The sequence below is a fragment of the Prosopis cineraria genome, unplaced genomic scaffold (assembly GCF_029017545.1).
Source record: "Prosopis cineraria cultivar Desert tree isolate PC_DT_omini unplaced genomic scaffold, ASM2901754v1 PC3, whole genome shotgun sequence".
In the NCBI taxonomy this organism is placed as follows: domain Eukaryota; kingdom Viridiplantae; phylum Streptophyta; class Magnoliopsida; order Fabales; family Fabaceae; genus Prosopis; species Prosopis cineraria.
This window is the reverse complement of record NW_026555334.1, coordinates 38,101,221-38,171,202: the sequence shown is the minus strand read 5'-3', so window position 1 is coordinate 38,171,202 and position 69,982 is coordinate 38,101,221. Positions and strand designations below refer to the sequence as shown.

At 34.3% G+C, this 69,982-nt stretch overlaps 10 protein-coding genes and 1 pseudogene across 12 annotated transcripts; 5 read left to right on the top strand and 6 right to left on the bottom strand.

Annotated features, from left to right (window-relative positions):
- Positions 1-3,552: 3,552 nt before the first annotated feature.
- Positions 3,553-11,122, top strand: LOC129305745 (uncharacterized). The gene is given in 11 exon segments (XM_054945780.1): positions 3,553-3,730; positions 4,539-4,748; positions 5,641-5,964; positions 6,076-6,216; positions 6,298-6,401; positions 6,489-6,658; positions 6,661-6,706; positions 8,058-8,552; positions 9,165-9,592; positions 10,296-10,389; positions 10,479-11,122. Coding segments are annotated over 10 exon segments (2,091 nt in total). The 5' UTR covers positions 3,553-3,730; positions 4,539-4,571; the 3' UTR covers positions 10,591-11,122.
- Positions 11,123-12,280: 1,158 nt separating this feature from the next.
- Positions 12,281-13,636, top strand: LOC129305746 (protein GAST1-like). The gene is made up of 4 exons (XM_054945781.1): positions 12,281-12,649; positions 13,008-13,079; positions 13,195-13,228; positions 13,335-13,636. The coding sequence occupies exons 1-4, from the start codon at positions 12,623-12,625 to the stop codon at positions 13,514-13,516; spliced, it is 315 nt and encodes a 104-aa protein (XP_054801756.1). The 5' UTR covers positions 12,281-12,622; the 3' UTR covers positions 13,517-13,636.
- Positions 13,637-20,112: 6,476 nt separating this feature from the next.
- LOC129305588 (uncharacterized) lies at positions 20,113-21,898 on the bottom strand. Its single transcript, XM_054945581.1, has 2 exons — positions 21,538-21,898; positions 20,113-21,314 (listed from the first exon to the last, which is right to left on the bottom strand). The coding sequence occupies exons 1-2, from the start codon at positions 21,896-21,898 to the stop codon at positions 20,113-20,115; spliced, it is 1,563 nt and encodes a 520-aa protein (XP_054801556.1).
- On the bottom strand, positions 21,899-23,140 carry LOC129305587 (uncharacterized). Its single transcript, XM_054945579.1, has 3 exons — positions 22,993-23,140; positions 22,747-22,893; positions 21,899-22,581 (listed from the first exon to the last, which is right to left on the bottom strand). The coding sequence occupies exons 1-3, from the start codon at positions 23,138-23,140 to the stop codon at positions 21,899-21,901; spliced, it is 978 nt and encodes a 325-aa protein (XP_054801554.1).
- A 10,403-nt stretch (positions 23,141-33,543) lies between these two features.
- LOC129305052 (uncharacterized) lies at positions 33,544-36,623 on the bottom strand. Of its 3 annotated transcripts, none has more exons than XM_054944959.1 (6): positions 36,008-36,623; positions 34,984-35,941; positions 34,758-34,811; positions 34,580-34,599; positions 34,270-34,419; positions 33,544-34,153 (listed from the first exon to the last, which is right to left on the bottom strand). In XM_054944959.1, exons 2-6 carry the CDS (start codon positions 35,030-35,032, stop codon positions 33,950-33,952), a joined length of 477 nt encoding a protein of 158 aa, XP_054800934.1. In that variant the 5' UTR covers positions 35,033-35,941; positions 36,008-36,623; the 3' UTR covers positions 33,544-33,949. The 3 variants fall into 3 exon arrangements, with proteins under 3 accessions (XP_054800934.1, XP_054800932.1, XP_054800935.1); XM_054944957.1 differs by having other exon boundaries at positions 34,984-35,907; XM_054944960.1 differs by having other exon boundaries at positions 34,984-35,813.
- A 4,183-nt stretch (positions 36,624-40,806) lies between these two features.
- On the bottom strand, positions 40,807-41,658 carry LOC129306984 (54S ribosomal protein L19, mitochondrial-like). The gene has a single exon (XM_054947820.1). It carries the CDS (start codon positions 41,646-41,648, stop codon positions 41,181-41,183), a length of 468 nt encoding a protein of 155 aa, XP_054803795.1. The 5' UTR covers positions 41,649-41,658; the 3' UTR covers positions 40,807-41,180.
- Positions 41,659-44,682: 3,024 nt separating this feature from the next.
- LOC129307307 (2-oxoglutarate-dependent dioxygenase AOP2-like) lies at positions 44,683-46,218 on the top strand. The gene is made up of 3 exons (XM_054948228.1): positions 44,683-45,154; positions 45,248-45,569; positions 45,697-46,218. The coding sequence occupies exons 1-3, from the start codon at positions 44,736-44,738 to the stop codon at positions 45,946-45,948; spliced, it is 993 nt and encodes a 330-aa protein (XP_054804203.1). The 5' UTR covers positions 44,683-44,735; the 3' UTR covers positions 45,949-46,218.
- Positions 46,219-51,461: 5,243 nt separating this feature from the next.
- Positions 51,462-52,943, top strand: LOC129307227 (probable 2-oxoglutarate-dependent dioxygenase AOP1). Its single transcript, XM_054948118.1, has 3 exons — positions 51,462-51,907; positions 52,019-52,346; positions 52,450-52,943. The coding sequence occupies exons 1-3, from the start codon at positions 51,537-51,539 to the stop codon at positions 52,696-52,698; spliced, it is 948 nt and encodes a 315-aa protein (XP_054804093.1). The 5' UTR covers positions 51,462-51,536; the 3' UTR covers positions 52,699-52,943.
- A 1,493-nt stretch (positions 52,944-54,436) lies between these two features.
- Positions 54,437-55,892, top strand: LOC129307063 (probable 2-oxoglutarate-dependent dioxygenase AOP1). Its single transcript, XM_054947925.1, has 3 exons — positions 54,437-54,912; positions 55,004-55,331; positions 55,419-55,892. The coding sequence occupies exons 1-3, from the start codon at positions 54,539-54,541 to the stop codon at positions 55,659-55,661; spliced, it is 945 nt and encodes a 314-aa protein (XP_054803900.1). The 5' UTR covers positions 54,437-54,538; the 3' UTR covers positions 55,662-55,892.
- Positions 55,893-63,748: 7,856 nt separating this feature from the next.
- Positions 63,749-66,750, bottom strand: LOC129304589 (UDP-sulfoquinovose synthase, chloroplastic). The gene is made up of 3 exons (XM_054944297.1): positions 66,577-66,750; positions 65,092-66,181; positions 63,749-64,555 (listed from the first exon to the last, which is right to left on the bottom strand). Exons 2-3 carry the CDS (start codon positions 66,136-66,138, stop codon positions 64,154-64,156), a joined length of 1,449 nt encoding a protein of 482 aa, XP_054800272.1. The 5' UTR covers positions 66,139-66,181; positions 66,577-66,750; the 3' UTR covers positions 63,749-64,153.
- A 904-nt stretch (positions 66,751-67,654) lies between these two features.
- LOC129307375 (deoxypodophyllotoxin synthase-like) lies at positions 67,655-69,122 on the bottom strand (annotated as a pseudogene).
- Positions 69,123-69,982: the final 860 nt, after the last annotated feature.

Genomic DNA, 69,982 nt, shown 5'->3' with positions numbered 1-69,982 from the left:
GATGGGACTGTTTGTTTTAAATTAAAATTCTTAAACTACTCTTGAAAAGCAAGAGAAAGAAAAATAAAAAAATAATATTATATTATTTGTTTCCTTTTTGCCATTTTTCTTGAGAGTTATGTTTGAAATTTCACTTACTTTTATTTCTTATACTTTTATTGTATTGGTATTGATAAGATCAGTAAAAATGACTTATAAATAGAACCAAAGGGAGTATAGCTAGAGTAAAGAAAAAGACAAACGAGGAGGGAATGACTTGATGAACAGTCTCGCATACCATATTTGTGTAAGCATAGATTTACTATATATATGTATAAGGCATAGGAGGAGGAAACTGAAAGAGAGATGGGAGGAAAAACAAAAGGATACTTGCGAGAGCTCCTGAGAAAGGCGACTGCATCAAGGGAAAAGTGAATGAAACTAAATGAAAACAAAGGTAGGGCTTTCACTGGATCCGCATTCCGTGCTCATCGCCCTTATGGGTGATATTGGCCTTTTATTTTGTCTCAAAATGATCTCTGCCCTTAATTTTAAATTAATTTTTAACTATTATATTTGTCAAAATAAAAATTATAAAATTTTTAATATTAAATCTGGATTGCTCTTAATACTCATTATATAACGAGCACTATCATACACATCACTTTGACAGGATCTGAATAATTCAGATTTAAATTTTTATTTTTATTTTATATTAATCAAAATAAAAACGCATAAAAATATTAAATTTTTAATAAGTCTGTTGATAATCAACCTTATTTGTTTAGATTTAATCTGGATAATTTAATTTAATATAAATTTTTTATATCTTTTATAAATTGACTATACAGACATATTCTGAATAGTCCAGATAGTCTAAATATATTTTAGACATTTAAGATTTAATAAAAAAAATTTATAATTTTTATTTGACAAATATAATATTTAAAATATTTAAAAATTAATTTAAAATTAAGGGAAAAGATCATTTTGGAATGAAATAAAGGGTTAGGATAACCCATAAGGGTGATGAGCACTGATGAGTACGGAATGCGGATGCCATTTTCACTAGGTATATAGATTTAAACTTATAATAATTTTTTATAATTTTTTTATTATTGTTATTATTTAAATATCTATATCTTTAAAGATAATTCTAAGATGATATGATATATTGCAAAATTTAACAAAATTATCTAACTATTATTATTTTAATTAATTTTTTAAAAATTAGTTTCAAACATTTGTTAAATTTAATTACTTTAGTTATTATCACTTATATATATATATATATATATATTGTCTTATTATTTTAGGTTTAATACCTTATTCTAGGTCCTTTTTAAGGTGCCTATGGGCACTCTAAAGCTCGATAAATTTAGGATGTTACACTGCCCCCTACTAATAGTGAGTTTGGGTATATGGACTTAGTCTATTGAGTTGTCAGCTCACAAACTCAGCCAGAAGACATAAGAAGGGTATAAGGTGGTGAGTGGATCATGCATATCATATTATCTCTATATGTGTAGATAAATGACTTGATATATGTTTATAATGTCACTTCACATACGCACTATCTATTTTCACACACGAGTAGTTTTATTAGACTATTTAGTTATCGAGTCCTCAACTCACCTTGTGGTTACATTTTACATATGAAGGCTCCGACAGGGGCAAGGAAAAGGAAGGTGCAACTGAGTATCGAGAGGATTAACTAGTCTTTGTATTGTCTTTTTCAATTTCCTTTGGTTTCGTAACGAATGACATATGCGTATGCCAACTTAAGAAAACATAAGTTATTTTGTATGCATTTTGCATGATTTTTGTCATTAACTATGGATATCTTGACTTGAGATGTTGTAATTGTGTTGTAATGGTTGTGAGAGGTCGAGATACTAATACAAGTGTTATTTTTGTATTGATGCAATGCTTGTTTAGTCATTTGAAAGATGATTACATATTTTACCCTTGAAAAATTTATGCTAAATATGGGGTTTTAGTGGCTAAAACTTGTCTGAAATGTTGTTATTGTGATTTGAATGCGTGTACAAGTTGCTTATAGTCCATTTGAGTTGGTTTAAATAGTTTTATGGTTATTGGCACTTGGTTTGGGATTTTGGACACCTTGGTAGCGGTTTTAGAAAGAAATGTGCCATTTTAGTTTGGGTGTCCAAATCTCATTTGACTTAGTATTTAGGGTGTGTGGTCGGTGATAATAGCTAGATGGCTCTAAGAACTATGCATGGACACCTAAATAGCTCGAATTGGATGTCGAATGGCGAAATGACATGCTCCAAAAGTTGGCTCGAAAAGCTATCAGGATAGTTGACGTGCATCGCAACACGAGGCATAAAGAGGGGCATTTCTTTCTGTGCAATCTGTCGTGGCAGACAATGTACTGCACCATGGCACACTGTGTCATTTTTGATTTTTTTTAAGATTTCTCATTATGTTTATGTGATGGATTCTCATACTTTCGTTGTTTCAATTGATTGATTTTAAAGTATAGTTTGAGTTCAAACGATTTTTTTAAAGGTTTTTCTTAAGATCCCTACTTCTTAAATATTCTTTCAATTCTCATGTGTTATGATAATTTTTTATTAGATTGAGAAAATCTTGATTATCATAATGATGTTCCGTATTTGATAATCTCAATGCGGGCATTATAGTGTGGTGGAGAATAGCAGGGGATGAAGCTAATTAGAATTCTACTCAATTTTAAGTACCAAGTTTTTTTTTTAAATTGTGTGACTAATAAACTTAAAACACTAGATCAATATTAGCCATACAACTACAATAACAACCAATTCACCAACCAAGTTTAATGCTTAATGTTGATCAAATCCATGAAGATCAGGCTTGCATGTCAGAAGGTCTAATAGACATAGATTGAGGAAAAAAATGGAAGAATCAAGCAAAAGGTAACCTGCTAGCGAAGGTAGAGGGAAGTTAATGGTGGATGACATAGCCTCAACAACGAGTGTCGATGAGACTTTTTATAAGGCAGCTCCAAGAACATTCACAATGGGTCTGAATAGATATGTGACAACACAAGCAGTGACAACTCGATCGATACACATGCATGACTTTAGTTGGAAAACGACCCACAAAAGGATGCAACATGGAACGGAGACCCAACGGTTTGAGCAGCAGCAACAACTTGAACAACACCATTGAGAACGGGTAGAGAGAGAGGGACTAAAGGTCTAGAATGATCAGATGATCAAAATGAAGAGTAATGTCGAACTAGAGTCAGCTTCTCTATAGCATTAGCGGCATCTTTGATAACATGTTCTTCTTCTTTCATGGAGGCAATTTCTATTTTACAAGACAAGGGTAATTTAGTTATTTGCTGTTGACAATTAATTTCAGTTCAGTTTCTTGGGCCTGCAGAAAAAAAAAAAAGATGATTTCCTTAGGCCCATATGCAATTTAGTTGCTTCATACTGTTTTGTCTCAACCATCGATTTCAAATATGAAGTTTAGGGATTTAAACGACACAAATTTTATTTTAAGAACCAGATTAATCATTGAATTAAATTTAAGGGCCAAAAGTTTAATTCTCCCTTTAAATTAATTAGAACGCCGACAAACCACAATCTCGGGAGGAGCGGCTCTATTTTTCTTCGTCGACGAACAAGCATCCCACGCTCCGCCGGACGCCGTCCACCGTTGCCAGCCCTGCGTGGTTGATCTCGGGCAAGCCGTGAAGAAGGTCCAAACCTACGGTTTTTTCTACTCCCAAAATCCGGTGAGATTGATTTGTTCGATGTGGCTTTGAAGCTGTGGTTGAATTTGTTCTCCGCGTCATCTGTTCCCTCCGTGGCTGTTCTTGCCTTATTTTAATTTTTTTATATTTTCATTTGGCTTTGAATCTGGCCGTGCAATTGTTTGAATATTGTCGCTTTTAAATTTGGGAATATTTACAGATGGAGTTCAATTTTTTTTTTGTTTTTGTTTTTGGCACTAGTTTTTGCTTTAATAGTTTGTAACTGGCTATACTTCTTCCCTCTCCATTTCGATTACTAGCGACCTGTATGATTTGGATTGTGTTGTTTTGCAATGTTGGATTTGCTGTGTATTGGCATTTTGTTTATTAATCTTTTTATATTATCACCAATTGAGAAAATTCTCGAGGTATTTGTGATGTGTGATCTTGTAAATGACCTGGCTCGAGTTGTGTCAAAGTATCTGGAACAAAAATTATAGGGTGCAATGTCCATATTTCAAAGATTTCAGTGGGGGCATATTCCCCCACTGTGTGCAGCATAGGTCCGCCATGAGTGTGAGTGGTGTTTGAAGTGTCAGTGCTTTATGGAAAAGAATTAATACTGCATTTATTATTTATTTATTTTGTTTCTCAGTAAGCTCATTGTCTCAACATTTTTAGATCTTAAATTATCTGCAAGAGAACTGCAAAGCACGCGGTTAAACATATGCTTTTTTTCACTTCTCTTCAATTTCATAGATTTATTGCATAAATCATAATTCGATTTGAATCTTTTAGAATTATTCTAGATTAAATTTGTTCTTGCTCGTGTCTGTTGCAAGGAATTCAGGACCTTAAAGTTAGTTAAGGTGATGATCATGAGATGAAAATGAAACGAAAGTGTAGGCTTTGGTGGCCAAAGCAGCTCTTATCAAGAAGAGAACCATCTTCCATTTTTTTGCTGGGGTGGTTTGTCACATCCTCTCCAGCATCCCTTGACATTATAGTGGCCTTTACTTGTGACGGAGTGTTGTTATCTCAATCTGGTCCTTGCCTTGAGGTATGAAACTGGATTTTGAGTTTTCATTTTACTGCACGTACTTTGGGTAAAAGGTGAATAAATCAGCAATTGATACGATGAAACAACTGCAATCATTTATTTTTCTAGAAAATTTTGGGTTTCCTTCTCGTGATATGATTGAAATTTATGTTGTATTCAAGAGTTAACAAACTTTAAGAATTTCTTATGTTCATTGTGGTTAATAGCCATTTTCTTTTAGTGGTCCATTATTAATGTGAGAGATTATATATTTAGTTATTAAAAATTATGAATCGGTGGTTACAAATCTGATGGCTTCCTAGTCTGTTATGTTGCCTATTTCATAATGTTGCTGAGGGGACATTGAGAAAGGGGGGGGGGGCTCTATGACCATATTGCTGTTGTTTAATATTGACGTGTTAATACTAGTGGCTTGAATTGACTTATAATTTGATCATTTGGTCATGTTGGGGAGGTAGATACTGGAGTTTAGATGCAGTTGTTGTGTCTACACCCTCTAAGGTTCATCTATTCCTTTAATTATTGGGAACAACCGAACAAGAATGTGGGCCTTTTTGATAGTGCCCGCCTAAGATTTCTATTTAATTCTTTTTACATAATTATTAGGTCTATGTGCATAAAATTTGTGCCATTTTATTATGCACGTTATTCAAACAAGAAGCTATAGGATGGGTAACAATATGTATATGTGTTGTAGAATTTTTTTTTTTTTAATCTTTGTGGATGATGAGAATCTTGATTCTGTGGCAATAGTGATGGGAGAAATCCCAGGATGAGGATGGTCTTTATAATGTTGTGTAATGAAGCTTTCATATAAGTTGTCACAGGTGGCTGCTAATTATGGTCTCATGTTAGGAGACATCTAACAGTATGAACTGTTACTTTCTATCAGGAGATCCTCCATGACGTACATGGGAAGATGCCCATAATTCTACAGGATAAGTCAACATTCTCTGTACTTGGTCAGTGTGTCCCTGACCAGAGTAATAGTAGCTTGGTAGCTGGAATGGAAGACAATGGGTGGAATTTCTCCGATCGTGGCTGTCTGGTGTTAGATGGTTCATTAAAGCATGGTTGTCAAGCTTCCTCTGGAAAGAGTAATTGGGTTCTGCTGACATTTGATTCTCGTGAACAGAATGACACAGGAATTCATGGGCTTCCAAAATTGCATCACATTCACTGGAATGGGCTAGCTATGGTACAATATGATGTTCACGTATGTAAGTCATGATTGCTTCTTCTTCTTGCTTTTCCAAAATTTGTTATATGATGTTAGAACTCTATTTCCTTCTCTCAAACACTTATAAGTGATGTTTAAATATTGTAGGTAATAATTTATGATACCCCCTTTTATGGTGCTCATCATTTTTCTTCATGCCCATCAAGCTCACACGAGCAAGCAAAGACTTCCATTAAGAAACCTAAGTGGGTGGATGACCTTCACAAAAAGGAACAGCTCATTGACTTGGTAATAAAGTTTACAATATTCATTGTTGTGTATCTAAATTTTGGGCCTACTAATTACTGTACTCTTCAAATCCTTATCCAGGATACAGTCATCTTGGCAATTAATTCTAGTGCTGCTGCCAAAAGAATTTTTGAAAGACATGAGATTTTGAGGAGACCCTTCAGCTTGCTTTCCATATTTCTTGTGTACTCACTTGACTCTATTGATATTCTATATCTTATTTTAATCTTATCTTTATATTCCAGTTCTGATGGTCTGCTGTTATTCTTCAGGTTTTTTGCTTTTGTTGGGAATCTGTCTGCTAATTTTGTAGCATCATTATCGACTCTGTTCTTCATTGTCCTTCAATTATTCCAAGCACTTCTCCATGGTGAATCAGGATCTTGGATTTACATGGCATCAGCAATATTTAGGACTTCATGGATAAATATACAGATTCGTTGTGGCAGATATTATATTGGCCAATATTTCTTCAGGAGAATGATCTTAGGTAACACGTAATTCTTGTAAAAATATTGACTTATCTGATTTGTTTGGTCAGTCTCTGATTGGTAGTTGGGAATTCAAGTGGGATGGAGAACTCTACTCCAAAAGTTAACTATTGAGATGGGAGGACCAATCCATTTATATACCCCATTGAGCATATCATATTGTTCAATGTGGGACTTGGTATCCCATACTATCAAGTTTTCATCAATTGGCCCTCCATGAAAAGCGGACGTCTCAGTGGCTGCATTCCACGCACTTAACTCAGCCTCCTTCTTATTAGAATCCTTCATGGGTAGCCTTCTCCAAAAACACAACAACGAGACTCTGATACTAATTGATGGGTACCCAAGTGGAATAGGGAACCTTACCCCAAAAGCTAGCTGTTGAGGTGGGAAAAACAACCCTCTTATATACCCTATAGAGCATCTCATATTACTCAATGTGGGACTTGGTATCTCATATTACCAAGTTTCCATCAATCTCTAATTTTGGTAATATCATGGAACCTCTTGAATGTAGACTTGTATTAGACTGAAAACAGTGCTAATGATTCTATCAAACAGGGATAACTCAGAAGAAATACTCATGCAGCACCAGCAATGGTAGCAATACAGATAGAAAACACAGAGTAACTGTAATAGGAGGCTGTCTAGCATTTGAAAGGCTAGCCACTCCTGGGATTCTCTGATCAAAATCATCTACACCCTCATATTGATACCAGGGACGCTTTTTCAAATACCCTCTATCCACCTCACCCACACCAAGCAGCAGGCACCAGAATTAATTGCTCCACTACATTTCCCTCTTTTTGCCCCTACTGACATCTTCTTTCTAGAATACATGTGCTCAATAATAGGCTTAGAGAACCAGTAGCTCATTCAAACCAATCTTCATATTTCTTGTTTTTTACAGGTATAAACCTTAGTCAAAGTGGGTTCATTACCTCAGGCCTGTCACAATAGCAGGCTTTAATCATTGATAAAATTTATTAAATGCATTTACTTTTAGCTTGCACTCTACTATCTCTGGGATCTAAATTATAATTTACTTTGGCTTACTATAATTTTTTTCACTTTCAGTCTTTTTTTAACCTGCTTTTAGAGGACAAATTCTTGTTACATGATTTCACTTTGAAAAAATTTTCTTTGATTGAAGTTGCAAACATGATTGAAAACATAATGTGTGTTCCCCTTCACACATGGTGGAATGTTTTTTATTATGACGAATTAAGTGTAACACTATTATGAATAAGTTTTCTTTAGTTGAAGTGATCACTGACCTTCTGGCCATCATCTTTGGATATTGATTCTGTGTTTTCTCCTTTTTTTTTAACATCATTCTTTGTGTGCTAGGTCACGATCATGTGTTGAGTATGCAGAGAAAGCTGCTATGCACAGGCATTCCATGTGGTCAACTTTGGTTGTTGATGTTCTCCTGGGAAACGTGATTGGTTGGGCACTGCTATGTCATGCAGAATCCATTTGTTTGTCAGTTTTGACATTTGTGCATGACATTGCAAACCCTTTTCTGCGCTCAGGGTGTGTTTGGTTAATGGGAAACCCTGCAGGCTTCAAGTTGAATGCTGAACTGGCTGGAGTATTGGGCATGGTTTCTCTGAATGCAATACAGATATGGTCAACACTCTGGATTTTTGTGGGTTTTGTCTTAAATTATATTATTCAAGGGCTTGCTATTATAGGGATTTTTTGTGGGTTCACTCTACCTGCTGCCTTGATTATAGACATGGTTGTGTTAGCAACTTCTCATGTTTCAACCCTTTATTGGTTGATTTCACTTCTATATTCTTTACAGATACAGGCAGTGACAGCCTTGTGGCGGCTCTTTAGGTAGGAGTTTCCTCCTCCCTTCCCCCTGTTTTTTTTCCATTGAGATGGTTGTGTGAATACAAGTTAGTGATTAGAACGAGAAATGCACAAGTTTCCCAAAAAAAAAAAAATGCACATAATTATTTAAATATAACTGTTCTTTGAATTATAGAAGAAACTGGCTAGCATGATTGGGTTCGACAACTAGACTTCCACCTTAGCTCTTAATGTTTGCACAACACAAGTTTTGGTCAAAAGATACAATCACTGCTCAAATAGATGTAACTGAGGTCGTCTCTTTTGGCATCATCTGACTTTTTAAGCATGGGTTTTGTTAACCCTGTTCTTATTGCTTGATAATCTTCACCACAATATATTTCTGAAAAAGCTAGTATTGGGTTCAGGGAGAAAGAGCTAGTTGTGCTGTTAAGAAAATGGAACATTTGCCAATAAGTCCTTTTCATTTTATGGAAATCATTATATTTTCTTCAGTTATGCTCTATTTGTGATTAAGTTTCTTTTAAGAATAGTATATACAATTTCATACGTGCAATTACACATTCAGACATGCTTACATGCTCTTTTTTATTTCCCTCTTTTTTTTTCCCCACTGAGTTGCTGATCTTTTCACAGGGGCCGGAAGTGGAATCCACTTCGTCAGAGGTTGGACAGCTTTGATTACACTGTCAAACAACATATCATTGGATCCCTTCTATTTACACCCCTCTTACTTCTGCTACCAACCACTTCTGTTTTCTATATATTTTTTAGTATAGTGGACACAATGATGAACCTCATCTGTATATCAATTGAAGTTGCCATTTCAGTAATTCACGCAACACCTTATATCAAGTTTTTTCTTCGGTTGGTGTGTCCAGGAAGATTCCCTTCTGGAATATGGTTTGAAATTTTAGGTTGTCAAAGTACTGGTAATATTTCTCCAAAGGTTGATTTTACTGATGCACTGACTTCTTCCAAGGAAGAATTGCTGCTAAAGAATTTTAGTGGAAAAAAATCTAGCATTCTAGTTTCAGCTCTCCGAAGTAACTACTTGAGCATAGGTAAGGCTTGGAGCTATCACTTGTGGACTTAGATTGATGCTTCTGTCGGGTTTAATTTCTTTTTTATGCTGCTAGGTGATGTACGTGAGTTTTAATTAATATTAAAGCAAACATTTGAGAATGTGTGCCCGATATGTAGACTTTTTGTGGTTGCTTTCAGTTAACTGGGGCCTTTTACTTAAAGACCCTGGAAATGTATTATTATAGTGTAATACAAGTAACAGTGTGTTTGTTGGCAAAGCTGGCGGTCATGATCTGATTGATCATTACTTCTAGTTGTGGTAATTTCCTAATTCAAAGGCGGTCTCTGCTTGTTTGCATGACAAGGTGAATCTTACTGAATATGTCATAGACACTTCATCCAGCATTTCATGAACATGAAATTTGAAAACACTGACTGAAATGCAATTGTAATATGATATTTAGGCTTTGTTTGGAATGGGAAGAAAATTGGAAAGAGAGAAAATTAAGGGAGAAAACTAGAGGAAAAAGACATTTTCTGCCTTTACTTTTCCCTAATTTCCCCATAGAGGGGAAAACTAGAAGAAAAACTTCATGCTAGGGGAAGTGCTCCCCCCCCCCCCCCAAAAAAAAAAAACTTTTTTCTCCTCTCTGTTTTCTTCTTATTCCAAACAGAGGGTAAAAGTCCTCTTCATGGTTATGATAGTCACCTAACAGTTAGCATTTTGTCTGTTCTTTTCAGGAAAAGTTATCTGGCCTCACTACAAAAATATTTTTCTGGGGTTTTCTGCGTCATCCATTTCCTTAGTAGCACATGGAATCCTCATTGGTCGAAGGTGAGATGTTGTTTCGTTAAGTTATTCGCATTTTGTTACTCTTTACTATTCGCCTGAATTCTTTATTTTTGAATTGAATCCTTGATCAGAATACCATACAGACGGGGAACTCTTCTTCCTTCACCGATGCCTTGGATGTCCTTGCCCTATCAAGAGTATTGGCGCCTTTGCCATGATTCACTTGTTGCATGCTTCAAATGATAATGGTCTCATCTAGGCGTCTGATTCCACTTCATCAAAACTGGCTGTTCTTTCTTGTTAACGAGTGAGATGATCCTTTTGGCTAGCATTTCATGAAGGATTATTGAGCATTCTTCATATTGGTTCCTCGCTGATTCAACTATGGATGTGTTTCAACGTTCAGGCGTGGTATATTCACTATTCAGCAGTTTTTCACTTTTCTGGAAAAACAGCCTACTGATTTTGATTTGATCCTCCAATTTGTAAATTCTTTTGCTTGAACATATGATCTATAGGGTTGTTTTCTTTTAATTTGATTGATTTGTTGTGGGGTAAAAAATTGTTGCTTAAACCAGCAAATTTTTGCATCCATACACTTCTATCTGTGATGGCAAAATAGGTGATCCCGTTTTTCACTGGAACCGTAAGATTTTATAGTATTTTTAACTTTCACTAATAAAATGTTGGGGAAAAAACAATGACTAAAAAATGATACATCATTGTATACGTCAACATGTAATGTGAACCATTGCTGCATTAGTTTTTACAGGAAGGGCTATGTCATACCTGTGCAAGTGAAGTGCCTTTAGAAAATAACAATATATAAAATTAAGAAATGCTAACATCCTGTCGAGGCCTCAGAACGTACCGAATTGAAACAGATACTATAGCTCACGAGAGAACCAACAGAACAAACTGAATACCCAACCTCCCTCCCCCTCTCACATGTTGCTAGGGAAGGCTAACTCCTGTCCACATTTTATATCCGTGAAAAAAAAAAGGGACCAACACATAGTATAATAGTAATGCTACTGCTACCTTTGTCTCAGTGAAATAGTTGAGCGGAATACAGAATTTTCAAATAAGAGCTTAACGGGAACAAAGAATATAACAGTATGTGGCTTCCTGCACATTTTATACAGAATATATATATATATATATATATGATAAGTAATATTACAGATTGAGTAGGTCTTGATTTCACTGGCAATGAAAAATACAAAAACAATAAACTTCTTATTACATTAGGTTACATGGATTATAATATATTTCTGTGATTTATCAATAAATAAATCTTTGATTATATTCAGTTAATAACTTGATTGAATGTGCTTTTTGGTATTCTTCTATATTCTTTTTCTTAAGTATCAATATTACCTTTTTCATTATGTTGCCTCTCATGGCCTTGGTTTGAATAAAAAAGGGTGGAGGGCAAGGACAAGCAAGTATTGGAAGTTAAGAAGAGAGATTGAAATGAGTTCACGGGAATGCTATTTCATTCAACAGAAGGATTCGTGCCCGTGGGTAGGTACACACAGACAAAAGAGACACAGAGGCTGAGAAGAGTGTGTGTGGTGTTTCTTTCTTCTTCTATCGCCCTCTTTGCCCCTATTCACACATGTGAATCCCCATGTGATTCTCTTCATCTCTCCTTTTCATATTCACTTCACATGATCCCCAACCCCCACATCATTCCCTAACTTCAAGGCTTCAAATTTTTTTTGAGACCTTCTTGACCTCCCATCAATCAACGCCTTCGCCAATTATTAGCGCACTTTCCTTTTCGTTTTTAATTGCCCCACAATACTGGTTATGATTTTGCTTATTTCCCACCCTTACCCATACTTTGTTTTGGTTTTGTTGTTTCATAACGCTTCAACTCAAACAGAAACTCATATTTCCAGTTAATGCAACCATACTGTTAAGAAGCAGGAATCCAAATCGTCAGTCCTCCATATCACCAGAAGGGCAGGATTGGTCATTTCAAAGGGAAAGACGAACATTGTGTGCAGAATCTGTGATTGTATTATTGGAAAAGACACGGGCCGGATTTTTGTTATCTGAAACGATAGGCTACACAGTGCCACCTTTCATATCCCCCAATAATAATAATAATGCCAGAATGTTATCCAACTGTCTATAAATATTATTACGCATAACTGCGAGTTCTTCAAGACCACAGTCGAGCTAATAATTCTCTCTGTTTCCGAGTGCGAGTGACACTGTGAGCAATGGCCAGAAAACTAAGCATGTTACGCTCTTCCTCGTCACAATGTTGCTTCTTCTCTTGGAGAACCATGTAAGCATACTCCATATTTATAGTTGCCTCTATCACTTGTGTTGAGCTCTCCATTACTGTGTTTTGAGCTCCTGGTTGTGCTTCATTGCCCTGTTTTCAAGTCTTTGTTGGCCTGCTAATAACTTCTTTTCTACTACAAATTATAATGACAAAAAAAATTCTAGCCGAAATTCTATATTTGTCCAGCTGCTTCACTTTTCATTAACTGTGGCTTCCTGCTTTGAAGAATTCATCATCATACAATAGAGCACATAAACTTCGTTGTTATTTTGTGTGTACTGTTAATTACATCTCTAGTTTTCATATCTCTTTGGAGTGATAATTCTGCTCATGTGGCATACCAAAACGGTGGCTTCAGGCCGAGATCGTTGTCACAACCACTGAGGCTCCAGCCCCTCAGCCCAGCAACAACACAACCAGATTTCCCACGGTGAGAATTTTTCAACTCAAATTGTATCTTCATTCCTTCTGAGTTTTCAACCTTCCCACACACATTCTCTGTTCAATGTCAATGCTCATGTCATATTTGTTTCCCTGAGTTTCAGCACGGCATCACCGAAGGCAGTCTTCAGCCACAGGGTAAGTATCACATCACATAACAGTATCAATGAATTAGTCCCTCAAGAGCTAGAGGGAGGTTTCACGGATTGAAATTAATGAGTGAGTGTTGTGGATGAATATGCAGAATGTGGACCACGTTGCACAGCGAGATGCTCAAAGACGCAATACAAGAAGCCATGCATGTTCTTCTGTCAGAAGTGCTGTGCAAAATGCCTGTGCGTGCCTCCTGGTACTTATGGCAACAAGCAGGTCTGCCCTTGCTATAATAACTGGAAGACCAAAAGAGGAGGACCCAAGTGCCCCTGAATCTCCAGTCCTTTTTCTTTCTACTATCAATCTCAAGTTTCCATGCTCTGTTGCCATCTGATGTAACGTGTATGCTGTCCTAATGATTTTACCCTTTATATGATTATTTTATTGGTCTCAGGTGTCATTTCTTTGTTCTTTTTCTTTTTTTAAAAAAGGACTTAGAATTTGTAGTCCAATTCATAACGGAACAAACCAGGCACAAGGAAGCCCAACAAGGCCACCCTCGTTGCAAATATGAATACGCACACGATGAGTATTTAGTGGTTTGTGCCTTGGTGTCCTGCGGAAGTCACGTCCTTAACGTGGTGGAGAAAACAATCTCACGGAAGCAAATTGATGTAAAACGGGAGGGGAAGATAAAGAACAGAGAGAGAGGACGAAGAGAGAGAAAGAAAGAGAAAAAAAATTAAAACTCTCGAAAATTTTATTTAATAATATTCAATACTAAATGTAAATAAAAACTCTAACTCTATTTAATTATTTATAAAAATTTAAAAATAATAAAATAATAACAATAATTTAAATTTAAATTTAAATTTTAAATTTAAATCAAATGTTAAAGATAATGATATTTAAGATAATAATAAAATAAAAAATTAAAATTAATTTAAACGATAAATATGTTTATTCAAATATTTTTATTGAATAATTTTAATATTTTAAATTAAATTTAATTATATTTTATTTCATATTACACTACAAAGGCATCAGAATATACTTGTGGCTCTCCTTTTTCGCGCTTCTGCTTATTAATCTCAGTGCTTTGCCACCGTACACTATCCTCATGATATCCACTGTATTATTTGGGTTAAACTTCAAATCCACGGCTATTTATTTTACTTTATTTTCTTTCTGAATTCCGAACCCACTGTCGTCCATATCTTCCATGAAACTTAAAACCAACATAGAACAAAATGCTTAATACCTTGTTTGAATGCATGTTAACGATTAGATACCCTAATCACCCCTACGTTTCATTGGAATGGTGGGCATGCAATGTTGGCCTTTCCCACAAGATATAAGGGAAGAATAAGTACATGAGAATCAGATAATTCTGTCCTATAAATAGAAACTCAAGGATTTTTTGTCTGAGTTAGTTTTGGTTGGTTGCATCGCGATGCCATCAAACACGTATGGGTTTATCACCTAATCATGGGGATTTTATTTTAAACTATAGAATTCCCTTTCCAAGCTGCTTGATTAAGTCAGCCAGGGGGGATCCATCATTAATTAATAGAAGCACAGCGGAAGGAGTGTGTTGTTAATTATAGGACCCAAAGTGAGAACTCGGGCCAAAAAAAACAAAAATGAATGGACAGGAAAAAATTCTAGAAAGTCAAGCTTATTTGTCTTTGATTATTCTAGTCGGTTATGAATAATAAGCTTGTGCAAAATTCAAACCAATAAAACGAAGAAAGAACATTCTGGCGGAAAAAAAAAAAAACGAAGGAAGAACTTCTAATTTGACCCTTGAGAAGCACATGTCATCCCACCGAATAAGCACTGTCTCTTCAACCGAATATTGGAATTATTCAACTCCTTTTAGATGATTGAATTCCCTCAGACCAAAGTTTGTGGGAGAAAATGGCATATCTCTCGAATATTCCCCCGCCAGATTACTCTGTTTTTTCCTCCTCTTGTTTTCAATTTTTTTTTTTTTTGTTTTTGACATGCTTCTATTCAATTCTTAAACTTGTTTCAATGCAGTTGGTTGAAGGCTGGACCGAACCTTCTGTTTTATGAAAACTTATCGCACATTCTTTACCATAAAAGTGATCTTTAATTGAATACCTGCTTATTCGTCCAATGCTTTATTGTCTTTACTGGTGCACTCTTAACCTACGAAGCATGAATATTCAAAAAAAAAAAAAAGAAAAAAAACGTATACGTATTTGATATGATATTCATAAAATACTTCAACAGGTATCGCATATTGTAATATTTATAATATAATTTTTTTCATTAATTTTTTTATTATATCACTTAAAACTTAAAAAACACTTAATATTTTGTTAATTGTTATAAACATTTTTATATTATTTTACAAATTCTTGTTTAAAAATCAAAATACTTATATTTATAACATAAAATATTAAAATATATATTATAAATATTCTCGTATTTAAATCTTAAAATTTTAAAAATTTATAGTATTACCGCATGCTGTATTGTATTGGATATGCATCCTTGAGCAGTTAGCACCGTGACTGGGTACCAAAACGCCTGTAATGCACTCAGGCTCACATGAACAACCAACAAAGTCTACCTTGATTCAAGATTAAAGGAGATAGTTAATGCACAAAAATAGAATTTGCTAGAAAGATCTTTCTGTTATCGACGAGAACAGAGAAAACAGGACTCGTAAGCTTCATATGCATACTAAATGTCTAAATCTCATCATGAAAATCACTGCATCAAGATCTTACGCGTGTTACGATCCGTACGCCATATGTCTTCTTGTCTTGTTAATGAAATGGGAGAATAGTAACAGGGAAAACAGAGGAAGAGGGTAGTTAGAATAAAGCTAAAGGCACGATGCCACAACATCCAGTCCGGTATAAAATTAATCACTTCATGACCTTTCACGTCATGTAAACGCTTCAACACTCTGTATACCTAAAACTCAATCTTTAAGAGAAAAGTAACAAAATTCTGGAGCAAGAAAATTAACAAAAACACAGAGGGGCAAAAAGGAAGGGTGGGATCAGTCCCTTGACTAATATACAGAGTCATGGAAACATGAAAAGGTCAGTCCTTGGGAAAATCGTCGAAACCTGCGTCTTCGGCAACCCAAAAAAGCAAAGAAAGTGGATCGCTAGAGAGTTGCGGTAGCTTCTTTTCAACCTCAAAAGCAGATTTAGCTTTGTGGGAGATGACCAGAGCAGAAGGAGCGGAAGGAGGAACACTGATGAAGCTCCTGGTCTGATTCTGAAGGTGAAGATCAGAAGCAGTTTCTTGTTTCGGAGACTGCAAAGGAAGCACGGCGGGAGAGACAGAAGGAGGAGGGCGAGGATAGAAGAGATCGGTGGGGAAGAAATTGTACTGTTGAAGGCCAGCCATGGAGATGAAACAGAGAGGCAAGAAGACTGGGAAGTCAGAAGAGAGAAGAGAAGATCAAAGATTGCTGGCAATAATGAAGCGTTGCATTTATTTATAGGGACACACGAAAAGAGGAGCTTTGTGAGGAAGGAAGGGGTTGGGAATCGAGTGAGGTTTTTACTCCATGTTTCCGGTCTACCTTTGTTGGCTTTCTAATTTTCACCGATTCTATTGCCTTTGTTGGGTTTTACACGTTCAGATCCGTGATTTTAGTTGTAGTTATGATGATTTTAATATTTACTCTTAAATAAAAAAGAAAAGGGACTCCCCTAAATTCTATTTTTTAGAAAATAAAACTGAAAAAAGAGCCTAGTACAAAGCTTATTTCTCATTTAATTAGAAAAACTTTTTGATCAAGGTTAAAGAAAAAAAATATATTTATACACTTGTTTTTTTTTTAGGGCACCTGATATTCTTAGATGAAGGAAGATATAAGTGTTCATAATATTTATGAAGTGAGTATAAAAGTACTTAAACTATTAAATTTAATTAACATTCATTAAGGTTAACCATTAAAGGAAGAAGAAGCAAATATAAGGTGCAAACAAATTCATAAATTTTTTATTTTTAAACTTCTGGTATCTTAAAGTTAATAATGATGCATAGGTGCCTATTAATTTTATAAAATAAGTCAACATTTTTTAGTTCATTCAATTCTATTCTTAAAACTTTATGGTCAATATTAAGTTATTTTAACACATTAAAAAATATTAATCTAGTAAATTTAGTCAAGCTCAACATATTAGCTTAAATAAATCTAAAAAAATCCTCGTATCAGCTTTAAATATTTAAGATTTTTTTTACTTCAAGCTTATTTGAGTTATCTAAATAAGCCTAAAAATATTTGAGCCCAAATGGGCTTAGCCCAAATATTCAAAATTTTTATTATTAATAAATTAAAATTAAAATAAGATAAAAATTGAAAAATCTTTATTTTTAAGATAAAATTGAAATGTTTAAAAAAGAAGAAAATAAAACAAAATAATATCTTAGAATTCAGGTATTTGGGTGATCTCATATAAGCTTGAGTTGTTAAGGTCGAACTTGACTATATAATTTCTTTTATAATGTTAATGAATACTCATATAATATTGTTGACTTTAGAGTATCATAAGCTTTTAGATAAAAAAATGTATAAGTATTTTCATACCTTATGTTTGCTTTCTTTTTTAACGTTAAAGCTATTGTTAACCGACATTAGTCAAATTTAATTATTTGAGCACTTTTGCATCCACTTCATTAATGTTGTGGGCGCTCTTATACCATCTTTCACTTAAAAATATTGGGTGGCTTTGGAAAAAAAGTTAATAAGTATTTTTGCTTAATATCATGTGATTATTATTATCATTATTATTATTTTGGATGAAAAGGACGCAAGGAAAGAAAATAACAAGCGAGTTAACATGGCAACGGCTCAAAGTACAACATCGCACGCTTGAGATTGTAGTTTTTTTCATAAACTAGATGTTATGCCCCGTGCGTTGCACGGATAATTTATGTTATTTGTAACTTTAAATTGTAAAATTATTAAAGTTTGAAAGATCTCTGTCTCTTTGATTCGATAATGAATAGTAAATTAATTTCTTGATGTTATTGTATTTTTATAGTGGTGTTGATATGAAGAAAATATTATTATTATATTGTCACTGTTTATAGTATATTGCAGATGAAATTGGAAGTTTGCTCTTCATTGATTGTTAAGAATTGATGTTGATGGTCAAGGGGAGAGGTGATTTTTTGTTGGTTGACTTGTATTCATTCCAAGTTGTCAGTGTGCATTTTCCTTGAAGAACGTAGTGGATTGAACATTTTTTGAAAAAAAATTTTGTGATGTTAATGAGTTGTGTCTGTACTGTGAGAGAAATTAACAGTTGTAAAACTTGAGTTTGACTTCTTAACTGGTTGTCCTCAATGATGAACGTGAGTTCAATATTATATAGGGCATTAAGTTTGATCACTTTGGGTCCGTTAATACGCTTGAGCACAGCGCAAACATCTGTGTCGTAAGTAGAATGTATTACACTATATCTAATGGATAGCTAATATTATTTGGTAATACTAGTTGTGGGAACATTTAGTACCTTTGGCAATGGAGTCATTAACCCACGAGCCTATTAGATCAGCAATTTGTATGAAATGAAATGCATATTGTGGGAGGTTCAATTGATGCTCCTTCACTGTTGTTTTTTGATAGAACATAATGTGATATTGTGAGTGTATGGCGTCGGCATCACGCTAAATAGTCATGTATGTAGTAAATGGAAGGGATGAAAGTTGAAGGCCTGTTCGGTGAAGTGAAGTTAATGTGGAGTAGAAAGGAACTTTGTGACATTAATAAATGGTTCTTCTATCAAGTGTGGGAAAAATAATATCTGATTAATAATTAAAAGAAGAGTCAATTAATTTTAGGAAATGAAAATGAATATTTGTAGAATTAATTCGAAGAAGGGTCAATTGTTTGTTGTTAACAGTTGTATAAGTATGAAAGATGATTTATTGAAGCGAAAATAGCTGTGGGGTGTTCAAATGAATTAGATTTTTTAGACATGTTAAGCATGAAAAGATTTTTTAGACATGTTAATTGTATCTAAACAGTGACTCATCCCTATGAATGAAGCATGAAAATCTAGTCAGAATAGAAAAGCTAATTCATCAGTCCTATCAATTATGCTTTGCTTGTGCTGTTGAGGTAATGTCATAACCATTTAGAAGAAAGGTAATGTTTTGTTAAAGGAAAAGTTTTGCTGATTTTCAGAAGGGAAATTAATTGTTTTTTGAAAGATGAAATTGATTATCTTTTTTTATTGTCTTTTTTGAAGAGTAAAAGATTGAGAAATTTCAAAACAAATGGAGAATGACTAAGGAAATTGAAGGCTCAATTGGAAAATATTACTTGATAAATAAAATTGAAGAGAATAGAAACTTGTTTTCTTTTCATGCTTGTTATTGTTTTTGATAAGTGATGAAATTCATTCGAATTGAGGAAGAAGCAACTGAAGTGTCACCTAATCTTCGATAGGGTAGGTAGATTATTTCTCAAGAGAAGGATTTAGAATCTAAATTGCAGAATATCTCCTTAAAAATGACATTTAAAGTGCTTGATCTTGGTTGCTGATTTGAATCATGAATGAGAATATGTAGTCCTTTCCTAGATTTCACCCTTGAGAGTGCAACATATAGTTGACCATGAGAGAAGACTGGCTTTGGTAGGTAGAGTCTAACATGTTGTAAGGACTGTCCTTGGCTTTTATTTATTGTTATAGCAAATGACAATATGATTGGAAATTGCCTTCGCTGCATAAGAAATGGTAATTTTGTCTCTGAAGGATTCATGTCCATTCGATGGAGTAGCACCTCATTATTGGCATTTGTTCCATTAAGTGTTGTTGCTTTCAAGACATGCTTCCCAAAGAATGTGATTCGTAGTCGAGTTCCATTGCATAATCCACTCGCTTGATCTATATTTCGTAGAAGCATAACCGGTGTGCCAATCTTTAAAGTGAGTTTATATGAGGTAAGCCAGAGCAATTGATTGTATTGAGAAATTTAGTTGTGTATAAGTCGTCAATGGAGTCATTATCCTGTTCTATTTTTGGAACTAAATCTGCACTGAAGTAGTCGACTGATTGACCAGGCAATAATGAGCACATATAATCATTCAACTGATTCACAGTTTCTATTGTGGGAGCTAAAATTGCCCTATCATTGAAGTATTTGGAGTCAGATAAGTGTTGGAGCAAATCTGGATAAGTGGAATTGACTATAGCTTCGAGGGGATTGTAGTATTTTGTAATTAACAACTCAGGAGGAATTTCTATCTTTGCCATGCCATCATTAGGAAGTGATAAGTTTCCATCACCAACATCAAGTAACCAATTGGCAAACTGATTAATTTCTGCAGTTGTTTCAAGTGTCAAAGCAGTAGAAAGGCGCATGTTTTTTGTGAGTTTGAAGATTATGCAACTATTCCACAAGTATGAAGAGTTAATAGAGGCATTCACAATATCAGCTCTGGCTCCTTTTGGAATAACTGGTAATATTTGTTGAAAATCACCTCCCATAACAACACATTTGCCTCCAAATGGTTCATCAATGAACATAATGTCTCTTAATGATCTATCAAAGGCTTCAATGTAATGTCGTTTGATCATTGGTGCTTCATCCCATATAATCAAAGTTGTTTCTCTTAGAAGGTTAGCAAGTGGTGAACTGTGCTTGATGTTACATATGGAGTCTTCATTAATCTCAATTGGAATCACAAATCGAGAGTGAGCTGTTCTTCCTGAAGGTAATAGTGTTGCTGCAATAGCACTGGATGCGACAGCTAAAACAATTTGCCCTTTGGCACGAATTGTTGTGATTAATGCATTCCAAAGGAATGTTTTCCCAGTCCCACCATAACCATAGACAAAGAAGAATCCTTGTGATGAAGTGCCAATGGAAGACATAATTGAATGAAAAATAGTTTTCTGTTCTTTAGTTAAAGAGGAGATTAGCTTTTGACTCTCGAGCTGTAAATTTTCTCTGTTGACATTTAATTCGTGCATGATAAGGTGGTTGGTAACATCAATGTGCTTGTGAGCTTCAAGCCTTGGTAGGGTAGGGTAGTCAGTCAAGCTTTTTCCATTCGCTTGTAATAATTGATTTATTTCAAACAATGCAGCTTGTTGCTTCTGTGCATATGAAAAGACAATATCTGCATGTAGATGATATTTTATGGTCAAAGAAGAAGTAACATTTGAAATCTATTCAGTTGTATATTATAGTTAGTAAATTAATTGTTGAGGAAAGATTGAATGAAGATCAAACCTGTTAGTTCTTGATTGCTATGTGGTGTGTAGTAGATGTCATCAAATAAAGTTCAGCTGATCTTTCCCATACATTCTTTGGATCAGTGAGACAATGGCACAAAAGCATACTGACAAAGAATTTTCTCAAATAGTGCCCTAATGCCCAGTTTGCAGCTTCTTTGATTGCATCAATATATTCAATGTCATCTTCTAGTAATCCCATAGCATGACAAGCAGACTTGAAAGTTGGATAGATAATATTTTCAACTGTTCTAATCTCTTTATATGATCTTAGGCCTTTGACCTTAGTTAAGAGGACTCTAAGATAGTAGAATTCTCTTGAAGAAGGAGATGCATGAGTCATCCGTCCAACTGCAAATCCACGCTTTCTTTTTGTCCAGATCTTCTTCTTTTTGTCAAAGACATAGTAATGTGGGAATTCAAGATATGTTAAAGCTCGTGCATCTTCATTGGTTTTGTTGTATTCCATCTATGCTAAGAATTGTGATTCTTTGATTCTTGACTTTTTCAGGACTTCCTTCACAGTTTGACCTCCTTTGTACAATACTGTTTGCTGATTTGGCAAATGGAAGCTCAATCTTTCAACAGATGGATATTGATGATGAATGTCAAATGCAAAAATTCTCCAAGCAGCTTCACATGAGGAAATATATCTAAAATCATAGTAGTGTTTAATTTCATTAAAGATTTCATGAGGATTTGCTGATTGATCGTTGTTGTATATTCCTGCAATGACTTGATCATTTCCTTTGCTGATATATTTGAAGAGATATTTAATAGATGTTGACTGGTTTGTTTTCTCAACATTTATATGAGCTGTAAAAAGTTCAAGGAGTCTTGGATTATATAGAACAACATAGCGGCTATCAAGAGGGGTTCCTTTTCTTTCAACTGTTCTTCCATCATTCCTTCTCCTGTATGTAGGATATCCGTTATCATTAAGAATAGTTTCTTCAACAAATTTCTTTGGAAAATATTTACTACACTTCCCATCTTTCATACAAGGTGATCTTGGATTGCTGTGACCACATGGTCCATGGATCATGTAACTTGCAACTAAATCATAAAGAAGAGGAGATGTGTTCTTGTTTGGGATTTCTGTAGAAATAAGCTCATCAACATGTTCAGCATCTTTGATCTTGTCAGCTGGATCTAGGAAAAGAATGATATGTGCATGTGGCAATCCTCTCTTTTGAAATTTAATGGTATAAATTTCTGCATAAATATTTTACACAAAATGGTTATTGAAATATACTTTTTAAATAAAATAGTATGAAAAGTAGAAATGACAGTGACTGTGAAGTAAGAATTTCTAACCTACTTTAATTCTTCCAAAAATTTTCTCCTGCTTTATAACTTGTAGCAATGACTGAAGTTTCATCTTGAAAACTCTATAAAGGATATCTGGTCGATTTGATGGATGTAAAGAATTTTTAGCACAAAATCGTTGTATTTCAGGCCAAGCTGGATTGCAAGTAAAAGTTATGAAAATATCAGGGTATCCTACCCAACGACAAATTTCCATAGCATCTTGATAATTTTGGATCATATATCTTGCACCACCTGTAAATGAAGAAGGTAGTATGACTCTCTTTCCAGTTACTGAAGCATTTATTTCTCCTTTAAAAAGTACATCAGATAAACCTTGATACAAGTCAACTCGAAGTTCTTGTTGATGTATTTTGATGTAATCAATTCTTTGTGAATCCATCGACAACAAATTGTTGGCAGAGTCGTTTTACATGGAGTATTGCTGAAACTTCTTGAGATCTGCTCATCAATCGATATGCAAGATATTCACGTATAGTAACTGTCTTGACATATTTTGAGCTATTGGTTGATGAGTTGTGACAGTGTTTGACATTAGAATTGTAACCACCTTGACTAAAAGGAAAGAGCAATGGATACTGCAGTGGAAGGTAGCAGTAATGCAGCTCATGTATTCTTTGAAGTGTGCCACAGGTCTTTTCAACAATAATGTCTCTCTTGTCATATAAACTGTCAAAATCACCCAAAATCAGTGCTGCAACTTTTGATGTGGTCGGGAGATTATAAGTTTGCTGTTCAGTTGAACAATTTTGATAAGGCGCAGTCGCAATTTTGTTTGTTGTTGTTCTTGTAAGATTTGAGATGCCAATCTGTATTATTTTACATAGGGGTTATGTTGATCAAGACAGTCTTTGATCATGGCAACAATTTCAGGACTAATATTGGATGATTTTTCATGTCGACTGCAATTACATGAATGAAATAAGCTGTGTAGTATGAGGAAAAAAATAAATGTAACTAACGGTGAGCATAAAAGGAATATTACCTCACAGCTGATATGCGGTTGGTGATTTCATTGTCTGTGTCATAGATATATAGTTGTGAGTAGATTGGTTTTGATCCCTCTACAGGTAACAAACTTCCAATTGTATGGTAGTTTTGCCCATTTAGTACAAATGCATATGGTCCTCCTCCTTGAATTGATTACATGGTGAATTTTTCCTCCCATTGAAGTGAAGGAGAACATGTTATTGTATGCTCGAATATTTGCAAGAAAATTCTTAGAGTTTGGACATGATTTGTTGAAGAAAAGGTCATTCAAAATTTTATGTGGAGGCTTTAGGAGGGGCAGTTTAATTTTTCCATGGGAGCAGCACATAGAGAAAACTGGTTCTGTTGCTGATCCAACTCTCTTAACTCTTTCATTTAACCAAAGTAGTGCCCCACAGTAGCAGCATTGAAATGTAGGATCTCCTTCGTCTATATAACCTAGAGAAAAATCATTTAAAAATTATGTTTAACGGATAAAGGAAGGAGGAAGGGAGGTAAAGAGGATTTGAGTAGTAAGGAATTCTAAAAGCAAGTAGATATATCACCTGTGACAAATTGTGATTTTTGAGATAAGTTGGCTTTATTATCATCACTGTTTTTACTTTCTGTGTCATTATGGTTAAATGGATCTGCGGATGTATCTGTCAAAGTTGAGAGAAATTGCTAAAGAGACAAGGTGGCATACTTTGGTTGGATATTCGTATGACTAATAATATAAGAGACTAATATGAACATATATTTGAATGCATGGTAATAAGTTAATGGAAGTTAGACATGAAAGATAGATACCTGTGGGGAATGGTAATTGAAACTTTAATGGAGGAGATGAAGTGCCAATTTTTGAATCAATAATTGTTGTAATTTAATGGGACGACCCTATGCTGTTATGCACTCTGTCTGGAAGATGATTTGGTGGAAAACTATTTGGTGAAGTGAATCTGGAGGAGGTATGTTTTTTTTGTTTCTTTGCTACTGTAGTGTATAAAATGTAAAAGAAATGAAATGACTTTTCAAAGAACATGACTGAAGTGATTGAAGTCTTTACTTTTTGGGACATTTATAAGAGAAATTAATTTCTAACCTGGGTGCAATTGACATGATTTTTTGATTGTTTTAAATTCCAAAATCTGACACTCTTAATTGGAGTGATTTTGACTGTTAGATCTTCACACATTGCTCTTCCTAAAGTGCAAGATCAATTATCAGAAAGCTACGAAGAAGGAGAGGCTTTGAAAATTTTTAGCATACCTTGATGGTTGGTTATGTCTTGAAGTGCATTGCATTCGTCCCTTACTTGCACAAAGGTTGACTGATAGTCATTTTCCAAGAGTTGAAATCTTTTGCTGTTAATTCTTCTTGTCATTGGATTCCAAAAATAAGTTGCTTTAAATTTTATGAAGTAGATATAGCCCCAAGATGTTTCAGTATGCTATGGAGAAGGAACCTAGGAACCTAATAGGTAAGAAGAAATCTAAGAAGAAGTGACCTTTTTCGTGTGGTTAAAGTTGAAGTTGAGCTGGGAAGCAAAGAATGATGCACATGAAGTTTCTTGTTCTTAATGTCTGAAGGGGTCTGGAGTTGTATGCTATTGAACAATAGCAGTAGGAAATGAATGTGTAATCTGGATATTAGGCGATAGCTACAAACATTGAATACATTTAGGAAATAGTAAGAAACAGAAAGAATGAATTAGAAATAGGGGGAAAACCTATGACAGGACTAAACATATTTGATTTTATTGAAACTTGGAAAAGCAGTTGAGGCAAGTTATTATTTTAGATAACCTGTTCAGATGACACAGTGATAGTTGAAGTATTGGACAATGTGAACTTTTATTCATAGTTTATTTTCTTTGAAATTTGTGCATGGACTTGTTGAGTTTATTGTTAATATGTTGTCAGAAAGTTAGTAGAACAGACATAATTTTTGCTGTTAGGAAAAGTGAATATATTATGTGAATATGTGACAAGTTATTAATGCAAGGATGGGATTACTTGTTCATTTTTAATGATGATATTTATTTTAAGAGAATGCATTTGATAATTGTTTTGTCTCTTTGCTGATCCATATATGTTTAGGCAATTTTCGACAGCAATTTGACAATATAATAATGGTATTAATTTGTTTGATAGTTGGATATGATTTTTTTCTATATTAATGCAGGTGTTAAAAGATTAACTTAATTAACTTGTTAAGAAAATATGATTACAGGGACAATGGAAATAAAAAGAATAAGAAATTTAAGAATGGATGTACTGAAATGAGATGAAGCAGTCGTGGTAAAAGTGAAGAAAATTTCATTGCTTGTTGAACTTCAAAGTAACTGAAAAAAAGAAGAAGGCATATTACAGATGGAAAACATAAAGAAACAAAGTTAAGTCCTAAGGCCTTAGATTAAAAAAAAAAAGAACAGTACAATTGAGAAACTTAAGCAACTGAATTGAAATTTAGAGGCATAGACAAAATATATTTCATGGAAGTAGTGTCTAATTTGTCTAATATATCTTCTCTTGCTTGATTGTTTTGCGTGGCTTGGTTGTGGAGAAAGAAGGTGTTGGCATATCTGAGATGCCTGGGCAGTGATCTTTTGAAGTTTCTTTCTTGACAGCATGTCTTTTCTTTCCCTTAGTTGTTGGAGTAGTGAACAGCTGTGCAATTGGCATGTCATCATTTTCTCCTTGCTCATGTGCTGTATCTTGGTCAGCAGAAGCAGTGGATTGTGTTGGTGTTGTCTTGAATGACATTGTGTCTGAAACTTGTGAAGAAGCAATCTATTGCAAGTTATCAGCAGAATTTGCAATGAATGAAGGAGCCATTTCCTATAAAGGAGGATTTCGTTCAATTAGAAATGAATGTGTTATAACAAACTTCTTGTTTGAGAGCTTTGTCGCCATCAGAATCCTTAGGGGATTACAATTGGTTAAAATGCAGTAATGTGTAAAAGTTAGTAACAGCAAATGAGATGAACACATGTAAAAAAGAGTTCAAAAATTTAGGTGCATCAAACCTGTTCAATTGTGTAGGTAAACTTAGAAAGCAAGTTCTCATTCTCTGTGTACTGAGACACACTTAGACTGGTCATGCGGTGCTGAATATTGTACTTTGTTACTTTGACCTTCAAGACCATAGTTCTTCCAACCAGAGAATTAAGTTGCTTGGGAAAGGAATGCAACTTTGCTTGCTTTAAAGTTAACATGGTGGAAAAAAATAAAGCTGTTGGAACAAATCCAGTAACACTAAATTAAAGGATAAAGATTGTAATGTGTATGAGATCAACCTCTATCAATTCATTTTTTAGAACAATAGCGGTTGTGTGGAGTAGTTCCACAGCATGTCTATCAAAGAAGACAACTGATATATATCCAGAGGCATCAGAGATGGTGTAGTGGATTCGAAATCTGTTAAATGAAAAAGAGTTGTTAGGAAAGTTCGGTTTACAGCAATAGTATATAAAGGTTGAAATGTTGCTCTTCCATACTTTGGGCTAATATTGGTTATGCTCCGATTACAGATATTGCAAAATTGTTTATTGTTTTACTCCATTGGTTTGCTGGTGCAGATGTCACAACCATCATAAGTCCAACCATTTCCTATTTGTAGTTTCTTGATGGTTCCCTTAATCAGAAATTCCTTTTCCTAGATATTATGAATTAGTAAGAAGTTGACAAAGATGGAAGTACAAGATAGTAGGAAAGTTAATAGTAAAAGAAATATAACCTCGTCAATATGAGCAACATGTGATATTGGGAATCTATCAGGAAATTGTAGAAGTGAAAGGGAAGAATTTTGACTTGTTTCACACTAATTGTTTGTGTAAAGCTAAAAGATGATGTGTTTGTTGACTGTTGAAGCCTATGCAATATGGAAACATTTCAATTCAATTAATTATTATTCTTGTTGTTGCTGTTATTAGAATGGAGAGCATTATTATATTGTAGTTAGAAATAATAACAGCAGAATGAAAGGCATTACACCTTTCAAGTAGGTCCTTTGCCTCTGGAATGTCAGGGTTAAAGGTGATCCTAGTAGCAGTGTAGGAGTTTGACAGTTGCAAAATTCCTAGTTAAAATTTATATTAATCAATAAAGGAATCATATAGAAATAGCACAGCAAAGATAAGAAATAGCAGAAGCACTTGGAAGACATTTCATAGATGGACTAAAAAGTATAGATCATAAAAGTAAAGAACTGATGAGAAGCTAAATAAATAAGAGAGTAAGGAAAGTTAAGGCGTGCAAAACCATTTTTCACACTGATCCTAGCAAATTGCATCAATACAATAATTGGTGGGTCCATGTCATCCTGCTTGGCCCAATATGTTTGTATTGCAGTCTCTCCCCATAATAAGCAGTTAACAGCGACATCCCTAGTTACAAATATTAATGAAAGAAAGAATTAATGAAAGAAAGAAACTAAGGCACATGCATAAGAGGGATAAAAGCAAAATATAGGTATAGAGAAATGTGTAATAGTCTACTCTTCATCTTCTAAAGTATAGCTTAAATGATTTTGTGCTGCATTATCTGTCCTTGAGTCTATCAATCACCAAATGATTTTAAAAAGCCAATGACATCTGTAGGGAGGAAAATAACAGTTTAGTTGTTTCAATGAAATGAAAACGATAATATTGAAAGGTAAAAAGAAGCAAACCAATAAGAACTTCAGTGTTAAGTTCTTTTTTTTTCATGTCCTCGTGAAGTTTTGTAAAACAGACAAAGTTGAATGAATTGCATGGAAGCTCAGCATCATGAGGTCTAATGTAAGTGTTAGGATGGAACTGCAGCCTCCATGGATGAGATGTGGGTCTATAAGGCCATGTGTTAGGTGAAATTGTGAAATTTTCAATGTAAATGATGTCTCCTTCAGATGGCTCTCGCTTATACTGCTCATGAAGTTGTTTGTTTGTGACTTCAGCATGTATTTTATTGCCCTGTTCATGATAGATACTTGAATGAGGAATGGAGAAGATATTAAATTCAGATTGATAGGACAATAAAGCATGAAAGATAAAACATTTAATCTTACCTCTTCATCCATAAAAACGAACATAATACATGCTAAATGATGAGGGGGACTCTTATGGAGCTGGCACCACTTCCTAATCACTCTGATAATAAGGAAGGAAGCTTCTTTAGTGTCATCAATAGTCTTGATCAGTTCATAGTCCTCAATAGCCATGGTAATTATGTTGAAACTGCATAAAAGAAGGCATAAGAGAATTGAATTAGCGAATAAATAATTTCATAAAATGATGCATGAATATTTCTTCATGAGAGGAAGAAAGAAATGACTTTGGAAAGTAAGTGTATAAAATAAAACTTAAGAATCACAGAAGGATATAGCAGAACAGAAAGCAATTACAAGTAAAGATAGAAATTGATTCTTGAGAGGTGGAGAAATAAGGAATCAGGAGCTGATATATATAGGCAGAACTGAAGAACAAATGAGAAGGTCAGGAGGCAGTAGTGGATTGTAGTAGGTGAAAAATGTGCGGTAAAACTGAAAGTTTTGATAGCATGTTTGAAAGGTTGGTGCTGCTACATGATTTAGTTGATTGGAAAGGAGTAACAACACAAATTGGGTAGGCGGGAAGGATGAAAAATGTGAAAGCACAGATAATTTTGAATTCATCAATGAAAGCTATTGTATATGTGGACATGAAAGAGGATGAACATGCTGCACATTTGGAGAAGACAAAAATACCGGGATTCAAGACTTCAGAAGAGTAATTTGTTTTTAAAAGAATATAAAATTTAGTAGTTTGGTGTAGTAATTAGAAATAAAAGTTGATTTGGTGTAATTCCAAGAACTAATGCAATGATTCAGACATTTGAGAATGTGCCCTTTGCTACTGAAGAAATAAGTTATTGATTGAAAAAGGCATTACAGTGGATTGTGTACTGAGAAGAAGTGAAGTTTAGCCGTCTTGCTTAGCAGGACCTCTGAAAGAAGCTTACAAGGTAAACATAATAGAGACTTATAGGTGGCTAAATTATGAAGCAATGTCAGTAGGAATGATGAGATTGGTTGTGCGGAGGTGGAGGTGAAGTGATAGTTGATAAGGCTGAGAAGAGAGGATTGATTATGGAGTGGAATATATTTGTGACTAAAGATGGGATGATAAATTCAAAATGGACTGTTTAGTTGGTTTGAAACAAAAACAAATAAAATTGCAAACATAAAAAGAACTTTAGTTGGTTGGAAAGTGAGAAGTATAGTTGAAGTGTAATGGCACAATCTAATTTGTTTAAAAAAGATTTGTTTCAAAAAGAAATGATGGGCAAATAAAGTAAAATAAGACACTAAAAAAAGCACAAGTATTGAGAATAAATATCATTTACTTATAGTTTGTGTAGAAAACAGTATGCTGAGAAGTTACGTGTGCTGTCATATCTAAGTGTATACATAATTCAGTTTAAATATGGTGTTATTAAAACTTAGTTGTCATGATGTTCAATAACTTGACATCCAAAGGAGCATCATGATGAAATAACTATAAATTGATTGTTAAGTTGAGGAAGAATTAAAAATACAAATGGTTAAGATGGAAATCTGACGAAAATGAAGAGGACTGATATCCATTTTTAGGAGTGAAATTGCAGAAATAATGTATAATGTGCAAGTGACATTTTAGATGCAGTAAACATTAATGTTTTTAAATAGGAAGCATTTAATTACATTCCTTTCAATGTTGCAACAAAAGGATACTGGAAGGAATTAGAAGAGAAAATAAATATTTGCAATGGAAATTAATATTATTAATGCAAGTTGAAGGAGGCCTTAAAGTTTTGGGTGCAACTGAAGTACAGAATAAGAAAAAGACGAAAGAAAGAAGATCTTTGTAGAAGGTCTTTGCTGTGTACATTCATATTGGCTGAAATAATGACAATTGTTTATGTCAAAGCTGTCATGTTGAAGATTTTTTGTAAGGTATACACTTAATATTCAATTAAATGACAAAATATAAATTCTAGGACCTTAACATTATATTCCACAAGGAAGTGGTGACTAAGCATAAAATGCCAGAAAGAAAGTAGACATCCAAAGAGTACACAATACAATGAAGACCATAAAGGAATAAGCTGTCATTAATTATATTAACATCATCTGGTAGAAATCCACAAATAGGTACAACAGACAAGGTAAAGTAGATTTTGACAAAGAGCTCTATAGTTTATACTATTAAGCTACATATCAAAAAGTCCAAAAGTGATCTGTGGATGAAGCCAATGCCCAAAAAGAAAACAAAAGACATTCATTCAGTGTCTGTTGTACATAGTTCTTTATACAAATGCTAGAGCATTAGTTGTCATGGCCATCTTGTACTTAGAAAATTCTTCCATGTGAGGGTCAAAGATAACTCTTGTAGCACTTGAAAAGCTTGTCAATACAATTTCAGCTGACACATATGACAAGCAGATAAGCAACACAGGAAGTGAAGGCTAGGCAAAATGTCAAATTGACAATACACTCACTTTCATGAACAGTTTCAAGAGCAAAGAGGATAATAACTATTAGTGGATCCTTGTTGAGGTGATACTTGAACTTGTGAGCTGCAACCATGGCACTCTATCCATACAAGTAGCACTTAATTTTCTCAAGCCTAGATATAGCATCTTAAAGTTAGACAAGAAACAATGCTTAAGTAATAAATGATATAGAAGTAAAAGAAGTCAGGTTACTGTGGATTTTGCACAGTTAGGATAAGCTGGTAAGTTAAGTCTGTAGCCTTCCAAACCAATTCTAAAGGATGAATTTGAATCAGCTTTCCATACACATCTATTGTGAAATATAAAGATCAATAATAAGATTAAGGTGTACGCGTACAGGAAATGATGAAAAGATAATGTAAGGGGTTGATAAATTGCATAAATGAAAGGTTGAGGACAAAAACTGATACTACGAATAGAAGCAAAATGCATTGACAATAAAGGACAATCAAAGCATTGTCTCTCAAGTGTAAAGCTTTGCTTCAAGTATCCAATGTTAACAAACTTGAAGCAGTAATTTGGAAGTGCAGTGCGACATTCCTCAATAGTGGTCCTGGAATGAAAATGAATTTGGTACTGATGGTGCACCTCATCTCCCCAATATGCAACATCAAAGTTAGTAATGAGATAACAGTTGTCCTCAATTATCAAGTTGAGGAAACATTCCACAAGGCGTTCTTGACTAATGAAAGCGCGCATGCGATTCCCCTGAAATGTGAAACAACACAAAAAAGGTTCCTGCAAGTGATGATACTAGAAAGAAAGCTCAAATGAATAGTGAACATAATGAAAAATGAAGAGACTTTAACATAAACCTTATGGTCAATAAGGACAAAATCTAGGGAGCGAAGTCTCCTGAAGAAACCATTCCAGAAATGACCTGCGTATGGGTAGCTATGGACAAAGACACGAGCCACACGCACACAAATTCTCCAGCCATCAATACCGGGACGTATGGCATCAAGAAATGAGTAACCAGGATTAGCCATTTAGCATTGAAAATGAAATGATGATATAACGAGGAATGGATGTGATGAGCAGATATATTAGACGATATGAGAAATATATATAGAGAGGTCAGAGAAAGATAAAATGAATCCGATAAAAATTCGAGTGAAATTAATTGTCTGGGTCAGCTGAAGAGAAGGTCATAATGGAAATGAAAATAAAACCAAGGCATATGAGACGGGAGAATGACAGTGAAGTGTAGAGAACAAAAATCATTATGCTGATCAATTAATCAGATGTCGACCTTGCTTTGGTTAATGTACAAGAGTTAGACGGCAATGACAATTGCTTTTCCAATGTTATTAATGTGATTAGAAAGAATGTCTACTAATGACAATAGTGATCAGAAAATAGGCAAGAAGAAGCAGCGTGTAGCAATGAGTATCCCAAACAGTGGTGATATGGGAAAATTAATTTTACTGACAGATAGACAACTTCATTAAATGAAATAACTATTTATCTGAACAAAAATGAAGACAATTAAATTGAATCATTGAAATCGAGACTCCACAAATGTAAAATGAAAAATTAAAAACTCCACAAGTATTCAGCTAAACAAAAATCAAGAAAAAGAAAATTTTAAAATAAAACACCTTGGTGGCCTTTGACGAAAATGACAGGCATTAAACAATCCTAAAAAGAATGGAATACAAAATTGCCAAATAATAAAATTGTTTGATTCGCTTTAGCTTGTATATCAATCCAAACAAAAGAATTGATAGTTTAGAAATAGTTAGAAAAACATTAAAAAAATAAGACATCTTGGTGGCCCTTGTCAATAATTATAACCGTCAGTGGGTATAACAAAAAATAAAAGATTTTGGTGACCCTTACCAATTAAAAATGTGATAATTATTTAATGTAAAAATTCTCTCAAAATGTGAAGAAAAAGTTTATCAGTAAGATGAACAAAAGGTCTACGTCAAAATTTGAAAAGACTATCTTGTTTAATTAAATATTTTGTTAAAATATTTATTTTAAAAGCATATAAATGTATACTAAATGCATTTGCCTAATATAATCATATAAAGACTTCTAGAAGTAAATGAGTATGACGCAAAATATTATACGTAAGGCATTTCATTAACTTCATATTGTATATTAAGGCACACAATTAAAGTGGTCATTAAAATTTAGATGAAAAATGAAATTAATGACATAGGCAAAATATGAAACTTGAAGACTGAAAATTAAGGTGAAAAGGGAGCAATTGAAGTGTTGCTTTGCAATGTTTGGGATAACTATATGCTAGACATGGGAGTAAATAAAAGACTAAAAAGCACAATATAGTAGAAGAAAGAGAAAAGTGAAACACTGCCACAACTTGTTCATATCAACACTAAATATTCCCACCACAAGAGAACCGGAATCGTCCACATAATATAAAAGAAACAGCATGGATAATTACAAAAGTGGAGCCAGAAAATAAAAGATGAGAAAATATTAGTTGACTATTGAAGTAGGACAACATAAGTCCTAAAGAAGATAACCGGTTCTTTTAATTCACATATCATGGGCCTAAAAACAAAAATAAACACAAAAGAGGCCGATCATCATGGAGTTCATTCAGGAGAGTAAGCTTGGACAAGGGCAGCAATCTTCTGACCAGCTTTAACAGATTCAGGACTCCAAAAGACACGAGTAGTTGGAGAAAAGTTCCTTATGGCTTTAATCCCTGTATATTAGAACCAATAAGAAGATTTTCAGAAACCATGCTCAACCATCAAGACGTCCCACTCCTCTGCTTCAGTCTGAGCTCCATAGATAATCTTGTAGTGGTTGTTCAATCCTTCACCCCCAAGTTGAACAGTAAAGCCCTTGATATAGTAGCACTTTCCCTCATCAATGCTTCCAAAGAAACGTTGGATGAGATGGTCCCCAACTACTGAAGCAAGCATCCTTTCACTCTACCAAGTGTTGACAAGGGTGAGAAGAAAAAAGATGACAAAAGAAAAAAAAATCAGCACCGAACACCAAGAAAGATTAACACAAAAGAAAGGAAAAAAAGAATCACTCAACATACATGATTATCAACAAAGATAAAGTCAAGTGAAAGTAACTTCTTTGGCCAACCACGCTCTGCTCCATAGATATCGAGCTCTGTTTTCAGAAAAGCACGGTTCACTTGAACACGGATCTCCCAGCAAGTGTCTGATGGATGAAGGTCACTCAACTTCCAAGTAAAAACATAAGACATGATGGAGAAACGGAGATGGAGACAACAAAGATTAGAGAGAAACAATAGCGAGAGGAAGGCAGAGAGATATGATGAGATGACGGTGTGAGCTAAAGAGAAGAGCAACAGGCGAATATAAAGGCACCAAGATACTTAGTAGGTGGTTGCAATAAATCCCTGCATCATATTAAATGAAATCACTTAACCAACAAATTAACTGAAAGGTGCAAAAAATTAAATGACTTAAATGAACGCAGGAATAGAAAAGAAACCTCAATCCTCACGCACACCGAGAAACAAAACCAAGAGTAAAGGAATACTGAATGAACACAGACCTGGTATGGGTAAGACACGTCTTAAAGCACTGTGATGATGAAGCACGAACATATCTGAAAAGAAATGCAGAAGCACAACGTAATAGAAGCCATATTACATGGAAAGAAAGGAATCCAACACAAGCCCTGTTGATAACGATAGGAGCCAACTTTTAAAAAGGGAGGGAAGCATAAAAATTGAATTGTTTTTTTTTTTTGAAAAAATAAGCGGGAAACATAGACGTACCAAAAAGCATCAAGAAGTTTAAAGCCAAAGATGAGCCGGCACTATTCATATGAGCCGGAACTATTCATCCTACAGGATAATGTGTCGAGAGCCATATGATGAGGCGCGCTCGGCTTAACGTGAATTGATTAAAGAGATTGATGTCTTGTGCCTCTGAGAAAATAGTTCACAAAAAAAATCTAAGGACTTGGAGCAAATTTATTCGTATCAAATTGAGACAAATTCAGGATCCAAGTCCACAAAGAAGGTCCAGCACGGTTGGCAAATAATTGAGTTTTCTAAGCATGTTATCACCTGACCTTGCAAGTTTTCTTTACTCGCTCTTTTAAACCTAATTTTGTTAAAACAAAATGGAGAGCTACGAGTCATATATACCGAATATTTAGACCCAATTTAATTTAAGAGGAGAGAATGGAGGAAAAAGGAGGTGAGGGGAGGGAATAAGGGGAAGGAAGGCCTCCCCTCCCTTTGTCCAGTAAAAGGGAGGGGAGGGGAAAATTTTTAAAACTTTTTTTCCCCTCCTCTCCTTTCCCCTCAACCAAAGAACGAAGTCTCCTTTTGACTCGTCAGGTTGGTGACGATGTATGTATTAGTGGAATAGATGATCGGAGAGTCACATTCAGATGGGATAGGCGGGGAGGCTATTGGGGCCCTCGTCACTTAACTCTCCTCAATTCTTGCACTCTTTTCCAACTTCCAGACAGCAAATGAGGTTAGGTGGCATGCTTCTTCACCTTGTTCAACAAATTACACAAGTTTGTATCTCTTGTCTGTCTTAAGGCAGTGTTCTTCTAAATAGCGTCACTATTTCGGTCTGAAACGGCAAAAACCTGAGTAAGCAAGAAGCAGCAGGAATGTGGCAATCAGGTCCAGGCTTCATTCTAACACATCCTCATCCGTGTGGACACGAAAAATCTGATGATGCTGAAAATGAAGACGACAAAAATGCAGCCGTGTTCTTTTCATATACTAATTCAGAATCTTGGATCTAAGGGTTAGCAAATAACTGGAGTGTTGAGACTACCTGATTCACCTGTTCTTCTCCTTCTCTAACCTCTCCTTCAAGATCATGTCCTGAACCTTTGCTCCACCTTTCGTATTTGATTGTTCTACTCGCTTATGAACACACTTCAGCAAAATTCAAACCAACAAATCATGCAAGAACCTTCTAATTTGACGCTTAAGAGGCACGTGCCATCCCATCTAGCAAGCTCTGTCTCTTGAATAGAAGTTCGGAATTATTCAACTCCTTCAAAATGGTTAAAATTCCAGAGACCAAACTACGTTTTTTCCCCCTTAAAAAATAGCATCTCTCTCGTATCTTCTGTTTCTTAAGTTTGCGTGAACTGCTTATTCCCTTTCTAGTATGGTATGTTCCCTAACCAGATTACTCTGTTTGGCCTGCTTTTATTCGAGTTTTAAACTTGTTTCAATACAAGTGAATGAAGGCTGAACCGAACTTTACACTCCTATTTCGAAAAATGTATGATGTATCAAATTTTTTTTCACCATAGAAGGTTTTTTCATTGAATGCCCTCCTATTTGTCCAATGCTTCATCGTCTCTGCTTGTGCCTTTTTAACATTAATGCAGATAGGACTCGTGAGCTCCAGGATACTATGTTTTGTTATGACCTTCATTACAGCAAGATCCTCCGCGTCGTACGATCAAACTTACGAAATAATAAAATTTCTTCTTCTCTTATTAAAGGATCAGGGAGAATACTAACGGATGAAACAGAGAAGAGGTACTTTGAAGGAAGCATTAGAAAGGCACTAAACCATAAGGTTCAGTTCGGTTTAAAATCAGTCAGTTTATGACCTTTCATGCCAGTAAATTCTTCAACTCTAAAATATACATAAACCTCAATCTGCAAGGGAAAAAAAAATGAAAGGGGCATTCTAAGGCTGGAAAAGCAACAAAAACACAATGGAGCAAAGAAGAAGAAGAAAGGGACGAGTCCCTTGACTAATAATATACAGAGTCATGTAAACATGAAAAGGTCAATCCTTTGGAAAATCAAAAAGTGTCGGAAGGCAGAGAAAGTGAGTCTGAGGAGAGTTGAGACAGCTTCTTATCGAGTTCAAGCGGAGATTTAGCCTTATGAGAGGTGACCAGAGCAGTAGAAGAAGTGGAAGGCGGAACATTGACGAAGCTCGTGGTCTGATTCTGAAGATGAAGATCGGCGGCGGTTTCTTGTTTAGGGGGCTGCAAGGGAAGCACAGCAGGAGAGACAGAAGGCAGAGGGCGAGGGTAGAAGAGGTCGGTGGGGAAGAAGTTGTATTGTTGAAGGCCAGCCATGAAGATGAAGATGGAGATGAAGATGAATGGAGGATGTTTTGTTGAAACAGAGAGGCAAGACCAAGAATTCAGAAGAGAAGACCTAAAGTCTCGTGGTGGTAGTTGCGTTGCGTTGTGGTGGTTGTACTTGTATGTATTTATAGGGAGAATCAAACCAAGAGACGAATTTGTGAAAAGGAGAGGGCTTGGGAATCAAGGGAGGCTTTTCTTGGAGAAGGGGTTGATTGCTGCGTGCGCTCTCTCATTCACGACTCGATGTTTCCGGTGTTCCTTTCTTGGTTTTCTAATTTTCATCAATTCTATTGGCTTCGTTGGGTTTGGCTTCTCAAATTTTATATGTTGGGTTCCATAATTTAAGTTCAAGTTAACAGTTACAATGATGTTAAATAAAAGTGAAAAAAAAAAAGAGCGCTGTTGTCCATTTAATTGGAGAAATCTGCTTTTTTTTTTTTTTACGAATACCATATGATTAATTTTAGGAATATATAAGTAAGGAAAGAAAATAAAAGTCTCCTTTGGACTTGTAAGGTTGGCGATTATCTACGAATTTGTGGAATAGACAATTGGAGAGTCACATGGGGCGGGCGGGGAGGGTGCCTTGTGCCTTTGTCCGTCTCCTCTCGATTGGATGCTTTTCACATTTCCATTAACGGTGCTGCTTTTCCGCTTAAACAATTTGATACTTCAGTTGTTTGCTTATATAAGCAAGTTTTACTAACATATCTTTTATACTGATAAGTGATAAACTTATTGGCCTCACCCAACGCAGAAAATCAGGGAAACATAATGGTGTCTAAACCAACATAATGGCAAAGATTGGACCGCTACTTTAAGGTAAGAAAAGGTAATTTAGCCCTTTTAAACCTTATTTTAAAAAAAAAAATTCAGTTTTAAGAAAATCACTGATGCTGAATATCTTTGACATCCAAGAGGTCTCACAAGGAGAAGAATCAAAATATATTGATGTTTACAGATAATATGATAATGATAATTTTCAAAATTTTGCTTATTATGCTAACAAAGTTTAATTTTCATTGATATTGATTTTGATATTACCGTTTAATATTAGATTTAACTATTTAAATTTTACATATTTGTTGATTGCTGTGCTATGGATTTACTTAAATTTATTTTTTTAGATTTAATCTTATATGTAATAACTTTTTTTAAGATTATAAATATTTTCCAAAATTTTTAAATTGAAAAAGAATAGAGCTAAGGCTTCCATGGCCAACCCTTCAATCTTTAGGCAGCTCCAAGCATTATGAAATAAAGTCATGATGTGTAATTGGGCTTAACAAGGTTGGCTCCATTTTTTTTTTTAGCCAATAAGTTAGCCCCATTTATGCCCTAATCGTTTAAAGGCTAAGCTAATCCTAATTACCAACTCTAAATGGAAATGACAAATGAAGTTAGGTAGAGCATGTTTTGCCTTGTTCAGCAATTAAATAAGTTATCTGGATAAGGAAGACAAGTTTGTGCCTCTTGTCGAAGCTAGGTTTCTTTTCAAAAGCATCATTGATTAAAGTCTAAAACAACAAAACCCGAGTGAATTCATAAATTTTATGAATATAAGGTACAGTTGGGCTTAATAAGATTAGCCTGTTTAGGCCTAGCCCTTTGAACAAATTATCAACTCTAAATAGAGATGACAAATGAAATCAGCTAGGTAGAATATACTTCATCTTATTCAACAAATCAAACAAGTGATCAAAATAAGGAAGACAAGTTTGTGTCTCTCATTCAAGCCAGTTTTCTTCTCAAAAGCATCACTGATTGAGTCTAAGACAGCAAAACCTGAGTGAGGTTGTAAATTTTATGAATATTAGCTACTCTTGCTACGAGGTTTAGTTTCTTTCAATATAATTTGCTTTTTCAGCGGCAAATAAATTTCCATAAAAAACCTGAAAAATCTCGGGACATGCGCGTGCAACCTGAGTCTAAAACAAGCTTCACATTTTCAACCATTTACACTCATGGAAATTCTCCACAATTTGTATTTTACAATTTCAAGGTCCTAAAAAAAAGAGCAAAGCATTAAATAGAGTGCCACAAAATTCTCAAAGTCAACAGTCGATGTACAAGAACCAAAAAAAAAAAAAGGTCATTCATTACATAAGCATATGAATATGGCATAATCGTATGTGCACTACCAACATAACCTTTTATAATTGAGCGATGGTTCAGTAAGTGGTGGCTATTATTTACCTTCTACGTACACAGGCCATGAGATGAAATCAAGAAACAGTAGGAGTGAGGCAATCAAATACTTCTATTCTAACTGCGGCTGGCTTAAGTCCAGGGTTCATTCTAACACATCCCCCTTTGCACGGAGACGAAAAATGTGAAGATGCTGAAGACGAAGACGATAAAAATGCAGAAGCATTCACTTCATGGACAAATTGGGAATCTTGGATCAAAGGGTTAACAGATCGAACTGGAGGTCAGCCAACAAAATAAGAAGGTGATAAGGCTACTTGATTTGCCTGTTCTTCTCCATGACTCTCCCTGAAGATTATGTCTAGAGCATCTGCCCCACCTTTCGAATCATACCCTTCAACTTGATGACTCAAATGATCTCCAAATGGTCTAACAAACATCAGAGATAATATCCTGACTCACCGGGGCTTGGGGCAAATGACATGCTCCTTCCCATTAGACGTGGTTTCATAGCCTCTCATCTCTTCAAGAGACGCCAATACGTTCTGCTCAGCTTCATAATACTTCGTCTTTGAAACCAATTAGATTCAGAAGGAAGATGCCTTTGGAAAACATTAAAACCTTCTCTCTTGGTCAGTCAAAAAGTATAAAACCATGCAAGACAAAGACTTGTTCCATTTCATCCCCATGAGTTCTCTGTTCTGACTTTGTGATAGCAACCAATGAAAAATTACCAGAGTTCGGAGTGAAAATGTAAAAGCATCACGTTACATAATCGAGTACAGCTAACATTCCGTATGAGATGCCAAAGAAATATAACCAAAACTTGCATCATCAATCCATCCACCTTAATTGTTACCAGTCAAGAAATGGAAGGGGAAGCAAGTGAATGTTTGGAGAGATTGACCGCTCAAAATGTGATTTTAACCACAAAAAACACCAATTGAGAGTAAAATAAATTACAGGACAAACTACAGCAAAAAATTTTATACGTTCTGTCTGGGAGACATAACTACTAAATTAAAGCTCAAACCAATTTGTTTAACTAATAACAGAAGATGACTGGTGGCTATAATCAAAAGATCTAGATCTTAAAGAAGGATTCAAAGTTCGCTTCTCACATGTTTTTATTTTCTTTTTACGAATATGCTTCATATTTTCAGCATAAATTCAAGAAACCAAAATTAATCTAAAATTTCGAATAAGTTAAACCGAATTCGATATAGATAGCAAATGCTAGGTAGAATGCAATTGGTTATGTTTCCAAAAAATAACATTGCGAAATATAGGATTTCATTCGATAGATGTTGACTTCTTTTAAATTTTGACAGCCATAACAAACTTATCAAAAGGAACCGACTGATTGAGAAGGGAAGCCATCAATATTGAATAAAATGAAATATAAGATGAACTGAAGAAGAGTACTTAGAAACTACACATTTATAAACTAAACAAGTATGGCTAACAGTACTTGAGAAAAGAATGAAACATTCGACAGACCGCCCTAAAAGAACCGTCATTTCATTTTGTCTTGCCTAACACATGTGCTAAGCTTACAAGTAAAAGCATGGCCTGAACTACATTACAGTGCAACATTCCATTCTCAATTCTATCAAGTTCCAATAAAGGAGGAAGCACAATCACTGCTATCATAACCCAAATAGGAAGCCATCCATATTGTGGAAAGAAAGAGAGTGCTTCAAACCTATGGATAGAGGGAAAGCAACAATCGAGGAATCAATCTAATTCCTTAACAATCTTAATCCCCATTGTATTAGCGGTGCCAATGATGGACTTGGAAATGGATTCAAGAGACATGTATTGGCAATAAGGATCGGATTGTTTGATCTTCGCGATCTCGTAGATGTGTTTCAGAGAGAGCGTAGAAGCCACCACGTGGCCTGGGCGGCTGCTGCCGGATTCAACGCCAGCTGCTTTCTTGAGATACCAAGTTACAGAGGGAGATTTGACGGTGAATTCGAAGGTGTTATCCTTGAAGGCCGTGATAGTCACCGCCATGGGCGTGTCTGGCTTGTACTTCTGGGTTCGCGCATTGAAGTCCTTGCAGAACGCCATGAGATTGAGCCTATACTGACCCAGCGCCGGACCCACAGGTGGCGCAGGGCGTGCCCCTCCAGCCGGCACGGTCAGCCTGATGGTGGCCGCCACTGGTCGCCGGGTAAGGATCTCCTTCAGGGTCGACATGGGTCTGGTACTCTCGTAGGGGAGCAGCAGCCGATGGTTTAAAGATCAAATTAGGGCCTTTTGTTGATGGACCCAGGCCCATTTACCTTTCGCAAAACGCCAATCCGTTTATCTTAAGCCCATTTATGTATTCCAACTTTTAAAAAGACCTAAGCTAGTTCCTTCAACTGCAACCACGTGGTCTGTACCAGAAAAAGATTGCAAATACGTGGGTTGTGGTTCTAAAAGAGGATATGGGCTTGCGCCTTGTAGTCCTTTTATTTTTATTTTTATTATTATATAAAAATATATATTTGCAGGTTGTTATAATTTTACTCAATTTTAAATTACATTTTTATAATTTATTTTATTTTAATTAAACCCTTATAATTTTATTTATTATATATATTGACCCCTAAAAGTTAAAATTAATAATAAATTATTAAATTTTACAAAAGAAAAATACTCTTACAATTTGTAGAAAATTTAATTTAATGCTTTAGTCAAATTTGATGAAAAAATTGATTTAATTGACTTTTTATATTTATATTTTAATTTTTTATGAAAATTTTACATGTATAAAAAATATTTAGAAGACAACTTAATTATATAAATTTTGAGGTATAAAAATTATGTAATTAATTCTAAAGTCATATAATCATTTAATAAAAATATAAAATTTCTTAATTTTGTTTTTAAAAGGAAAATGTAAGAATTTCAATTTTCAATGATTAAAAAATTTAGTTGGTTAAACTATAAGGGCTCAATTGAAATAAAATAAACTACAAGAATTTAATTTAAAATTAAGCGAAACTGTAACTGCAGATTTGTTTTCCCTTATAAAAAATATACCTGGTTTTTTTGCCAAGTGCATTGGTTGATTTTGGAAATTAAAGTGTGCTCCCTCCAAATTATCTATTAACAAATTTAAATAGATTAAAAATTGCAGTTAAAATTTGTTAATGTTTTAAAAATTTTAAAATTTTTTTGATGAAATTTATTAATTAAAGGAGATTGTTTAGTTGGTTAGGATGCTATTTGGTTAGTTAAGAAATATCAATTAAAAGTCTTGACTAAGAATCATGGGGAAGAGCCTTGGCAAAGAGCAGCATGCACATCATTTTCTCAATGACATTGAATATTTCGAATTTTGTCGTTTTAATATTAAAGATTTATTCTTGATATATTTCTGAAGAATTAATTTAGTTTTATCGAATACATTTTTAATTACGTAAACTACCCATAAAAAAATGAAGGTGAAGTAAGGTACTGTCTCCCTTTTTAATAGTGTTTAAGGAAAATGACTCTGCATTACCATTGCCTAATAATACAAGAGGGATCGCCGGCCCATTCAGAGGACCACATGTGCGTCGGTGCTTATATTCTAATCAAATGGATTTATCAAGTCCGAATATATATATATATATATATATATATATATATATAGTTTCTCCCGGAACAATTGTTGCGTCCTTTAAGCATAAATCAACGTACGTATTTGGTATCAAGAATAAGACATGCATTACTGTGGTCCTAAGAGATACGAGTTGACAATAATTTTGATCTGGAAGGAATACGCAACAAAAATTTATATCTATTAAATTTTTAAAAAGTTATAACGAGCTTAGTGGGAGTTGGGACTTGCTTCTTGATTTATAAGGGAGCCCCATATACTCACCACATTATCAAACAACTACCTTCTGGCTTTATCAATTTTTTCTCACTTTAAATGATTTTTCATTCACAAATTACTGTGATTGGTTTTAATATATTAGTTAAATTAGTAAGTGAGTCTCTCGTATATCGTGCAAAAATTTAAAAATATCTATTATTCATTGTTTATAAATAATGTAATTTGCTATAAAATTTATTATTTCATAATAATATCGATAGCGATGATTGCAAGAGCAATTTGTAAAAATAAGATAAATTTCAGGCCCTATATATCGCTACATGCATGAAATAGGAAGAACAAAATTTGTGAATATATATTACTCATACTAGTACTACAGTACATAATTGAAAACTTACCATACCCTCTCAGCTTCTCTATGAATACATCTCTTAGTATTTAATCATATCTATCCATTTAATTATTTATTTAATTTAATGATGTGTTGATCATGATATTAAAATAAATATACTATTTATTAAAGATTATTATAAATAAGCATTATAAACTAATTTTAAAAACCTTTTAAGAGGTAATAGTAAATAATTTATTTAATTTACTATCATCAAATCAAATGAATCGATGAGATTAAGCACTGAGAGATGATGGTATAGAGAGTATCCAAATCCTTCACCCCACCTCACGCCAGTGCTTTGTGACGTGGCTAACGATCTTCCGTCATTATATAATTTACTAAATGGTACGACACGATAGCACGAATAAATGTGTAATGCTAATTCAGTAATTTGTCCCTCGTTTTGTTTGAGATTGACGACGCCTTTGCTAAACAGAAATTAGCTGCTTCTTTTTTGGAGTTGGCTTCTCTTCATTTTCTTCTTTCTCTATTTTCTCTTCACTTTTCATATCAATCATTGGATCTATTTTTTAATGGTTCAGATTTGATGTTTTATAAAATTATTATTAAATTTTAATAATAATTTTATGAAACATCAAATCTGAACCATTGAAAAATAAATTCAATGATTGATATGGAAAGTGGTGAGAAAATGGAGAGGGGAGGAAATAGAGAAGCCAACTCCTTTTTTTTTAGGGAATATGCCGGAGTCTACCAATAAATACGACACGAATGATTATTTAAAATGATTAAATTACCCATTATTAAATATTAAAGATTAAATTAAATGGAGCACGACAAGGCAGACATCCAATCCAATCCATGTTCATGTTGAATGTTCATATTTTGTGGTTCAAATTAAATGAATCGACAAAAATGGATCAGATTTGTGGTTCAGCAATCTTTTTCTGTCACATTCCGAAGACCCACTGAAACGATGAGACATAAAACATACCCGCACAAATAATGAAATCAGCCATGTCGCACGTTGGAAAAAGTGAGATAGCAATGCAGATGAACCTGAAATGGACTCTTTCTCTCTATAAATACGTGTATGAATGAAAGCTAGCGAAGAACGTGCATGAAAAGCGTCGATCATTTAATTAATCATCTCCGTGTATTTAGATTAACGATGGAGTCCCAAACAGTTTCTCAGCCCGAATTTCCTTTGTTTGATTTCTCTATCCCAGAGTTGAAGCCTGGGTCAGACGAATGGGTTTCAACCTGCAAAGCTCTGCGGATCGCCCTTGAAGATCACGGGGCATTCCTAGTACTCTATAACAAGGTTGATGACTCCATTTATGCTTCATCCCGACAACTATTTGATCTCTCAACACAAGCCAAGATGCAAGAAACCAGTGAAAAGCCTGCTCATGGCTACGTTGGCCAAGTACCCGGAGCCCCTCTCTTCGAATCTCACGCCGTCGACAATCCTTTGAGCCAACAAGATTGCCAGAAGTTCGCACGCATCCTATGGCCATCTGGAAACGACTTCTTCAGGTATCTATCTTTAATTCATCTGCCTCAACACACAACTTACAGACTGTCTATAACTGATAATTTCTCATGCTATGTGTAAGTGACTATGTGTAGCGAAGCTGTGAGTGCGTATGCGAAGGGATTGGTGGAGTTAGACCAAATGTTGAAGAGGATGGTGTTTGAGAGCTACGGAATTGATAGTGAGAAATGTGAAAGTTTCCTGGAATCTAACAAATACGTGCTGAGATTTTACAAATACTTGCCAGCTCGAACAGACGAAGGGGAAAATGGAGTGTTACCTCACCCGGACACAACCTTGTTCACCATATTGCATCAAGACAGCGAAGGCTTGGAAGTCCAGAACAAGGATGATCAATGGGTTAGGGTTGACGTCTCACCATCCTTGTTTTGCGTCGTCGTGGGCGATGCATTCTCGGTGACCTTCCCTTGTCATTATATTATGATACTATATGTATAAAAAAACGCGTTTTATTTCCCAATCGACGTACTGGTGTTATACAATGAACATGATTCGTGTATTTTCGTATTAATTGATGGGTTAGGTATGGAGCAATGACAGGATATGCCCTCGTTACCACCAAGTGATGATAAAGACGAAGACACGTCCCAGGTACAGCATAGGACTTCTTTCGTATGCTGGTCAAACGATAAGTCCGCAAGAGGAACTAGTAGATGACCAGCATCCATTACGCTACAAGCCATTCAACCACTATAAATATCTGACTGCCATTGCCACTAAAGAAGGCTTGAATTCTGATTATCAGCATCGACTCAAGGAATTTTGTGGCGTTTGAGCCCCTAGTATGGATGAATGAGTATGTTTGCCATTTGTCTCTGTTATTGTTATGTGAATAAAATGGTTTATAGTTGTATTGCCCAAAGAACACTGGCTCGTATGTGGCATTTCTTTGGACATAAGAACGAGGGGTCTGAGGTTTGTGTGTCGAATAATGTTAATTTTGTTTGTGTTAGTTGCTTTCTTCTTCGGGGCGACTCATGTGATGTATATGATCTATTGTATCCTTTTGGAGAATAAATGTATGTTGGGTGTGTTTTCTTTTTCAGTGCTCTTCATATAAATAAATGAGCACTAAAAGCTCATTGCTCTTGGACTGTTTAGATATGATTTTATGGACCAAATTTACGAATTTTTGCTATTATTCTTTTCAAAAAGTTATTTTAATAAATACAAAATTTAAAATAAGAACAAATTTTTAACTGTTAGTTTTTCAAAAAAATATTTTTTTAATTCACAAACACTGATTAAAAAATTATAAGTGATGAGTTCTCAATACTCATCTATCTAATAAGTACTAAAATTAGTCCCATTTTCTTAGTGTTTACGTGCGTCTTTCTTTTAGAGCAAATGAGTAATATTGTGACGCCTTCTGTAGACATAATTAAATGCGTAAAGGGTGTTTTGATTTTGAGTATTAAAGCTATTCAACTAAAGTCAACCTTGTCATATGATTATCTTACTTTCTCTTTCGCTAAAGAAGAAAGCCCTCAACTAAAGTCACTCTTGAATCTTGATTGTGCTCCCGGGTGAATAAACTTGGGCTATCTCTTCACTAGGATAACTTCTTCCTCGCCTCCGATCCAGCTGATTAATTATAAGTGGCTATATTATTAATTCATCGGGCTTCACTCACACTTTTTTCCCCCGATGTACGTACAGTTAATAGTTTTAAATCGTTTCTTTTGATTAATAAAACCTCGTAAATATCGAAGTTATGCTTTACTTTCAGTTTTGGTTAGTGGTTACACAATCAGAATTATTACCAAGTGCCTTTATTGCTATCACACACGAGCTAAAAAGCCGTTCTCGAATTTTAACCTTGATTCAAACAAAATAGGAGCCCTCCTCACTCCAAACCATTATTTATTGTCCTTGAACTCGATTTTAATTAAAACTTAATATTTCGATTTCAATTAAAAAAATCTGGCCGCTGAATAAATTTTAATGAACTCGATACAGTGGCTCCAAATGTAGGCTATGGTTATTTATTTCAAAAATCAATGAAAACTTGAGATAAAATTTTCAAAATTGAAATTAAAATTAATAGCTCAAAATTAGAGCCTAATTGGAAGCGTTCGATTGAAGGATTGGAAAACTAATTTATATATGTTCATGCCACTTAATTACTGCTATTCCCTTAGCAGAGTGATGATGAGTTTCATCCTTTTTATCTATATTGGAAAAATAGACACAAATTTATATGACTCGTATTAAAAAATTTTCTAAATCTTAGAAATAACTTGTAATATTAAAAGATTTTTGATTCGAATCATGATATTGACCAGTGTATGTGTGTGAACTTTTAAAAGGGAGATTAAATGCTAAGGAAATCAATTAATTCAAGTTAAATCCTAACTAATTTTAAAGTGCCAATAAAGTCTTTCGGTCATTTAGTGGTGATTAAGTCTAACATCCTAAAAAAATTTCAAGTTCAACTCCTAATTTTGCAACTTTATTGTGATTCATTTGCAACTTATTTTTTAAAATTTTCACAAAATTGTTGAAAAATAAACAATAAACAATGGATCTATTTTATTAATAAATAGGCAATAAGCAAAGAATAAACAATAGACTTAATATTTTTTAACATTAAGTATAAATATTTGCGTTCCCTATTAAAATCTATAAAAAAAATTATAAATTTATCACAACGAAATTAAAAAATTGAGAACCCAACTTGCAAATCAATGGAACTATTACATTTAATATTTTTTAATATTAAATATAAACATTTGTGTTTCTTATTACAATTAAACAAGTAAGTTGCAAATACATCATAACGAAGTTATAAAATAGGGAGTCAAATTTATAAATTTCTAGAACTATTAGACTAAATACTTCTCAACATTAAAGATGAACATTTGCGTTTCCTATTAAAATTTAAAAAAATAAATTATAAATATATTACAATAAAATTTTAAAATTAAAAGTTGAACTTACAAGTCCACTGAAAGACCAAGGACTCTATTGATATTTTAAAATTACTTAGGATTTTACTTAAATTCATTAGTTCCATAATTGGGATTTAACTATCATTTTTTCTTTTTAAAAGCCTTGAGAAATGGTTGCATCAATTGACAAATATATATATATATATATATATTGTTGGAGATAAATGGAGTGATTAAATACTGAAATACACAGTTGTGGTCCTTAAAAGGTGGCATGGGCTTGGCTTGTGCCTTGTGGTCCAGTTTTACAAGATTATTTTCATTTGGAAGAATCACTTTAAAATCTTGCTCATAATAATTAATTATTCATAAGTTTATTGACAATTGAGCTTAAGATAATATTGACATAAAATCTGTCGTCATTCTCTTAAGCTTTGTTAATAGATCTAAAAATAATTATTTAAATTTAGTGGAATTTGTATACAATTCTCCTTTTTATTTTTATAATAAACTGATACATGTACGCATTTTGTATTTAAAGGTGATGATATGGTTCAATGTTTAATCCAACAAAAAAAATTGTTAGGAATTGGGAGCAAAAACTTGAAAATGAGGAGAGAGGAGAGATAAGTAAGAATAGCATAAAGACGCCACTTTTTAACTCAAAACTTCAAGGTTCAAATTTATAAATCATTTTTCTTTATTTTTATATTAGTTATTAAATTCATCTTTATTCGATATGAGATTTCTCACATCTACTTAAGAGAAAAGATGGGTAAAAGTAATATTAACTCAAAACCTTAAAACTCAAGTTTATGGATCATTTTTCTTTGTTTTTATATTAGTTATTAAATTAAACTTTATCCGATGCGTTACTTCTCACATCTACTTAAATCTATCACATTTGGACAACCTAATAGAAATCATTTTCTTAAATAGTCAATACTATCAAATATTTTAAATTATACGTCAATCAAATATTAGTTTAAATTAAGAATACATTCTTAACCATCAACGTAATGTATACCTAAGATATTGAATCATTTTTTCTTCCTTTGAAATAACTAGCTCATATCATAAAAATTTAGATGGAGCTTATACATGCCTAAGATAATAGGGTAAAGGTGCAAGTTTGACTATATATTATTTTTCCAAGAGCATTTAGCAACCTAAACAATCAGGTGGTGCGAAATAAATTATCAACTTTCAACAACAGAGCATCCAGTAGCCCACCATTAACTTCACCTAATGGACATTATGTGGGTCCTATAATGACACGTGGCATTCCATGTCAGCATGTGTAAAGGTACAAATTTAGTTATAAACCATTTTTTAAGGAGCATTAAGTAGCCTCTACAATAAAAAATGAACCATCAACACCTTCCCATCAATTTTAAAACTCACAACGTATTAATCTTTTTAATTTTTTTGCCTTCATTTTTAATCTCAGTTGGAGAAGAAAAGATTCAAATAGAGTTCTTATCTAAAGATATTTATAAAGATAATGCCAACAAAGTAAAAGAAATAATTAGTGGCTAAATTAAGCTAGAATCAAATTTTTTTTATATATAGTGAAATCAAGCTTCTACTTCATTGGTGTTGTCTTCATGAATATTTTTAAATAAGAACTCTTTGAACGTCTTCTTTTTGAGTTAACATTGAGAATGAAGTTAAGAAGATTAAAGAGATTAACGAGTTGTGTGAGCCTTATAAGTATGAAGACAAATGCTGTTTGGTCAAAATTGAGAAAAAGGTATTGAATGATCCATTTTTATAGTTGAGGCTTCTCAATGCTTTTCAAAAAATAGTTCGTGATTAAATTTACACTTTTACGCATGCTGACATGGAGTGCCATATATCATTGTGGACTCATATAACGTTTATTAGGTGAAATTAATGGCGAACTACTGGATGCTCCGTTTTTCTAAAGTTGATAATTTATTTCGCATCATTTGATAATTTAAGTTACCAAATACTCCTGAAAAAATAATTCATGATCAAATTTACTATTTTACCCAAGATAATAATTAGAATTCAAACATGTAATTACTAAATAACCCATGATTTAAGCTAGGATTGTAGAGTTGAGGGCCACAAAAAAGAGGCTAGAATTGTAGAGCGTCATGGTTTGTTTGGTTGTCACCTTTGTTTGTAATTAACGCTTGTCCCTAACAATCCACAAAAATGCTTGCCCTTTGAGGTCACGACAGCACGGAGAAAAGTCTTTCAAAGCAAGAATAGAGAACTCCCATATAATTGTACCATTTCACTTTTATTAATGTTGAAGATAATCCCAAAACATCATTATCTCTTGATAATAGATGAGATCTCTCGGGACCAATCAAAGGACCACACGCCACCACCTTGTATGCCCTAATCAATGCACGCGCGTATTTTGTATTAAGAAAATATGACCCTTGTCCGGAAGATCTGAATTTTACGAGCTGCCGACGGAAAAAAACATACAAAAAGTGGTCCACACAGCTGACAAATAAATTTAAACTATTGTGTATAATAAGATATATTTTTTTCAATCTTATTCGCGAATTATTTTCAATATATTTTATTGAAATAAATAAAAATTTTAAATTTCATTAACTTTATCATAAAATTGAGCTGAATTATTTTAAATAATTTTTCAGAAAGGGCATTAAGATAAATACGAATATAGAAAATAGTTAAATATCCTATAAATAAAATTAAAATTAATATTCTCTTTTCACTCTATAAATAGGACCAAAAAGAGTATATACCATGTTCCTTGAAGATGTATAATTCTAAAATATATTTGTCTGGCAAAAAATTTCTTAAATATACTTGTCAAATAAAAAAATATTAACCATAATTTCGAAAGATATAAATACTAGTTTAATATTTAAAAGTTAGTGCTAATAGTAATTATAATTTTTTAAAAGAAAAATATTTATAAACCCAACGATGATTGATCGATTTCATATCCCGTACATCCTTTTCGGAGAAGCCAACAAGGCAGGGTGATGACTTGCTAAAAACTGGACGAGACCGGAGCTTGGAGAAGATTTTGATTTTTGAGTGACGCACCGCCAGCAGCAGTGAGTACGTGCCATGCACGAGGATGCTTTTCACCTAACCTGACCATATATATGCAACATCATATGAGCGTGGAGCGGCAGGCTTGTGCCACCTTTGTAGTGATGTAATCCAAATTATATATATACTGTAAAAACTAATGTAATAGGTACATCATAAAATAAGACAAAATTATCTAGCATCAATTGGATTTCAGGGTCCCCCTATTGGTCCCCTCGATCGGATCCCTGTCAACTGATTTAGGTCCCCACTGACTAATACGAAGAAGTTGCTTCACGTTAACCCCTCAATTTCCCTGGATGTATATAACATAAAACACTTACAGGGCTAATCGTATCAGTTCTGTAACTTTGAGTGCTGAGAAATCAAAGCAAAACAATAAAAGCGCATCAATCCGGCCATCATGGGGTCCGAAACACGTTGTCAACTCGCGGTCGTGGACGTCACTGCTAAAAACATGAAGCCTGGCTCAGAAGCTTGGGTTTCAGCCTGTGGTGTCGTGCGTCGCTCACTCGAAGAAGATGGCTGTTTCATTGCACTTTATGATAAAGTCAGCCCGGGGCTTTGCCATTCTATGTTGTCTGCGCTGGATGAACTGTTTGGTCTCCCTTTAGAAACCAAAAAGCAACTCACCAGCGACAAGCTTTTCCATAGCTACTTTGGAGTCTCGTGGCTTCCCTTGTACGAGTCCGTGGCCATCGACAATGCTCTGTCCGATGATGGTTGCCAAAAGTTCGCTCACATTATGTGGCCTCAAGGAAATGATCGTTTCTGGTATATATACATATACCCTTGCACACATCCTTATTTTTAACCTCGCGCGTTATTAGTTTCTGAACGTTATGATTTTGTCGTGAATGATATATACATTTAAATTTGAAACAGTGAAATAATGAAAGAGTATGGAAAGTGGATGGCGGAACTCGACCGTTTGGCGAAGAGAATGGTGTTCGATAGCTACGGGGTGGGCAAGAAGCCATGCGAATCATTCCTAGAATCAAACGACTATCTGCTTCGATTCTTGAAGTACAGAAAACCGGAGAAGGATGAGAGTAACTTGGGATTGCATGCTCACTCGGACCTGACGCTGCTATCCCTATTGCATCAACTCAATTTCGGAGGCCTGGAAATCAAACCCAAGGGCAAGGACTACTGGATCGAGGTTGATGCCTCCCCCTCCTCCTTCGTCGTCATGGCCGGTGACGCATTAAAGGTGAGATGATGTATATCCATATATCACTTGAAATGCATGGTTCAATTGAAATTCAAGCGCACGCATGCATGAAACTGACCGTTGTTGGTACATGCGCACGTAGGTGTGGAGTAACGGGAGGGTGCACTCGTGTGAACACCGAGTTGTGATGAAGAATGCAGAGAGAACGAGGTATTCGGTGGGATTCTTTTCGTTCAGCGGGAAGACGATGGAGGTGCCGGAGGAGCTGGTGGACGAGCAGAATCCCTTGCGTTATAGACCATTTGATAATTATGATTACCTTCGGTTCTGTGACACTACCAAAATCAAAGATCCTGCTGAGGTGCGTCTCGCAACTTATTGCGGTGTTTGAAAGAAAGCTGGTCAGTTTCTCTTTTTCAACAAACAGGGTGGGTGGGTGTCTTGGTGCTTTTCAAATTATGGGCTTCCTGTTGTTTCTTCCTGTTTTAAATAACGGACTAATGAAGTCAACCTAGCGTCCGTGCGTTAACATGCATATTAATACATGCCTTGATGTACTCAGGAGTTTGCTTGTTATTTCTCGATCTTGTCTAGTAAAAGTCAAGAGTGACCCGTGTATTAGTCATGGCAAAATAATTTTTCTTTTTAATTTTCATTATTTCAGCGACGATGTTGGCAATAATATATGTTGGACATATAATGCGCCCAGCTTTTTATAAGTAAAGAAATATTAATTGATATGATGCGCTGTCCTTTAAACGGGGACGGATTTGGGGGACAAGAAGGGGTCTCGCTCACCCCCTTGACAATTCTTTTGCAAAATTTATTTGGTTTTTACTTGTAAAAAAAATGCTAAAATTAGTTTTTCTCCACTAATATGTAATTTTTTATGACCCTCCACACCATTGTTTCTAGATCTGTCCCTGCCTGTAAATTAAGCCAAAAGGAAAAATTATATTCAGCAACCTTAATTTTCCAAAAAAAAAAAAAAAAGCATCCCAGAGTCTTTAGAAATCATAAGCATTGAATTTTTTTCTTGATTATAAGCAAACAAAACTAACCAATTTCCAGTGTAATTAATATATATTTTCAGTTGTGCCGCTCATATATATTCAAAATTAGAAAAGAGGAGGAGTTGAAATTATTGCAATAAATGACTATCATTACTAAGTACTAACAGAGACATTTCATGAAAAAATTCAATCTCAGACATAAGCATGAATGTATGGAGTGTTGCAATTTGCAGAAAACATGGCGAATCCAATTTCAATGCTCATCACCTTTGATGAGATATGAATCATTTAAATTTAAAAATTTTATTTTTAGTTTTATTTTATATTTATTAATATAAAACTTTTAAAATTTATTAAAATTTTTAATAAAGTTGTGAATTACCAATTTAGATAGAATAAATTTAATTTAGATGATCCAACAATATTATAAAATTTTATATTATTTATAAATTAACTATTTAGATGTATTTTAAATAGTTCAAATTTAATACTAAAATTTTCTAAAAATTTTATATTTTTATTTTGAGAAATACAATATTAAAAATAAAGATAATTTTTTGATTGAAACTTTCTAAAAAATATTTTTTGAAAAAATAAATTTTAAAAATTTTAAGTTCAAATTGTTCAGTGTAAATTTAGATAGTTAATCTATAAAAATCATAAAAAATTAATATTAAATTTAAATTATCCAAATTAAATCTGAATTATCCAGATTAATAATAAATATTTATAAAACAAATTTATTAAATTTTTATATTAATAAATATAAAATAAAAATAAAAACTTTAAATTTAGACAATTCATACTAAATTTGGATAGATTAGATTTCATAAATGTGAAGCACAGAAACTCAAACTGATATAGCAGATGAATCAATTAATTAATGAATGGGGGAATGGAATTTGATTAGTTTGAAATTATAAAATAATCTTTATTAAGACGTGCCACAATATTTTGATGACAGTTGGATTAAATAAATGAATGGTTGGATTTCACTAATTGCATTTAATTTGTCAAGTAATTTTCTTGACCCCTGAATAAGCCCACCAGCACAGAGTCTCCTAACAAACTCCCAATCGCAGTTATTAAGTCGCTTTCAAGACAAAATACTATAGCCCATGTATAGTTATAACACAACAGCGAGCTAATCGTATAAGATTTGGAGGCACAGAAACTTTTGACTTGTGAGGATACTAAGAAACTTAGCGAAGCCATATCATGGGATCCGAAACAGAGTGTGAGCTTGGCGTGGTAAATTTCAGCGACAAGAACATGAAACCTGGTTCAAACGAATGGGCTTCAGCCTGTCGTGTAGTGCGTCGTGGACTGGAACGTGATGGCTGCTTCATTGCACTCTACGATCAAGCGAGTCCAGGGCTCTGCAACTCAATGATATCTGCGATGGGCCAGCTGTTTCATCTCCCTTTAGAAACCAAGATGCAAGAGACCAGCCCCAAGATTTTCCACGGCTATTATGGCCAATACTCTTTGCTTCCTCTCTACGAATCTCTGGGCATCGACGATCCTCTGACCATGGAAGGATGCCAAAAGTTCGTTCACATCATGTGGCCTCAGGGAAACGATCGTTTCTGGTATTAGTTACAATAATCATTTGCTTTAATTTGTTGCGACTTTATATTCCTACGAACTTTTGTTTTTTTCTTTTTTGGGAAAAATATGTAGTGAAATAGTTAATGAGTATGCGAGGGTGGTGGGAGAAATTGACCGCTTGGCGTATAGAATGATGTTTGAGAGCTACGGTCTGGATCAGGATGCGTGCGATTCTTTGGTGGAATCAAACAACTATCTGCTTCGATGCTTCAAATACAGAAAACCAGAGATGCAAGAGACAGATTTGGGAATCCATGCTCACACCGATATGAGTCTGTTTAGCATACTTCAGCAGCTCAATTTCGATGGCTTGGAAGTCAAACCAAAGGATGCGCAGAATTGGATTAAGATTGAAGCCTCACCCTCCTCCTTTGTTGTCATGGCCGGCGACGCACTCAAGGTCAGAGTTATGGATTACGTTAATTGGCTGTCTTATGATATAATTCTGTGCGTATGTATATTTGAAATTGGATGCATGATGAGGCAGGCGTGGAGTAATGGGAGGGTTCAGGCGTGTGAACACAGAGCGATGATGAAGGCAGAGAAGACGAGATACTCGATGGGACTATTTTCGTTTGGGGGGAAGACAATAGAGGTTCCGGAGGAGCTAGTGGATGAGAAGCATCCATTACTTTATAAACCCTTCGACCACTATGAATTCCTTCGCTTCTGTCAGACCCACAAAATTCAGCAATCTGATGCTCGAATCACTTCTTATTTCGGGCTGTAACTTGCCACTTCCCAATAATACAGAGGAAGCTATTTTATCTATCACTACTCCATTTCTTATCCAGCATATTCATCACTCTGAATTATGCTCTTCCATTTGTTTGTTTGTTTGTTCCTGGATTTACAATTTCAAGTCGTGTGCGTAATTAAGGGCGCAACAGCTTAGCATCTGCTGTTGAGTCATGCTGTATTGGAAACAAGTGTTTGTTAAGAAAATTCTCTTATTTCGTTATGCCAAAGCCCGCAATACTTAAGCTAAGTACTTTAATTTATTTGAATTTATATATATTTTCCTCAGTTTGGATGATATTTATCTGCTCGCAGTGAAGGGGTCTTCCATTTATTCCCTTTCGGACCATTGGCGACTAATACATCAGTCGAAATATAACTGTTTGTGATGCTATAATTAATCCATAGTACACACACACACACACATGTATGTATGTATATGCACGCTGGTTATAACCAAAATATGGGAAGACTCCAGTAGGTACGGGCATCCTTTATGCTTTATCTTTATTTACATATTATTCGGTCTTTAATAAAGTACACTTTCTAGGAGTTTTATTTTGTCTTTAATATAAAACATTTCATAAGACTTAATGAAACATTAACGAGTAGTTTTAAAAAAAATCCACAAATTTAACTGGTTTATTTAACTTGATTGGCATGTTTAACTTTAAGATTCAAAAGTAAAGTTAATAATTTTAATTAAGGACATTTTGGGAATTTTATAAAAGTTGTTGAAGAAATTAAGACTTTTGACTAATTTTAATAACCTTTCTTAATCAGCCTGATTTGATTAAAAGTATCTTATAAACTTCACTAAAAATACTATGTTTTATATCTTCCACTTCAATTTTCTATGTTATTCATAGAAGACGTTAATTTATAGAGTTAGATATGAGGTCTTTTAATGAAGAAATTATATCTTCTAACTCAACAAGGAAGAGTCTCCATGAGATTTCAATTGCAACCATCTACATGAATGTACAATGTTTGAATTTTAAGGGTTGCTTTGGAATGAAAAGTTAAAAACTCATCAAAAAGAATTGAGAGTTAGATCTATATATAAAATTAAAGCTTGTCTCTAATATACTTTTTACGGATGAATGTCATGCTCGCTCCATTGAAAGAAGTATCATGCTACCTTCTTTCATTGGAGCTTGGAATGGCAAAATATATGTGTTCGTAGCTGATAATAAATACCAGGCGTACCAGAAATGTTGAGTTTCAATTAATAATAAAGGATCTCGAGTTCCCTTACCATAATTTACTCGGATGTAAAAAGATATAAAGTTTTAGTAAAACAAGTGTATAATTTTTTTATTAAAATGTGAAAAGATTACAAACTAAAAACTAAAAAGGATTAATGAATATAAAATTTGTGAGTGTTTGATGAAGTGTTGACTAGTTTCTTCTGTATTTTCTTCTTCTGTTTATAGTATCAGAGTAGCGGTAGTCTTTCCTTTGAAATCTAGCACGTTTTGCTGAAGAATCACGGATCTCATGAAACTCATGACACGGTCTTTATTCAATGCTCTCCATTTTGATAACCAACCTGTTTCATCGAAATATTTAAGCATAAATTTTGATATTATTTAAGATCGTGTCTTCATGCCAATGGTCTAATATTTACAATTGATAGGATTTCGGCATGTTTATTTATTGTGGCTTTATTGAACCTCGGGGTCAACCCCTTTCATTTATATTGGGTTTGATGTTTCAGTTACTCAGCCCAACTAATACTGTGACTTATTTGAATGACGTTTCACATTTAGTTCAAATAATATGATACAACACTACCAATATGTCATGGCCATTTAATGAAAACAAAATTAAAGTTAGGTTAACCATGAATTCAATCATCAAAGCTCGTATATTAAGGTGGTAATTGGTGAAAAAAAGGGGACTTGAGGCGTCTATTTGATTCTTGTGTATCTTGATTCTTTGTGATTAATATATGTTTCCGTTGCTATTCAAAAAATTAAAAACAAAGGCCTTGAAAGGCACAAGAATAATAATTTTATTCTTGAGATCGATGAACAAGCTGTTTCTCATCCTTAAATGAATGAGCATAAATCATGGGTTCGTTGGTAGACTCGCAATGGCACGCATCATTGAACATACAGACAGAAATGTATGAATGTAGTTTAGCTTGGTAAATAAGTTTTGGTGACCTTTGTCTCTTGTTAGATTTCGATGGTGCTGTGGATCTTCATCTTGTATGATTCATATTTGGCATATTCCCATAAACTAAAAGAGGTGACGCGTAATAAAACAAAATTATAATTTAACCAAAACAAATGAATAATAGAAAAAGGAAAATACAAAGGAGGCCGTACTTTATCATATGGGGACCAAATTAAATTTAGAGACATCAATCACTCACGTCATCCGACGGAGAAAGATTAGGAATAGGATATAGGATCATGCTTATGATCAAATAAGCCAGGGCTAAATTGAAATATTTATTTAATGACATAATTCAGTGGTCCTATTATATATATATATATAGATGCATAATTTATTAGAAGTGGCCCTAGAAAGGAAGGCCCCCGAGCGTGGGGACCAAAAATACAACTATTGAAGATTTTTCTAACTTCAAGGCATTCAAATCGATCGACTAAAGAGATCCGGTACGAGTAGGAAGGAAGAGGATTTGCATCGGGACGAATGATGATAGTGAAGACACTGGTGAGTGCAATGATCACGTTGGCGTGAAAAAGAAAATTGGGAAACAAGTGCAACAGCCAAACCTTTTGTTTTTTTTTTTTTTGGTTTTTTCAGGTCGTACAAAACAAGGAAAGTAACACAATTTGCACTGACATTTAAATTTGGTGAGTGATCTAATTTCACCCACCAAAAAATGTTTTAATTTTAATTATTGAATTTTATTCATACTTAAAATTTATTAAAATATATTTTTTAAAAAATTAAAATTATTTTCACAATGAAAGTACCCTTCATATATGTTGTTTCTTTCAAAAAATATAGATTTAATAATTTTTAAGTATTATATAACAAAATTTTTTATAATAATTTGATTAAATCGAATAATTATTATTATGTCACATAAAAAATTCATTGAACTTAACCTACTTATCAAATTTAAATCCACCGTTTGGGCGGCAATAAACATGCATATAGTCAAATGTTGATTGTAATCCCATTATATGACTTCTTACTTTATTTGAAAACCTGATAAATCATTTTCCATATAAAATTGTCAGGCAGCCAAACTTAATTTTTCTGTTAAAGAAAGTACATTTTGCAATTGGAAAATAGACAACTTTCAAAATCTTTTTTTTTTCCTTAAGTACGTATATGCAAAATTATCTTTTTTATGGGATATTCGTGACGTGAAGAAAAAATAAATCTAGCAGATGCAAGACAATAGGTAAGGTGCCGTGTAAGGATGCACTCTAGTATTGATTTTGATTGGTACTTGAATTTAGTTATCTACCTTGTTCAATGAATATTAAAGTTAATGCTTTTAAATTAATTGATTGATAGACGGATGGGATATAATAGCTAGAGTGGATAGATATTGGGGATGTTTATCAGGTTGGTGTCTCATCCTAAAAAATAAATAGAATTAAAATTTTATCTCTTGTTCGATCCCTTTTAAGATCGGGATCAAATGAGATTGGGATTAAAATGTTTTGACAAAGCAAACAAAATATAACAAAAAGAGTTAGATGATAATATTTTTAAAATTTTTAAATTATATAATTTATTAAATCCAAAATTAAAATAATATAAGTATAAAAATTTAATCACTGAGTTATAATAACTACAATTTAAAGTGAAAGAATATACTTACAGCAACAACAATTTAAAGTCAAGTACACTTTAACCATAAATAACTTCTAAGCTACAAATATTATTACACATAATTATTGAATTACACAATTTAAATGGATAGTTGGTTATGTAAAAAAATATAAAATAATTAAACAAATATATACATATATTAACTCTAACAAAATAAATAATATATTAAATATCAATAAAAGAAAATAAAAAACATATAATAATATACATGGGATGGGACGAGACGTCCAAATGTTGATTCTATATTCCATTTAATCCTAAACATATTTTTGTTTTGTCCTGTAAAATCTTGTCTCATTTTTTTAGGACGAGACAAACTCATTTTGATATGATTAGGATAAAACCAAGTTAACCAAGGCAAGACAGGTGTGAACACCCCTCGTTATCACAAGTATAGGTTGAAAGGAAAAGCCTATTATAAGTGATTACAAAGTAATCAAAGGTGGGTTTGTTCCAAAAATAAAATAGAGGTGGGAATATGGGCCCACCTAGACCATATGAATTAGGAGAAATATGAGTTGGGTTGGGTTTAATTTATTTTTATATGGGTTAAAAAAATCTCAATCTAACCCAACCCTTGAGGATTGGTAAGTTAAATAGGCTAACCTGCCAATCCATTTATTTATTTTTAATTTATCTTTTATGAATTTAAAAAAATACACCTAAATAATGAGTTCTAATTTAATATTCCTTCATGATTCATTCTAAATATACCAAAATATTAATTTATAATATTTGTATAAAATATATAAATTAATTCAGCTAAGTAAGTCATGCCCAATATAGTTTATATTCATAAATTTTTTTCCTTTTTTATTTTTTTTAAAAATAATATGGATTAAACAGGCAAATCCTAACTCATCAGATTTAACCCATATGATTCATAAGTTATATAATCAAAGCCAAAAAAATGCGTTTTTATTTGGGTTAATTTTTTTTCAACTAGACCTGACCCTTATGACTAGTTATTCAAATCAACTTATATAACCTTATCCATATTCCTTACTTTAAAAGTAATCAAAACATTTATCTTTTGATAAGTAAACATATTGGCACAACCCTCCCGTGAAATTTGCACAACTCTCTTCTTAGAAAGGAAAATTTTTTAGTATAGCTGACCCGATTGTCCTCATAAAGTCTGTTCTTTTAGCCATACTGAGTTACTCTATGCAATGTTTGCTTCTTCTTGAAGGTATTTTGAATGAAGTTGAAAAATTGAGTAGGAATTTTATTTAGAATCAATTTGATGATTCTAATTTCATCTCATTGTTTGGAAAAACATCAAAATGGGGAAAAATGATGGGGGCTTGGGCATAAAAGATCTCTATAATCAAAATAAAGCCTTCATGTTTAAATTTTGTTGGGAAATTCTGTGTAAACCTGAGTGTCTTTGGGTCTAGTGCTTAAGAGATAAATATAAGTGTGATTGTGGAGGGCATATTAATGTTAAACCAAAAAAAAAAATTCTTCTTATACTTAGAGGAGAAGTATTGTGAAAGTTTGGAGTAGTTTCTTGAATGGAGTTAAAAGGAAAAATTATCAGGGGAAGAGAAACTATGTTTTCATGGGACAAATTGATTGGCCTTGATCAACCCTTCATTGCTTATGTTACTAACTATGAATGCATTGGAAACCCAGAGCCTCAATTACAAATTTTGTGTTCAATGAGGGTAGTTGGGAGATTTCTACATAAGTTAATTGCCTTCCTTTTACTGTTATTAATTCCTTGTGTGCTACCCCACTTTAAGGATTAATGGTGTAGATAGTTTCAGGCTAGGCTGGATCTTTGTTAAATTTGCTTATGAGATCATTGTGAGATTAGAGGATGACAGTTTGAATACTAGGTGGATTAAGTTCTAGAAATGGCAAGTTCCATAAAAAGTTAAAATGTTCGTACGGCAAGTGTCTTATGAAAGATTGCCAACTAATTCCCTCAAAACCAAAGGTCTTTCTGATAATAATAAGTCCTTTTAAGTGTAATAGAGAGGAGACCATCTTGCATATTCTTAGAGAATGTCCCCATGTTCATGAGGCATGGAGAGCATTTATTAAATCTAACATGCTTCGAAGTTTCTTTTGTGGTAATTTCTAGGTTTGGCTCAAGTGGAATTTGAATCATAACCCAGTTGAAAACAAATTTAAACATTAGCCATAGACCATAAGTCTTTGGCCTTGTTTGTTGGAATCTGTGGACAACAAGATGCCACAAAATCTTTGATGATGACAACACAAATCAGCAAATGAAGTCTTGCCTAGCTCAACTAATGGAGGGGACTATCAATGGAACACTAAGAAACAAAATCTTCAATGCTTTTGATGACTTTAACTACTCTGAAGTCCACCATCAAAAAGTTTTATTTAAATTGATGTTGATGCCTCGGGTCAGTAGAATCAACATTCTACTTGGGGGGGAGTGATCATAAATTCACAAGGAGGTGGATTATGGGCTTTCATAAGGGCTTAGGTTGATGACAATTACTACATCTAAGCTTCATGCCATTAAGATAGGGTTGGAAGTCCAGAAGCTCCTAGGATACTCCAAGGTGCAATTATTTTTAGATTTTCTTGAAGCAATTAACACCTTAATAAGAGAGGGGGGTTTTGGAAGTAGATACAAGAATGTATTGGAAAACATTAGAAATTTGTTGCATACTGATTGGGAGGTCAATGTGCACCATGCAACTAGAAAAAGCAACAATATTGTAGATTGGGCCTGTTTGGAAATCTGTTCTCCAGAATAAAAGAACAAAAAAATTTGTTTGATAACGTATTTTCAAAAAGTATTTTGGAGAACAAAAAAATAAAATATTGTTTTAGAGAACAAAAAAATAAAAACAATTTTTAAGTGTTCTATGATTATTGTTCTGGAGAACAAGAGAGAATGAAAAAAATATCTATTTTTATTATTTTTTATTTTCAAAACATGTTCTACAGAACACCAGTTTTCAAAACAATAAAATAAAAACAGTTTCAAACAGTCCCTTTCTTGCTAGGAATGCTACTGGGGTGGGCAAGCATTTGCTGTTATTGACCACAATTCCTAAAGGAAGCAAGGATCTCTTGCAAAAGGATTGGGAACATAGACGTTATCTAGTTTAGTCTATTTTCCTTTTGGTTTTCTTAGTTTGTCAAAGTGTAACTCCATTGTGACCTTTTTCAAGCTTTAAACCTGTCTTTTGTATTTCACAAAAAGAAACACATGTGGTATGGGGGTTTGTACTCATCACACTGATACTTTCGTTAAGAGTCAGTGTCACAGAAAAGGCTATCCACAGAGTCTTTTGACCAACAAGAGGCTGAGTAAAGTGCCATGGATTGAAGCTACCAGGAACATCGGCTCTTGACAAGATAGCATTGTCAAAAGTCTCATATTTAGGAGCTTCACAAGTGGTGTGAGATTTATAAATGTGAGGGAATTTCTCACCCAACTTGCTAGTGTTTTGGGTGGAAGAGTCCGTTGAACTTATAAAACTCACACCACTTGTGAGGCTCCCCGATATGGGACTTGTGATATTGTATCAATATTAATTTGAAATATGTACAACTTGCAGGTCATTAGAGATACCATTTCTTTTTCAAACTCCAATAATAATTTTATTTTCTAAAAAAAAGACTTGCTTTTAAAAAGTCTTTAAGAAAGTGAAAAATAACACTTGCAATTTTAAACTTTAAGACTTAGAATAATAGAATGCTAGCTAGTCGAGAGAATCAATAAAAAAAAAAAAAACTATTTTATTGTTAGATGCTCCAACTTCTTCGTATGGCGAGAGACTTGAGTTTTAACTTTTAATGTTTTTATCACGGACAATACAACTTATTATTTTTCCCCCATCATCGAATACAACATATCCTTTGAACTTCCTAGAATCTGCGAAAGAACATAGTCAATAATTAGAAAGAAATTTAACATTCAAACAATGTCTATTTCGTATAATATATATTAATATACAATTAATTTATTTGAAAAAATGCATGGACCAATGATACTAACATAACTTTTTGATATAACCTTCTGTGAATTTTATTATAAACGTTACTTGTTTATTAAATATGCCGATGACATTGATACACCGACCCCTTCATACAAATACTTCATCCTCACAGCAAAGACCGTCAAAGAAAAGAAATCCGACGCCTTCCCCTCCCCCCATTCACAGTCTACGGTTATCCACTATAAGTCGAGACGCTTATCATCAATTGGGAGTACCAAGAAAAGATTCCCAAAATGAATAATTAAAATACCCGATGATATAAATGAAAAATTTAGGATTACTTTAGAGTTTGCGTAGAATGGAAATAAACTTTACACCTTACAAAAAAAAGTAAGTCATAATAATAAAACTTGCAGCATTGTCATGTTGCCTACATGACAGATGTTTACGTCTTTATTGGTGAACTACGGCCTACATTCTCAAATACTCACCAATATACAAGGTAGCATTTTATTGCGATGCACATGACTCTCACAGTAAACTTCTTTGAAGCACAAAGAGGTTTACACTAAATAGGCACATGATGGTTATGCTATTACAGCCTATCCATAACTCCCCGTTTCACAGCGTAACAAATTCCATCCAGTGCCAATGTAACAGTAAAATATGTGACAATGCAGCATCACCTAGCGCCACAAAAGAGTCACAGGACAGCGAACCCACCTTAGGCTGTCAAAGTTTTTGGCTTAACCCCAATTTTTCTCCATGAAACACTTGGCATGATTTGCTTAGTGTCAACACGGTCTTTGTACTTAATTGCAAAGTTTAGCAGCGAATCCAGGAGAGAATCTGAAAGAAAGTGTGGCTTCAACCCCAGCTCTATTAGTTTGGTGTGCTTGGCATTGTAATAATGCTCCTCTGCCTCCACTCTTGGGTTTGGCACTGATACAGCTTGCACATTCAGCCCCAGCTTCTCGCCTGCTTTTGTAACAAGGACAGCAAGTTCGTTGACTGAAAACTGTTCAACAAATTGGTTGAAGACCCGGAATTCCCCAGGGTTTGCAGGGTTTGCAATGGCAAGCTCAACGCATTGAACTGTATCTCTTATGTCAAGGTAGCCCCTAGTCTGAATCATGTGTGCAATGCAAAATATTAGCAACAATGCACACTTATCATCAAGTTCATCTGTATAAAGATATCAACTCAACTAATTCAAGAGAACTAAGAGTCTTAAGAGACTAAAGACCTGATAGCAAAGCACACGGCAAGTTGGCAACACAGTAATGCAACTCCAAAACTAGACACGTGTCTTCATCATACAAATACCCACATTATCTTTCTTTCTTTCTTTTTTTTTTTTTGAATACAAAGTAATCCAACAATACATGAAGGAAGCAAGAGGCCAAGAACTAACTCTCTAAGGTCTCAATTGAGCTTCAATTGATTATTTATTCGTTTCTTTGTTTGTTTGGTGAAAAATAAGAGCAGTTGCCTATTTAACATGATCTAAACACAGTGTTAAGAGTCCTAAAATTGTTACATCTTTTATGTCCTTGTCATAAACAATAATCATCAAAAGGTAATTTTATGCCTATCTTTTTTCTTTGACAAAAAATGTTCTACTTATCCAAAATATCATCACTGGATAAAAAGCTCTCTTACCTGGCCTCCTTTACCATATACAGTAAGTGGATGACCAACAGCAGCCTGAACACAGAACCGATTCAGTGCAGTTCCAAAGATTCCATCATAATCAAACCTGTTACACAGCTCCCCATGCATTGCAGTTTCATCTGTCCTTACTCCATATACCACTCCCTGATTCAGATCAGTTGCTCGAATCCCCCAGGCTTTGCAAGTGAAGGCAATATTGTGTGAATCATGAACCTTGCTAAGATGGTAAAATGAACTGGCTTGCTTGGGATAAGGCAAAGTGTCTGTCCTGCCATTATGAGTAATTGTAATGTAACCTTCCTCAATATCAATATTTGGAGTCCCATACTCACCCATGGTTCCGAGTTTAACCAGATGACACTGCTCTCGGAACTCTTTTATAGCAAAGAGCACATTCAGTGTCCCAATTACATTGTTTTGCTGTGTATACACAGCTCTGGACCGATCTATCATAGAGTAAGGAGCTGATCGCTGCTCACCAAAATGAACAACAGCATCAGGTTCAAAAGACTTGAAAGCTTCAGATAAGAAGTCAAACTCACATATGTCACCAACGTAGAGCTCAATACTTTTTCCAGTGAGAGATTTCCAACAACGAAGGCGGTCATGAATTGAGGCAATTGGAGTTAGAGAATCGAGTCCAAGCTGGTGATCAAACAGGCGTCGAACAAGACTGTCAACAATAGCAACCTCGTAACCCTTGTTAGATAGGTGGAGAGCAGTTGCCCAACCGCAGTAACCATCTCCACCAATGACCATAACACGCTGTGGTTTGGATGGGACACCAGAGCCCTGAGGGGAGCCAGAACTCGATTGAGTTGGGGCTTCCTGGCTAGTTGAAATAGCAGTGGCACGTACCGCAGTACTTCTTTTTGACTTCTCTTCCCGCAAGAAAAGCCTTCTAAAAGGAGACCTGGAAGTTTTGAGCGGAACAGAGATAGAAAATGCAGACGAACATTGGTTAAGTGGTTTCAAGTGAGATTTGTTGCTAGAAGACGCAGTCAAGGAGCTAGAGCATGATACTAATTGAGCCATCTCATATGATGTTCCTCTAGAGGCTCTGACTAATGAGATGTACCTGCAAAATAAATAGAGGTCCGTCGCTAGCAATTCAAATTTAGGAAGGGGAGAAAACTGAGTTTTGTTTAAGAACAAACATACAAAGCCGTCCTAAACATATCAATTCCTCAAGAAAAATTTCACAAAGATAATTATCGAGGGTTTTGTTTAAGATAAGGCCAGGGCAGGCACACAGCAGGAAAATGAGGATTTGTCTATGTGAAGAATATCAATATGCACATCTAAGTTGCATAGAAAAACTGCAAGACTATGACATCAGCTCGAATCCCTTAAAATTTCATTGTTCACGCCTCCGAGAAACTAGTGATCCTTTGCTTCCCACGGGGAAATTAGATTGATGGAATGCAAGAGGCAATCGATGTTAAAAATATATGGTGAAAAGACAATGATTACCTTGAGCAAGCAGTGACTTTCTGCCTTTGATTTCGCCTCCCGAAAGAAAGCCCAGCAACCGTGTTTCAAGTTCCGACAGACATTTCAGGGATGAAGAGGAATATCCGTTTCTGCTTCCTCTCGCGCTGCCTGTCCACCGGGCCTACCCGTAGCCCATCCAAACAGAGGTCCAATCTTTCTTTTCCGTCCCCCCCCCCCTTTTTTTTCATATTGCATATGGGTTTTATCCTTTGGTCAAATACTAAATTTGTGAAGCTTTTCTAACGGTGATTCGAATCTCAATTTACTTTGTTGAAAAATTAAACTCCTTATTTAGACCTAATTTAACCCTATGCACCATGATTCTATCACTTGACATCTTTTTCCATTAATTTTTTTTTTGGGCCAGCAAGGATATTCATCGACCCAGAGAAACGTCTAGCAAACAGGAAATTACACGTGCACGGTGCATCAGCATCTGCCTATGGGAATACTATTTTTTCACAGATGAAGTTGAATTACACGCCATTAATATACGTGTTTAAATATAGCGGTTAAAAGAACTGTATTTTTTTTTTCTTAAAGAGAGATATAAATTGTAAATAATATAGACTAGTTCGGCCCAAGGGAATCAAACTAAGAGACTACAAATCCAATCATAGTACAAAACAAAACGATCGACAAGGACGGCCAAATCAAATTCTAAATATTTTATAGAAGCACTTGCTTATAATTGGAATCATATATTTGAAAATGTTATGAAGTATTATGTATGAGGAACAAATGACAGACTAATAATATAATGAAAATTTAAATTATATACTTCATATCATATTAAAAATTACGAGCGTATATACAATATTTTTTGGGTAAAAATGTACTCGGTTTCGAACTGACAGGCGATACCTTAACTATCTAGTAAATTTATATCAAATTGACTCTTTCTTTTCAACTTTGACGAGCAAGAAACCACGTCCAGTTAGATATAGTTGTTATGACTCATTCGTATGCCCATGTTAATAAAAATACAAGTTAGTGGCTTTGTTTGGCTAGAGCTGAGCGCAATCCGATTTTCAGGGAAAATAACGAAAGCCAATCCTTGTTCACGCCTGAGAACGGCGGAGAATATCTCATTATTTACTTTTGCGATGTATGTGGAATCGACATACGATCAGATGAGCACTTAATTACAACACAACCCAGATACAGAATAAATAACATGGACGTAACAAGCCAAGCACGTACGTATATAATTGAGCACTCGGACGTTATTCCCAGCTGAATATACCACAGATTAACACACAAACTTGTTTTAACCCTCAAAAGCCACTCACACACCACAGAAGTCCTTAATATTAGCACTGTAACTGAATTTGAGTAACTCCAGATGATCAAAAGGCTTGTACTTAGGTGGGTGTTCTTCATCAATCAGCGACGCAGCCACATGCACAATCCCTCTGATGAAGGTAAACAGGCCCAGTGAGTACCTCCTCTCATTCCCATTCATCACTATCTTATGCCTTGGAGCTTGTATTCTGTCGTTGGTCCAAACCTGCATATACAAATTTAACATGTTCAGACCAGCAAATGGATTAACAATAAACTAAACTAAAATATATAGTCACCGTGATGGCATCGCCGGCGATGACAACGAAGGAAGTGGGAGAAGAGAAGTCAACTTTGATCCACTGGCCATCCTTAGTTTCGACCTCCAAAGCATTGACGTGATTCTGGTGAAGAATGGTGGTGAAGCTCTTGTCAGTATGAGTGACGAAAGCTTGTTTGGGTTGGTCATCTCCTGAGCCCCTGTGTTCTAACAGTCGAAGAAGATAGTTGCTTGCTTTAAGTATGGCTCAAAGCACATTGGCATATTATAGCACTCAAATATCATTCTCGCCACCATTCGGTCCAGTTCTTCCGCCACTTTTGCATACTCAAGCACGTATTTGCTGCACACAAATCCAACGGAAATTAAAAAGCCCAATATTCAGTTGAATAAAATTAACTAAATAAGGAATACTCTGTGGCTATATACGTACGTACCAGAAGCGGTCATTTCCATGAGTCCATAATCGATCGGCAAAAGTTTTGACGCCTTCTGGAGACGTGCCCTGATCGATACCGAAGCTTTCGTGGAGAGGGATCTTAGGATTCTGTCCGACGTAGCCTTTCAAGGGGAGACCCTCGTATTTGTTTCTGAATTTGGTTTCATCGGGGAGATCGAACAGCTCCTTCATAGAACTGAACAATCCATTTCGAAGCTGGTCAGAAGCAAATTTGTGGAACAAGACCACAAAGCAGCCATACTCTTCGAGTGCCTGTCGGACACTTTGACTTGTTGATAGCCATGAAGTGGTGCCTGGCTTCAAGTCCTCCTTTGTGAAATCTATCACAGGAAGATTCATGAGCTGTCCTTCTCCACCCATCACGTTACACACACAGGCTAATGCTTTAGTTTAGCTATAATCTCTCCCTCCCTCTCTCGACCGTATTATCTTGTTATGAAAAAAAACCCTCCTGGGATTGCAAGTATATATAGAGTGAGTGAAGTACTCTATTTAACCTCGACAATATGTGACTGTGACTTAATTTCTCTACTATCAAGAAAGACGTTGTGAGTCCGATGTTTGTTGGTGAAGCAATGTCATTGGACATTAATTAAATAGGGAATTAAAAGAAACAGATTAATGAATAATGATGAATTGTATTTTCCAGTGAAAATTAACTGAGTTTTTTTATTACTTGATGATTATGAAAGTATAATATTAAATTAGGATAGATTTACTTCTTCTACTAACTTTTGGACTATTTGATGTCTTGATTTTTGCCTCCACACATGATTGTTCTTTTATCCGTTCCAAATCGTATCAGATTTTTTCAAATTTTTAATTCAAATGCTCCACAAATTCGATTAGAGAATTTTAATATGATGATCAATACTCTTTTGTTTTTGTGGTCTATGCAAAATTATTTGATGATTAAAATAAAGAATTTCGGTTCTTTTGTTAATTTGTCAGCATATATATTATTAATTAGATAATATGCTTAACGTTTTATTTTTTAATTTGTTTTCAAAGCTATTGTTAGAGTCGGGAATAATAATCGGGCCTAAAGGGCCGCCCATTTAAACTCATTTTTATAAGGGTTTGGATTTAAAAAAATGACATTTTTTTAAGAAAATCAAGTTTTCAAACCTGACCTTGATAGACCCTAAAAAAAGGAGTTCGGACTCAAGCGACCTTTTTAGACTTGTTTTTGTTTTTTCATTAAAAAATAAAATATTTTTAATTTTTAAATTGAATTTAAACTTTTAAAATTAAAATTTTTTATTATTTATTTTTAATTTTTAAACATTATAATTTGTATTTTTTAAAAATATATGAAATATTAAAATTAAAAATTTTAAAAAATAAAATAATAATAATAA

Coding starts and splice junctions, on each gene's coding strand:
- LOC129306984 (XM_054947820.1), bottom strand. CDS start 41,648: ATGTCGACCCTGAAGGAGATCCTTACCCGGCGACCAGTGGCGGCCACC.
- LOC129305587 (XM_054945579.1), bottom strand. CDS start 23,140: ATGGATTCACAAAGAATTGATTACATCAAAATACATCAACAAGAACTT. Junction 22,894..22,992: donor ACTACCTTCTTCATTTACAG/GTGGTGCAAGAT, acceptor CTTGCAATCCAG/CTTGGCCTGAAATACAACGA. Junction 22,582..22,746: donor TTTTGGAAGAATTAAAGTAG/GTTAGAAATTCT, acceptor TTCTTTTCCTAG/ATCCAGCTGACAAGATCAAA.
- LOC129307063 (XM_054947925.1), top strand. CDS start 54,539: ATGGGATCCGAAACAGAGTGTGAGCTTGGCGTGGTAAATTTCAGCGAC. Junction 54,913..55,003: donor CAGGGAAACGATCGTTTCTG/GTATTAGTTACA, acceptor AAAAATATGTAG/TGAAATAGTTAATGAGTATG. Junction 55,332..55,418: donor TGGCCGGCGACGCACTCAAG/GTCAGAGTTATG, acceptor ATGATGAGGCAG/GCGTGGAGTAATGGGAGGGT.
- LOC129305588 (XM_054945581.1), bottom strand. CDS start 21,898: ATGGAATACAACAAAACCAATGAAGATGCACGAGCTTTAACATATCTT. Junction 21,315..21,537: donor TTTGAGAAAATTCTTTGTCA/GTATGCTTTTGT, acceptor ATCTACATGCAG/ATATTGTCTTTTCATATGCA.
- LOC129304589 (XM_054944297.1), bottom strand. CDS start 66,138: ATGGCTCAATTAGTATCATGCTCTAGCTCCTTGACTGCGTCTTCTAGC. Junction 64,556..65,091: donor TATATGGTAAAGGAGGCCAG/GTAAGAGAGCTT, acceptor CACATGATTCAG/ACTAGGGGCTACCTTGACAT.
- LOC129305052 (XM_054944959.1), bottom strand. CDS start 35,032: ATGAATAGTGCCGGCTCATCTTTGGCTTTAAACTTCTTGATGCTTTTT. Junction 34,812..34,983: donor AAACTTCTTGATGCTTTTTG/GTACGTCTATGT, acceptor ATTTCTTTTCAG/ATATGTTCGTGCTTCATCAT. Junction 34,600..34,757: donor ACGTGTCTTACCCATACCAG/GTCTGTGTTCAT, acceptor AATATGATGCAG/GGATTTATTGCAACCACCTA.
- LOC129305746 (XM_054945781.1), top strand. CDS start 12,623: ATGTTGCTTCTTCTCTTGGAGAACCAT. Junction 12,650..13,007: donor TTCTTCTCTTGGAGAACCAT/GTAAGCATACTC, acceptor CGGTGGCTTCAG/GCCGAGATCGTTGTCACAAC. Junction 13,080..13,194: donor ACACAACCAGATTTCCCACG/GTGAGAATTTTT, acceptor CCTGAGTTTCAG/CACGGCATCACCGAAGGCAG.
- LOC129307307 (XM_054948228.1), top strand. CDS start 44,736: ATGAAAAGCGTCGATCATTTAATTAATCATCTCCGTGTATTTAGATTA. Junction 45,155..45,247: donor TCTGGAAACGACTTCTTCAG/GTATCTATCTTT, acceptor GACTATGTGTAG/CGAAGCTGTGAGTGCGTATG. Junction 45,570..45,696: donor TCGTGGGCGATGCATTCTCG/GTGACCTTCCCT, acceptor TTGATGGGTTAG/GTATGGAGCAATGACAGGAT.
- LOC129307227 (XM_054948118.1), top strand. CDS start 51,537: ATGGGGTCCGAAACACGTTGTCAACTCGCGGTCGTGGACGTCACTGCT. Junction 51,908..52,018: donor CAAGGAAATGATCGTTTCTG/GTATATATACAT, acceptor AATTTGAAACAG/TGAAATAATGAAAGAGTATG. Junction 52,347..52,449: donor TGGCCGGTGACGCATTAAAG/GTGAGATGATGT, acceptor ATGCGCACGTAG/GTGTGGAGTAACGGGAGGGT.